The sequence below is a fragment of the Bubalus kerabau genome, chromosome 2, assembly GCF_029407905.1.
Source record: "Bubalus kerabau isolate K-KA32 ecotype Philippines breed swamp buffalo chromosome 2, PCC_UOA_SB_1v2, whole genome shotgun sequence".
Taxonomy (NCBI): domain Eukaryota; kingdom Metazoa; phylum Chordata; class Mammalia; order Artiodactyla; family Bovidae; genus Bubalus; species Bubalus kerabau.
In genome coordinates this window covers 134,433,392-134,505,480 of record NC_073625.1, presented here as the reverse complement: position 1 = coordinate 134,505,480, position 72,089 = coordinate 134,433,392, and the positions used below count along the sequence as shown (strand labels likewise).

Genomic DNA, 72,089 nt, shown 5'->3' with positions numbered 1-72,089 from the left:
TTCTGGCCTGGAGAATTCCATGGACTGTATAGTCCTTGGGGTTGCAAAGAGTTAGACATGACTGAGTGACTTTCACTTTCACAAACCAATGTGGGAGAAGGGTATTTATGTGATACTTTGCTTAAAATCTAAATGTAATGTAATTGGAGCTACTTCAGTGGCTCAGACAGTAAAGAATTTGCCTGCAATGAGGGAGACGCTGGTTCAATCCAGTTTCAATCCTGGGTCAGGAAGATCCCTCGAGAAGGGAATGGCTACCCACTCCAGTATTCTTGCCTGGAGAACCTCATGGACAGAGGAGCCTAGTGGGCTATAGTCCAGGGGGTCACAAAGAGATACAATTGAGCGACTAACACTTTCACATTTTCACTATAATATAAAAAGCTTATTATTACTAGTCTTCAGCTAGAAGCCAAATGCAGCATTTTTAGTCACATTAAAGCTTTTGAAAACATTAACAGAATATTTTCATTCATCCATTCTAAAGAGGAAATGCTGTTCATTTTCAAAGACAGGTTTTCTTTTCATTCTGAAGAAAAAATAAATTCAACAAAAGGCATGATGAGATGCCCTCTTCTGTTTCTAAGCAGTTAGTGCAGGGTTATTGAATCCTAGTAACGTGGAGGATTTCATATTAAACTGTGAACACAGCAAGATTTTAAAATCCTAAAGTACTCTATTGACCTCCAGCCATTGGAATATCTCCTTATGCGGCAGAAGTTCCTCTTCGCCAATTAAAAAGTCCTCATTCCTCTCTGTGTGTCATAGCACACCCTGTTCCTGGCTGAGAAGAAAATAAAATTAACCTTGGGCGGGCGGACTTGTGCCTGATTTCCCTGGGTGAGTGAATGAGCTCACCAAATGTATAAATAATGTGCCCAGGTCCCCTGGTTGCTCAGTTTTTTGATATTTATTGCCTAGAGCCTTGAGCACAATTCTAAACTGTTAATGTGTTAAATATTTTCACCAGGGCTTGATTCCGGTTGCTGAAAAACCAATAAGATAACAGTAAACCCAGGAGGACAGCCCAAACTTCCTGTTCTTTCTTGGCAGAGCTTTGCTGTGCAACTTGCAAAGTTTGACAAATCATGCAAAGAACCAAATGTAAAAGGACAGTTCCGAGATCCACACTGCGGCGCTTGGAGCATGGTTGTTGTAGTGCAGCTACTTCTGGGCCGCTGCCAGTAGCATCTGGGCAGGAAGGAAATGCAAATTAAAAGGAAACATGAGGGCATTTTAGAGCAAAGCCATTTTTCAGCAAAAGCTCAGTGCTAACACTAAAGAATAAAGACGGTATTATGTAGTTTTAAATTGAAGTGGTTGATTCTTTTCCTGGGTTCTTCTAAACTGCTCCCTTCCCTCTTCGCTGGAGGCCCTGAGGGGTTTTGGGGAGGGTGGTGGCTGTTCTCATCCTTGGTACTTCACGCAACTTCTTTTCATCTCCTTCAACTACAGACAGGGAGTCTGTCCTTATAAAAGAGGTGTAACCTTTGCTAAAATCAAAGTTATCTGCCTTTTTTGTTGTTTTTTAATCATTTTCAAAACTGAACAAATAACTCTAATCTAGAAAATTAGACTTTGGAATCAGAAGTGAATTTTTAGACCCATCTTTACTACTTACCGGCCCTTTGAACTTGAGATTTTTCCACCATAAGATTCAGAAATAGATCTGTTTCCTGTTACACTATCAAGTGTCTGTTAAGATGAAATGAGATTATATATGGAAATGCACTTAACACTATTCTTTGCCCTTTATATTTATTACCTCATTTAGCCCTCACAGCAGCTTTACAAGGTAAAGACTATTTTATCCCTATATTACAGATAAGAAAACTAACAAAGAGAAATTAAGTGATTTGTCTAAGACCTCCCAGCTACTAATATCAGAATTTCAGACCCTCGGACCCAGATAGTCTGATTCCAGAGCTCAGACTTCTTACAACCGCGCATACTACCCTCCAGGATGGATATCAAGTGTTGTCATTCATTCATTTGTTCATCAGGTATTTACTGATTGTCTACTATGTGCCACACACACTCTTTGTTTATAACTGAAAAAAAATCATCAAATCAATGAGGTTTTTTTGTTTTGTTTTGTTTTTAGGGCTTCCCTGATGAATCAGATGGTAAAGAGTCTATAGGAGACCCAAGTTTGATCCCTGAATCAGGAATATTCCTGGAGAAGGAAATGGCAACCCATTCCAGTATTCTTGCCTGGAGAATCCCATGGACAGAGGAGTCTTGGGGGCTATGTCCATGGGGTCGCAAAGAGTTGGACACAACTGAGCAACTAACACACATTCACACACACTTGTACACACAATGAGATTTTTATTACTTTTCATTTTTACTTTCTTCATTCTACAGGAAATGAATAAAACAGTGCAAGAAGAAGAAATGACCTCCTCACTGAGACCTTTATTCAAAATAGCCTCATAGAACTTTAAGATGCTACACTTCAGAGGCAAGGACCCCTCCGTGATGCAGACTCAGTGTCTGTGATAAGAGGAGCTGGGGTCTGGGAGGCGATGATGCATGGCAGACGTTGTCCCACCCACAGCAGGTGCAGGGGGGGGAAGGGCCACAAAAGAACAGGCAAGCTAAATCAGAATCAGGATTTTCTGCTCACTGAACAGCAGAATCACTAAACAGCAAACCCCAAAGCTTGAAACATCTGATCTTGAGCCTACTTCACCTGGCTGCTGTAAGATCTGGGGAGAAAATTTGAGCTGTGAACACACTAGCTGGATGCAAAGTGCTCTACAGTGTTAGATGTAATGACCAGGCAATTTGTAATGAGTGACTTCCACCTCAGCAAGAACTCCAAAATTTGTAGCTCTATAGAGGAGACATATAGTATTTAATTTTTAAAATTATGAAAAGGAGATTAAAATCCCAGAATTCATTGATACTTACAATCATCTAGAAAAAAATTATCATTAGGAAAATCATAACTAATAGTTTCAACACCAATAAGTCTTTCTCTTCCAACATAATTGAGAACTTCAAATAAGTTTAACTTCATTAGTCAATCACCTGCCCCTGTAGCAAGTTATTCCTATTATTTACTCTGCTTTTAAGAAAGTGAAAATTTTAATGAAACAAGATTATATAGGATTTTGATATTCTGTGAGTGCTAAGTAGTGTCAGTCGTGTCAGTCTCTTTGCAACCCTATGGACTGTAGCAGCCCACCAGGTTCCTCTGTCCAAGGGATTCTCCAGGCAAGAATACTGGAGTGGGTTGCCATTTTCTTCTCCAGGGGATCTTCATGACCCAGGGATCGAACCCACATCTCTTTATGTCTTCTGCATTGGCAGGAGATAAGAAATATATGTATCTGGATTTCGTCTCTGATACTAGACTAGCACAGAGCTCCTAAAACCCTTGTATTATAATTTCCTAAGTGGTTGGGGTGAGAGGAGTCTTTTGCTATACATTGTAAGTCACTTTCAACCCCACCTGAATTTATGAGGTGACTCTCAGTGGACTATTAGATAGTTTCAGGATGGGGTGGTTGCCAGAGTAACCAGTCTGGTTACTGGTTAGAAGGTTGGAACTTTCAGCTCCACCCTGACCTCCAAGACAAAGAGAGGGGTTGGAAATTGAGTTACTCACCAAATGGCCAATGATTTAATCAATCATGCCCACATAATGGAACCTCCATAGAAACCCTAAATGACAGCATTTAGAGAGCTTTTGGTTTGGTGCATGCATTCCTGTGCCAGAAAGGTGGCATACCCTAATTCCGTGGGGACAGAAGCTCCTGCATCCTTTCCAGACTCAAGCTATGGTACCTCTTCATCCAGCTGTTCATTTGCACCCTTTATAATATCCTTTACAAAAAAACCAGTAATAGTAGTAAGGTGTTTTCCTTAGTCCTGTGAGTTATTATAGCAAATGATCAAACCTGAAGAGGAGTTCAGGGGAGCCTCAGATTTGTAGCCAAGTCATAGAGAAGAGTGGTTTACCTGGGGACCCACTACCTGCTTTTCAAGTGAAGGGCTGTTTTATGGGACTGAGTCCTTAACCTCAGGAGTCTCTAACTCTGGGTGAAGTGAAGTCTCTCAGTCGTGTCCGACTCTTTGCAACCCCATGGACTGTAACCCACCAGGCTCCTCCATCCATGAGATTCTCCAGGCAAGAATACTGGAGTGGGTTGCCATTTCCTTCTCCAGGGGATCTTCCCGACCCAGGGATAGAACCCGGGTCTCTTGCATTGTAGGCAGACGCTTTACCATCTGAGCTACCAGGGAAGCCCCAAACTCTGGGTAGTTATTGTCAAATTGAATTAAACTGTAGAACAGCCCCCATTGGAGTCCACAGAGAATTGGAGAATTGCTTGATGTAGAAAACCTAAATATTTGGTATCAGAACCGTTGGCAGTAAAAACAATAGCCAAGACATTTAGGCATTTCTATAGGAAGCCACAAGTCACCTGCCATGAAAAAGATTTCTCTACCAAGGTACATGTACACTTTCTTCACTTAGAAATGCCAATTCTTTTTTGAAAATGCTGGCTAAGTACAGGCTCTGTTCTCTCCCATAATCGGCCCTTCTGATAAATATTAAAAGTATTCACTTTTACAGTGCAACTTCCCTCTCTCACTATACTCTTTGCCCCATCTTCTAGGACACCTGGAAAGAGGAGGATCCTAGAGCCCATTGTTGTCAGTCAGTTCTCTATCACACCACACACACACATACACACGAGTGTGGGTGCACATACATCATCCTGAAAGAGTTGGTAATCTTCATAGACACAGTGGAATGGATAAGTGAAATGTGAAGTGAAGTGAGTCGCTCAGTCGTGTCCAGCTCTTTGCAACCCCATGGATTATACAGTTCGTGGAGTTCTCCAGGCCAGAATACTGGAATGGGTAACCTTTCCCTTCTCTGAGGATCTTCCCAACCCAGGGATTGAACCCAGGTCTCCTGCATTGCGGGTGGATTCTTTACCAGCTGAGCCACAAGGGAAGCCCATAGAATGAATGGATAAGAGGTTCACTAAGTTCACAGAAGCCAGTCAAGTAGCATAAGGGTAATCCTGAGCCACCGAGTTCAGACATTTACTCAAAACAACACATTCAAAATCACCTCAGAAAAGTGAAGGAGTAGGCAGAAATAACTACAGCTATTTTTCAAAAGTATGACGGTGATTATAAAATGGAGAAGAGCGAGGCTTCGTGTCAGTGGCGCTCTTCTGCCGAGTGGGGCTGTCATTTAAGAAGCAGAAGAATTCCAAAAAAACATCCATGACACTGTGATGCCTGGAAACTTTTCAAATTCAGCTTCGGATATATCTTAGGGGTCCAGGAGGATCAGCATATCAAGAGGGATTTAGACCTCATCTGAAAAAGCACCTCAAAAGAGAAAGCAGAGACTCCCCTGGTGGTCCCATGGTTGAGACTCCATGCCTCCAATGAATGCGAGTTGCATCTCTGGTCAGGGAACTAGGATCGTGCATGCCACACAGCATGGGCAACAGATTTTTTTAAAAAGAGAGTGAGAAAGCAGTTAACGCACTGGTGACCAAGGGCTAACAAGGGAAGATGTGAATTCTGTAGATTTTTGGAACATACATTCTTCTGAAGGCAGAAGAACCAATTAAATGACATAGGATCACAGATTCTTGGGAAATGTTTTAGAGACGTAGACCTTTGGTCCATTCCCCATGATTTTGTAGCCTTCGACTGAATTTTTTTCTTTGTCCACTGGGATGAAAAGTGAAAGTCACTCAGCTGTATTTGACTCTTTGCAACCCCATGGACTATACAGTCCATGGAATTCTCCAGGACAGAATACTGGAGTGGGTAACCTTTCCCTTCTCCAGGGGATCCTCCCAAGCCAGGGATCGAACCCAGGTCTCCCATATTGCAAGCGGATTCTTTACCAGCTGAACCACAAGGGAAGCCCTTGAGATGAAACTTGTCTCCATATAACTCACATTTACTGGGTTTTCCATGTGGCGCTAGTGGTGGAAAAAAACAACAACAACAAACCTGCCTGCCAATGCAGGAGACATAAGAGAGGCAGGTTCAATTCCTGGGTCGAGAAGATCCCTTGAAGGAGGGCATGGCAACTCACTCCAGTTTTCTTGCCTGGAGAATCCCATGGACAGTCTATACTGTTGCAAAGAGTCAGAAATGACTGAAGCAACTGAGCATGCATGCAACTCACGTTTACTGGTCCTAGGAGTGGTGAGAATGTCTCTGTGACAGTTCTTGAAAAATGAAGGCAGTTACCAATCCCTCCCCAAGCCTACTCCGGTCCAAACTAAATAGCTACAGTTCCCTTTGAAATTCTGATTACATGGTTTCTAGGGTATCTTAAAACCCTAAGACCTGTGCTTTGACATCAAACTTCAGCTATGCCTCAGAATCACCTGGAATGCTTGTTAAGATGAGAAGCCTGCCAGGCCCACTCTGATCCTATGTTCTGATGTAGCCAGAATATCTAGGATGGGACCTGAATCAGAATCTTTATGTCTCCCTTCCTGATGCAGGTGGCCTGAGACCCAAACTAGAGAAACTATGCTATTATATTCTTGCCACATTAAACTGTGATGTCACAAACTGGACGTGGCATTCCAAATTCCCACCTACTAATTCAAGGTCCAATGAAACCATTACCTTCTCTGATCTGTTAACACAAGCCTATTGCTAAAGCCCGATCTCTTCTGGATAAAATATTTTGTCAATTCTCTCCTTTGGGAATATAACTACAAGGCACATTAACTTTGATGTCTAAGTGAGTATGTTTTATATGACCCAAATCATAACTGTGAAAGTTGTATTTGGATTTTTATTATGATGGTAGCAGATATAATTCAAAAACAATCTTTTAAATCCTGACCCTGGTCCCGCTTAACAGGGAAAATCCTGACAGCCTAGGAATACTCTTACACACTGATCTCTTTTTAGCAGAAACTCCTTTTACCATTATTATAGTCTTTGGAGAATTATTTACTATTTTAAAACATTCATCTTATGTACCTATTCTTACTTTTGATTGGAGACCACCCTGTTAATACGCTTCATAAGTCCCCAAAGTCATAGGGTCTGTGGATAATTAGAAGATCCCTTTCTGGGAAAAACAAAGGACAGAACAGACTTCATTTTCAGCTAGAGTGAAATGACTGGAGACACAATGTCCTACCCAGTAGAAAAGTGAAGTGGAAACTAGCAACTCCTGGTTTCATGCAGCAATGCCCTCACCAGACATCTGATATGCCCAATAGAAATGAGGCCTCCTCCTGACCAAGGACAAGTCTCCAAATTAGATTCAGGTGTGACAAGAATAGAGGCTTCTTTTGTCCGTGATCTAAACAGAGAAACTTTGAAAGAAACTAGTTTAAGAGACAGACTGATTTAGACACTCCAAAAGAATGTTTAGGAAAATAAAACACAAGATACTGATTATCAATACTTAAAAATAGTTCAGAGAGGTCCCAAGTACCCATCAACCAGTTTTCTCCAGTGGTAACAATTTATAGAACCACAGTACAGTATCAAAATCAAGAAATTAACATTGGTACATAGGAGGGAGGAGGGTTCAGGATGGGGAACACATGTATACCTGTGGCGGATTCATTTTGATATTTGGCAAATCTAATACAGTTATGTAAAGTTTAAAAATAAAATAAAATTAAAAAAAAAAAAAACATTGGTACAAACCACAGACCTTATTCAGATTTTACCTATTTTACACATGCTCATTTGTATACGTTTCTATGTGGGTATACAGTTCTATGTAATTTTATCACATATGTAGATTCATGTAATATCTTATTATGATACATTAGCATGATATTAAGAAAAGGAAATGGCAACTCACTCCGATGTTCTTGCCTGGAGAATCCCAGGGACAGAGGAGCCTGGTGGGCTGCCATCTATGGGGTCGCACAGAGTCAGACACAACTGAGGTGACTTAGCAGCTGCAGCAGCAGCAGCAATAATGTGCTGCTAAGTCGCTTCAGTTGTGTCCGACTCTGTGCGACCCCATAGACGGCAGCCCACCAGGCTCCCCGGTCCCTGGGATTCTCCAGGCAAGAACACTGGAGTGGGTTGCCATTTCCTTCTCCAATACATGAAAGGGAAAAGTGAAAGTGAAGTCACTCAGTTGTGTCCGACCCTCAGCGACCCCATGGACTGCAGCATTCCAGGCTCCTCCATCCATGGGATTTTCCAGGCAAGAGTACTGGAGTGGGGTGGGACTTAGCAGCAGCAACATCATATTATGATATTATATAATACCATAATATATTATCAAGCTTTAAATCTTCTGAATATGGTGATTTTTTTAATTTTTTACTTATTTTTGGAAACACTGGATCCTCATTGCTGCATGCAGAACAGCAGCTGTTGAGGCAAGCAGGGGTTACTCTCTAATTGCAGTGCACGGGTTTCTCATTTCAGTAGTTTCTCTTGTTGCAAAGCACAGGCTCTAGGGCACTTGGGTTTCAGTAGTTGAAGTGCATGGGCTCAGTCGCTGTGTTGCATGGGCTTAGTTGCCCTGTGGCATGTGGGGTCTTCCAGCAAGTCCATTGGCAGGTGGACTCTTAACCACTGAACCACCAGGGAAGTCCCCATGATGATTTATTTATTTTTTAAGCTTCCTTGTTAGTGGTGAAGTTATTGAATTAGTATTGTAATCAAGTTCAACCTCACTATTAATCAAAGAAATCTTGTTTAAAATTTCTAAATACTTTTTTTCCTTTTAAATCAGCACATTTTCTAACCAATAAAATTCAACCTTACAGTACAGTAAGTCTAGCATTCTCATTGGAGAAGGCAATGGCACCCCACTCCAGTACTCTTGCCTGGAAAATCCCATGGATGGAGGAGCCTGATAGGCTGCAGACCATGAGGTCTCGAAGAGTCAGACACGACTGAGCGACTTCACTTTCACTTTTCCCTTTCATGCATTGGAGAAGGAAATGGCAACCCACTCCAGTGTTCTTGCCTGGAGAATCCCAGGGACCGGGGAGCCTGGTGGGCTGCCGTCTATGGGGTCACACAGAGTTGGACACGACTGAAGCGACTTAGCAGCAGCAGCATTCTCATACTCTGCTTCTAGGAGTTAAAATTAGTACAACTGTTCTGGCAACAAATGTGTATCAAGGGCCTTTTAATGTTTTTTTTTTCTTCTTCTGATCTAGCAAATTCCTTTCTAGAAATAATATACTAAGAAAATAATCAAACAATTGGACAATTATCATGAGAAAGTATATTTACTCCGTGTTATCTACACTGATTAAAATTGAAAAGAGTCCAAATGTCCAAAAAAGGGATTAGCTGAACAAATTAAAGCCCACTGAAGCAATGCTATATAATACGACAATTAAAAGTGGTGGTTTTCAGGGGCTTATTGCCTAAAGAGAATCCTTATAATAAAATATGAAAGAAAGTGAAAGTGAAGTCACTCAGTCGTCTCTTTGTGACCCCATGGACTGTAGCCTACCAGGCTCCTCCGTCCATGGGATTTTCCAGGCAAGAGTACTGGAGTGGGTTGCCATTTCCTTCTCCAGGGGATCGTCCCAACCCAGGGATCGAACCTGGGTCTTCGTCATTGTAGGCGGATGCTTTTACCATCTGACCACCAGCGAAGCCCATAATAAAATATAATAGAAAGAGTATCTAGTTCACATTAGTTTTGTGGAGATGTATTTTTAAAGTCCTGGACTTCTGCTCCTAAGAAGAGGAGGGAGATATACTTTGCTCTATTCCTCTTGCTAAGTAATACGTTATATGTAAAACATATGAATAATCAGAAAGGTGAAGAAAAGAAGAATGGCTAGGGGCCTCCAGATCCAAGGAATGATATGGTCAAGAGTACCCTGGGCTTTCTGTTTGCCTCATATATCCCAGACTTACAGCTAAGTAAGCCAGCTATTCAGTAAACAAGTGAAGATTTTTTAAAAGCCCTAACAAAAGTCTGCTGTGTCTAGCCAAAGGTCTACAAGAAGGGGAGCCAAGCAAGATAGTCAACTTTTAGACAAAAACAGCTAGACCCTAGCCAAACACCACAGAAAAACCCGTGGTTCCCAACCCTACCCATGCTAGCAAACGCTGAGTGGAAGCTAGACTTCCACCCTCACCAGCTGTCTCAACACCCCTGCCAGGGCTGTATCTGAGAAGGCTGAGTAGAGAGCCTGGTCTTGAATTCCCATCAGCCAGTAATGTGGACCCCACTCCAGCAGTGTCAGTGGAGATCACATAGGAGCCTAGACTTCCAACCCCACCTAGTGCACCCTGACATTCCCCTGGTGTGAATCAGAGGAAGCCTGCTGATGAGTCAGGATTCCCACCACTGCCCAGCAGTGATGGGGCCACTCTCCCCTCAGGGTGTCAGTTGAAGCTAACTGGAGAGCAGCAGCAAGGCACTCCAAATCCTCCTAGCCAGGTGTCACTGGAGGCCACATGGGAGTCAGAATTCCCATCCCTGAATAGCAGTAATAAAGAGCCCCCTCCTGAATGTCCGTTGATGCCAAGTGAGAAACCGGAACTTCCAGTGTCAGCAGTCACGAGGCTCTGCCCCTCCTCTTCCTTCAGGAAGTCAGTTAATACAGAAGGTTTAATTAAGATCCAAGGTCTCATACCAGAATACAATCTAAATAATCAGATTTTAATAGAATATCTCCTGTCATACTAAAACAGAAAAATCTCAAATGAAATAAAGACAATAAATAGATGCCATCATTGAGATGACAGAATTATCTGACAAATAGTTTAAATTATCTATCACAAAATAGCTCAATGGGCAATAATTTGTTGTTGTTGTTCAGCTGCTTAGTCATGTCTGACTCTCTGCAACCCCATGGATTGCAGCACACCAGGTTCTCCTGTCCTTCAGCATCTCCCAGAGTTTCCTCAAACTCATATCCAATGAGTCAGTGATGCCATCCAACCATCTCATCCTCTGTGGTCCCCTTTTTTTCCTGTCTTCAATCTTTCGCAGCATCAGGGTCTTTTCCAATGAGTCAACTCTTTGCATCAGGTGGCCAAAGTATTAGAGTTTCGGCTTCAGCATCAGTCCTTCCAATGAATATTCAGGACTGATTTCCTTTAGGATTGACTGGTTTGATCTTCTTGAACTCCAAGGGACTCTCAAGAGTCTTCAACACTACAGTTCAAAAGCATCAATTCCTTTGGCATTCAGACTTCTTTATGGTTCAACTTTCACATCCACACATCACTACTAGAAAAACTATAGCTTTAACTATACAGATCTTTGTCAGCCAAGTAATGTCTCTGCTTTTTAATATGCTGTCTAGGTTTGTCGTAATTTTCTTCCAGGGAGCAAGCGTCTTTTAATTTCATGGCTGCAGGCACCATCTGCAGTGACTTTGGAGCCCAAGAAAATAAATTCTGTCACTGTTTCCATTGTTTCCCCATCTATTTTCCATGAATTGATAGGACCAGATGCCATGATCTTAGCTTTTTGAATGTTGACTTCTAAGTCAGCTTTTTCACTCTCTTTCACTTTCATCAAGAGCCTCTTTAGTTCCTCCTCACTTTCTGCCACAAGGATGATATCATCTGCATATCTGAGGTTATTGATATTCCTCCCTGCAATCTTGATTCCAACTTGTGATTCATCCAGCCTGGCCTTTCACATGATGTACTCTGCATAGAAGTTAAATAAGCCGGGTGACAATATACAGCCTTGACGTACTCCTTTCCCAATTTGGAACCAGTCCATTGTTCCATGTTCTGGTTCTAACTATTGCTTCATGACCTGCATACAGATTTCTCAGGAGGCAGGTAAGGTGGTCTGGTATTCCCATCTCTTGAAGAATTTTCCACAGTTTGTTGTGATCCACACAGTCAAAAACTTTAGCATAGTCAATGAAGCAGAAGTAGATGCTTATCTGGAATTCTCTTGCTTTTCTATAAACCAATGGATGTTGGCAATAATTAACAGACTTGAAACAAATGAAAAAAGTTGAGAACCTCAACAAAGAAATAGAAGATATAAAGAGGAGTGAAATGAAAATTTTAGAAATGAAAAATACAATAACCAAAATAAAAAACTCAATGAATGGGCTCAAGAGCAGAATGAAAGGAACAGGGAAAAAAATCAGTGAAATAGAAGCTAGAACAATAGAAACTATGCAACCTGAACAACCAGAAAGAAATAAATATTTTTTAAGAAATGAACATAGTCTCAGGGATATTGTGGGATGATAACAGTAGAAAACAATAGATTGAACATTTATGTCATCAGAATTCTAAAACGAGAGGAGAGAGAGGGAGGGACTGAAAAATGACTCAAAGAATTAATGGTGAAAACTTTTCAAATTTGGCAGAAAATATAAACCCACAGATTCAGTTTGGGAGAAAATTCCAAATAAGATTATCCAAAGAAATCCATGTCAAAACGTATTAAACTTCTGAAAATGAAAGCAGTAAGAGAGAAATGACATCATATCTATAGGAACAAGCTATTCAAAGGAAAGTGTATTGCTCATTAGAAACCATAGATGCCAGAAGGAAGTGGCACTTAATTTTTCAAGTGCTGAAAGAAAGAACTGTCAACTCAGAATCCTACATCAAGCAAAAATAACCTTTAGGAAGGAAGAGAAAACCAACATATCCCCAGATGAAAAAAAACTATGAGAATCTGTCACCAACATACCTACTCTAAAAGAATAGCCAAAGAAACTTCTCTAACAAAAAGGAAATGATAAAAGTAAGAACCTTGGAAATACAAGAACCAAAATATGCATAAATATAATAGACTTTTCTTCTGCTCTTCAGTATTCTAAATTATGTTAGTGAGTTGAAGCAAAAACTATTAGATTGTCTGACGTGATTCTAAATGTATGTGAAGGAAACAGTTAAGACAGAGTTCATGCTAAGTTGCCTCAGTTGTATCCAACTCTTTGCCTCTCCATGGACTGTGGCCTACCAGGCTCCTCTGTCCATGGGGTTCTCCAGCATGAACACTGGAGTGGGCTGCCAGGCTCTCCTCCAGGTGATCTTCCTGACTCCGGGATTGAACTCAAGTCTCCTGTGTCTCCTGCATTGCAGGTGGATCCTTTACCACTGAGCCACTGGGGAAGCCCCTGGAGCAGTAAAAACAACATTAGTAAACTGCGGCTAGATATGCATAACATTTAAAATGTTAAACAAAGAGATACCACCAAAACTATAATTATATCAAAATGAAGTCTAAATAATGTTCAAGTAACCCACAGGAGGGCAGGAAAAAGAAAACAGAAACAAAAAGCAGAGAGAAAAGAAAATAAAAGATAAAATAAAATGGCAGATTTAAATCCTAACATTTCAATAATTAAATGGAAATGGTTTAAATACAATGATTAAAAGGCACAGGTTGGCAGAGTGGATTAAAAATCATGACCTAACTAATGTGCTGTCTATAAGAAACTCATATAGCAAAATGTAAACATGTTGAAAGTAAAAGGTCAGAAAAAAATGTGCTATGAAAACAAAATAGTGCCTATGAGTATCAGATAAAGGAGTTTTTAGAGCAAAGAAAATAACTAGACAGAAAGACACATTATATAATAATAAAAGGGTCAATCCACCAAGCAGATATAGCAGTCCTAAATACAGAAACTCAAAATACGTGATGCAAAAACTGATGAAACTGAAAGGAGAAATAGACAAATTGACAATTACAGTTGGAGAATTCAACACTCTTTTCTCAACAATTACTAGAAGAGCTAGATAGAAAATCAGCAAGGATATAGAACTCAAAAACTTATCAACTGAATTTCCTTGGTAGTCCAGTCATTGAGAGTCCACCTGCCATAGCGGGGGGCACTGGTTTGATCCCTGGTCTAGAAAGATTCCACTTGCCACTGGGCAACTAAGCCTGTGTGCCTCAACTATTAAGACCCTGCTCCACACAAGGACACAAGAGAAGCCAAAGCGATGAGAAGCCTGCACACTGCAATGAAGAGTAACCACGGCTCGCTACAACTAAAGAAAATCCTGCGCACAGCAACAAGGACTCAGCACAGCCAAAAATAAACAAACAAAAAAAAATCTGCCTAACAAAAATAAAACTTATTGATTAACATGATCTACTCATTCATAGAATTTTCCATGCAACAGTAGAATACATATTTTTTTTCAAGTTCTTCCAAAATAGACCATTTTCTGGACTATAAAACAAACCTCACCAAGTTTAAAAGAATTTAAATCAGGCAGCATTCTTTAACCACAGTGGAATCAACTAGAAATCAAAAAATAGAAGTATAGGAAAATTTCCAAATACTTGGAAGCTAAGCAACACACTCCTCTTAAATAATCCATGAGTCAAAAAGGAAGTCTCAGGTGAAATTTTTAAAAATATATTAAACTGAACAAAAGTGAAAACACAACATCTTAGCACTAGAGCTGTGCTGAGAGTGAAATTTATAGCACTAAATGCATACATTAGATACAAGAAAAAAAATCTCAAATTGATATTCCAAGCTCTGGCCTCAGCCATCTAGGAAAAGAAAAACCAAAGTTTACTTTGGGTTCAGGAAGGAAATAATAAAGAGAAGAGAAGAAATCAATGAAGCTGAAAACAGAGAAACGATAGAGAAAAATCAAACACAGAACTAGTTTTCTGAAAAGATCAATAAGATCATTGAGCCTCTAGCAAGACTGACAAAGATTAAAAAGAGAGAAGACACAATTACAGGTAAAATGGACTAGAACTACAGATTCTGCAGCCAACAAAAGGATAATAAAGGGACACTATCTATTAGGAATGATGCTGGGAAAGATTGAAGGCGAAAGGATAAGAGGGAGATAGAGAATGAGATGGTTGGATGGCATCACCAATTCAATGGAACTTAACTTGGACAAACTCCAGGAGAGAGTGAGGGACAGGGAGGCCTGATGTGCTTGCAGTCCGTGGTGTCACAAAGAGTCAAGCAGGACTTAGCGACGGAACAACACCTTGATAACTTAGACAAACTCATCCAAAGTATAGAGATTTTGCCAGGTTACTCATCTTAATAATCCCAGCAATAAGTTAACTAAAGCTTTAAAATGATATCTTCTGTTCATTTTCTTATGTTTTAAAACAAAAACCTTCCCTCTAAAACACTGTGGGCATCATGAACATCCCCGTCAGCTTCATCTTAGGTACATGTTTAAAAATGCAGATATCTGGACTCAAGCCCAGGTTAACCTACTCCAGACCCCTGAAAGGAATCCACTGGACACTACTCATCTCAAGAAGCTTTAAGGCTAAAAGAGCCTGACTGTTTTCAGAATGTTATTCTTCATTCTTGTTCTAACTTTCACTGCCATCCCATGAGTGAAAGGTAATTGCCACAACTAAAGGGCTTTTAGCCTTGGTCCATAAGACAAAGAGGATGATGCAAACATGATTTTCACAAAACTAAACATGGGAAAAACCAGCCTCAGTGGAAAAAATGCAAATTCCCTTTCTGACATTTTTTCCCATTATCTTCCCCATATGTGCATCCATACTTTTGGTTGTTTTGTTTGTTTACTTCGATTTAGGCTCCTGACTAAATGTGTTAATGTAGTAAGTTGAGTGCTACATTCCTGAATCAGGCACACTCCATCACTCGATTCAGCTATATTCCTTCTCATGTTGTGATGAATTGGTTGTGTATGACCCCATGGGGTGGTTTATGAGATAAAAGACTCCCATAGACATCAAGCATATAACATTTCTTTAATGTCAAGGATGTGAAAACTTTGAAGATAGCTATATAAAGCAGACAATAGCACAAATAGAAGCAAAACTTCCCAGGTCCCCCAACATTCCACAGAGAGATGCACAGCTGTGGATAAACCCTCCTGGGCATGAGAATTTGCTGAGCTGGAGACATCTTTTCCATTCTCATGGAAACTGGTGCCCCTCTGTTCTGGAAACCACCCAGACTATGCCAAACCACAAAGTACTCCCAAATCCTTCCTAGGTGTTTATAGCAATGCTGTGGAAAACAAAGATCCTTTTTCCAGAAGCATAATCTCCATGTTCTGGACAGTCCGAGGTCCATTCCTATTTCACTTTCAAAATATCTCAGCGTCTCAAGTGCTGTGTTTTTTGGAAGTGCCACAAGGAACACCAACCATTTGGCAAAAGTAGAAGCTTAGTTGCCAAGTCTAGACAATGTGTAACAGGCAGGCATAGTGTTATTGATATTTTAGGAGCTTTTGAAAAACAAGACCAAGACCAATTTACTCTTCCTTCTTTTTCTCACTTTCTGATCCAAATCAAACAGGGTCACCACCTCTGATAATAACACTGGCTGTCTTTGTGTCCTGCTCCATTGAGAAGATTAAGGTCTTCTCAATTAACATCACCCATCTCAGCTTCCTTTTCCATAAGTATGCTTTTCCTACATTACCTTCCCTTAAGAAGCAATAGAGCTTCCCAGGTGGTGCTAGTGGTAAGAGACCTGAGTTCGATCCCTGCATTGGGATCCCCTGGAGAAGGGCATGGCAATCCACTCTAGTATTCTTGCCTGGAGAATCCCATGGACAAAGGAACCTAGTGGGCTACAGTCCATAGGGTTGCAAAGTCAGACACAACTGAGGCAACTTAGCAAGGCAAACAGCAATAAGACATAATGGTCAAGGGCATGAACTCTGAAACTAGACTACCTGGCGACCTGACTACATACCAGCTGAGTGATCTTGGGCAGTTACATAGCCTTTCTGTGCCTCAATTTTCTAATCTGTAAAATGGGGGTCATAACAACACATACTTCACAGGATACAAGGATTCCTGTGAGGAAGAAAGGCTTATGCTTATTAAATATTTTGGAAACACTTAGAACGTGCCTGGCACGTTTGCTCACATGACTCCTATCTCCAAGAATGAAGAATCCTCCTTTTGGCAGTAAGCACCTGCATCTGCACCCCAATGCCCTTCCCATCATCTCCAAGAGTAGGCTCCATCAGTATCTTCTTCCTCTGTCTGCAATTTCTCCCTCTCTCCTAGCTCTCTCCTCAGGCTTTAAAGATTCTCGAGTATGGAGGAGTTAAGGGTCCACAGAGACATCTAAACTGAAGCTGGCCTTGCAGGCCAAGTAGGAATTTGCTGATGGAAGGAAGAGAGCAAGGAATCAGCATAGGGCTGCACGAGTGAGGTTTCAAGCAAAGGAAACAGCACTACAGAGGGCTTTACTGCTGCATGGGGTATCTGAGGACTTGCTCAGGGTGGTCATCATGTAGAATACCTGGAAAGCGTTAGTCACTCAGTTGAACCCACCCCTTATGCGACCTCATGGACTGTGGCCCGCCAGGTGCCTCTATCCATGGGATTTCCCAGGCAAGAATATTGGAGCAGGTTGCCATTTCCTTCTCCAAGAGATCTTCCTAACCCAGGGATCAAACCAGGTCTCCTGCATTGCAGGAAGATTCTTTACCATCTGAGCCACCAGGGAAGCCCAGAATACATGGAGTGAGTCCCTAAAGGTGAGTCTCTAAGGCAGCATCACAGTTGCAAAGGCCTGAAGAACCAGGAAGGGAAGCTGAATGAATCAAGAGGGCTGGCTGGTTAAAAAAATCAGGAATGGCAGGAGGTCTTAGCCTTGGTGCCCACCTAAAAAGCAGAGCCTGTGACAGGGGTTTAAGCACAAGCAGTTTATTTTAAGGAGATGTTCCCAAGGAATGAGAGTGAGGAACTGGAAAAAAAGTAAAAACGAGAGTGGGGAAAGCCAATCCAAGGTGCAGGAGGATCTGGTCCCTGTGGTGGAAAACTGCAGTTCTGTTCCACTGGGGCCTCTCCAGGAGCTGTAGAGAATTACTATAGAATATAGAATTTAACTTGGAATTATCCCCTCCAAGACATAAAAACAGGGAGTATTTATCAACTGGCTCTTGATCCTCATTAATGGACTGCCGCATAGAGTATTAACACCTTGACACTCATAGGTTTGCACCTGTAACAGAAAGGTTAGAGAATTCCTTCCTGCACCAGCAGAGGAGCTGGGAGTTAGAGAACAGGCTTATAGAACCAGAACCCCAGAGGAGTCCAATACGGTGGGGTTGGGGGTGGGGATAGGTGGTTGTTGCAAAGTGGAGAGCTCATGCTCCATCCAGTGGCTCAGCTGGTAAAGAATCCACCTGCAATGTTGGAGACCTGAGTTTGACCCCTGGGTTGGGAAGATCCCCTGGAGACAGGAAAGGCTACCTGCTCCAGTACTCTGGCATGGAGAATTCCAAGGACTGTCCATGGGGTCGCAAAGAGTCAGACACGATTGAGTGACTTTCAGATCACATGCTCCATCCAAAAAGGATAGCCACAATTCACAAAACATCATCTGATTTCTACAGAAATGCTGACCAATATAGCCAGAAATCCAGCTTCCTGGTCGCTCAGACAGTAAAGAATCCATCTGCAATGTAGGAGACGTGGGTTCAATCCCTGGGTTGGGAAGATCCTCTGGAGAAGGTAATGGCAACCCACTCCAGTACTCTTGCCTGGAGAATTAGATGGAGAGAAGAGCCTGGTGGGGTACAGTCCATGGGGTCACAAAAGTTAGACACGACTAAGAGACTAAACAACAACAACAACAAAATGTCCAGAAATCCAAATTTTATGTTAAATCTCTTGATCTTGGTCTCTTGAGAACTAATTCTAATTTTTCTAAAATACTGTGGGGCCAGACAAAACATATCTGCAAGACAAATTCAGTCATAGGCTGCTGGTTTGTGAGCTCTGCTTTAAGGCTTTGATTTAATTCTATGATAGTAGAACTTAAATTTTAGGCACTGGGGAACCAGTGGAAGTTTTAAAGGAAAAGAATATCATGGCCAGGTTTTACTTAGGCCCCATCCTCAGATGTTTTGCTTTTACTCTTCAGCGCATCAATCGCTTCTCGGCCTTTTGGCTAAGATCAAGTGTAGTACTCTTCAGCGCATCAATCCATGATTCCAAAAGTGGCAACCATTTGTGATAGGGCAATTATAAAGTAACATATAAATCTCTCTTGAAATCCAGCATAGACCACAGTTTTTCCTAACGAGCAGTGACTTTGCAGAATCCTTGAGCCCAAAGATGAATTCCTGTTTTCCTCACCAGCTACCAAGTGATAAAATGATGATCATGTGCAAAGAAACATGAAGCTGCTCATTCTCTTTTCTCGGTCCACTAAGATGGACTTGGCAGAGGAACACGTGGATGAAATATGGAACGGCATCAGGCAACAGCCATTCTGAGAGCTCCCACCTTCAGGACACAATGAGCATTTCGTAAGGCCCCTGACGATGAACCCACTGGCTAGATACTGTCCTGCTAGCAATCAAAGAGAATTCCTACAAAACAAAATTCATCATCCTCCTGCACAAGTGGACGAAGGGCACAGAAAAGTAGGGCATCACAATCAGCAAATGAAAATCCCCCAAGCTATTGACTGTGACCCACTGCGCTGCTGCTGCTGCTGCTAAGTCGCTTCAGTCGTGTCCAACTCTGTGCAACCCCATAGACGGCAGCCCACCAGGTTCCCCCGTCCCTGGGATTCTCCAGGCAAGAACACTGGAGTGGGTTGCCATTTTCTTCTCCAAGTCATGAAAGTGAAAAGTCAAAGTGAAGTCGCTCAGTCGTGTCCAACTCTTCGCAACCCCATGGATTACAGCCCACCAGGCTCTTCCATCCATGGGATTTTCCAGGCAAGAGTACTGGAGTGGGGTGCCATTGCCTTCTCCGACCCACTGCACTAGACAAAAGGAAAAGGGAGACCTAGTGAGAAAGTAGAGGCGCGTTTCTCATCCCCAGGAAAGGCTTTGCCTCATGGTTTTATCATCCTAAACAAGACACATATAACTAAAGTATCACTGCTTGCCTTTTAAAATACAGTTCTGCTACACCAGTGAACTCTTCAACTTTGGTACTTTGTTTTCATTCTCTAAAATATATTGTTAAGCTGGAGTGAATTCATATCTAGTGAAACACCTGAGAGAATTTAGCAAATCTGGAATAGAGATGAGAATACATAGTTAAATAAGAAGCACTATAATAGATACTGAAAGTAAAGGACTTAAAAATTTTCTCCAGCAACACATAAAAGCTACATATTTAGAGACACAGAGAAATTGGTTTGGAAGAATGCACAGTATGTTAATAGTACCAGTACCTCTGGGAATGAAAAAGTGGGGTGCAGAAATGGGGATTTTAAGGAGCATTTTCCCTTTCCAAAAGTGTTGGAATATTTGACAGTGAAAATGTATGTTATGTCTACTTGTGCGATGTCAGGTGAAAAACCACCTAACCATCCATTGACAGAAGGATGAATTCAGACAGTGGGACACTATATACTATTTAACATGAATAAATTATAGCTACATGTATTATCATTCCCTGGTACCTCAGCTGGTAAAGAATCCGCCTGCAATGCAGGAGACCTAGGTTTGATCCCTGGGTTGAGAAGATCCCCTGGAGAACGGGACAGCTACCCACTCCAATATTCTGGCCTGGAGAATTCCATGGACTGTAGTCCATAGGGTCACAAAGAATCGGACACGACTAAGCAACTTTCTCATGTATCATCATAGATAAATCTCAAAAACAATGATGAGAAAAAAAGAAAATGACAGAGATATCTGTCTATTATGATGCCATTTACATTGATTTTGAAATCATAAATAATACTATATATTATTTATGAATACATATGGTATTAATATAATTATGTACAAGAAATAGTAAATTCAAGGTGTGGATTTATCTGGGGAGGCATGAAACTAAAATTGGGAAAAGGTACACTGGGTTTCAGCTGAATCTGTACTTTAAAATATCAGAATAAAATGTGGCAAAATGCTAGGATTTGATAGTGCTAGTGAACTGGTTGATGAGTATATGTATGTCTGTTTAGTAATCGGCTATACTTTGTATATGTGAAATAATTTTTAAAGTTTTTAATTTTTGTACAGTCATGTTCATAGCAGCATTATTCACAATAGCCAAGAGGTAGAAACAGCCCAATGTCCATCAACAGATAAATGACAAACAAAATGTAGTATATACATACAAGGAATACTATTCAGCCTATAAAGGAAAGAAATTCTGACATACACTACAACATGGATAAACATCGAGGACGTTATGCTAAATGAAATAAGACAGTCACTAGAAGACAAAGACTGTATGACTTCGCCTACACGTGGAACCTAGTCAAATTCATAAAGACAAAGTAGAATGATGGTTGTCATGCTCAGAGGGAAGAGCATATTTTTAACGAGCTAAGGAGTTTCAGTTTGGGAAGATGAAAATAGTTCTGGAGTTGGGGGATGATGATAACTGCACAACAATATGAATGTACTTAATGATGCCACTGAATTGTAGACTTTGAAATGGTTAAAATGATACACTTTGTTATGTATATTTTACTACAATTTTAAAGTTCTTTTAATTTAAACAAATCACAACTATATATATATATATATATATCTCTCTCTCTCTCCATCAACAAGTGAAAAGTGTTAGTCGCTCAGTCATGTCCAACTCTTTGCAACCCCATGGACAATAGCCTCCAGGCTCCACTGTCAATGGGATTCTCCAGGCCAGAATACTTGAGTGGGTTGCCATTCCCTCCTCCAGGGGATCTTCCCAACCCAGGAATTGAACCCAGGTCTTCTGCACTGTAGAAGTATTCTTTACCATCTGAGCTACCAGGAATGTCCATCAGTGGAAGACCAAAACAAAAAGAAACTTTGGAAATTATACAAGGGAATACCACATAGTCAAAAGGAATGAGATCCACACGTGCTGGTCCAGATGACTGCCAAGGCAAATGGGTCACTGGAAAAAGTGTATGGAATGCCACCATTCATACTACATTGCATATCTCTAGGAAAAAATATCTAAGAAATTGGTAACTGCGATCACCTCTGGGGAAGAAACAGGGGAGCATGAGTTTAGGGGTGAGATTAGGACTTACCTATTCAAAAACTCAACTGATTTTCCTTTTTTTTAAACCGGTTTTTCAATGATCAATTCTCTAAATTATCCATATGACCAAGAGGGATGAAATTAAATAACTGGAATTCACACCTAATACCCCAACTCTGAGTAGATGAATTTTAGAGAAGTTAGGTGGCATGCCCAAGAGCACACAGGTGACAGAACTGGCTAGTTATCTTAGCATGCACTTATTCTAAGGATGCGAAATATTTAATAAAAGACTTTAAAGTATGTCTCTGTACTGCTAGTTTATTGAGGCAGAAAACAATATGTTCTCCAAAGCAAATTATGTTTGCTTAGTACCATGTAGTTTAGTTTGTATACTGTCAGCATGATTTACACATCTGGTAACATTTGCCCCTGTACCTAATTTTTTAAATTTTTCAACAATCTTCTTTAATGAGAGGTTTTTTTAGTCCTTTCCTTCTAGACTTTTGTTGATTATCATTTTAACAGTTTCCATGCTTGTTTTTCACAAACCCAAAAATGTGTGAATGATGGATTCTTTAAAGCAAAAGACATTTTTAAAAACATCATAAATTCATACACATATATGCATACAGAAGCTTCCCTGGTGGCTCAGACGGTAAAGAATCTGCCTGCAATGCAGGAGACCCAGTTTCAGTCCCTGGGTTGGGAAGATTCCCTGGAGGAGGTATGGCAACTCACTCCAGCATTCTTGCCTGGAGAATTCCATGGACAGAGGAGCCTGACAGGCTCCATGGAGTCACAAAGAGTCGGACACAACTAAGAGACTAACACTTTCACTTTTCACATATGCAAATATATACAAACATATACATCCTGAATGCAGATCTGCTACCTTCCTCACTCTGCACACTTTGGCAGCTAAAGCTGTAAAACAGTACACTCAGTATCTCCCAAAGACATACCTGCCTTTGCTTTGTGTACGGATAAAAACTCCTTCCCACCACTAGGTGGTTTTTAAGCCAAAGATCCTTCTTCAAAGATAGTGTACCAACCACATTCAAACGGCTAACTGTAAGATTTAGAGAGTCCACAGGGTGGCACTAGATACCTTTGGTCAAAGTCCATAACCTAGTAAGCTACTTCTAGAAAACAGGGATAGAAAAGAGCCTCTGGCATCAGCAAAGGTTAAAAACTGAAGCTAATATGAAAGACATCTTGTTCCTGTCTGGAGGGATGGCTGCCAGCCAAAACATATTTGAAACTCTAATTATGTACTTAAAGACTTATCCAAAATGCCAAGCAGAAGTTACAGACTGCCCGTGGAGGAGCATATTTCTTCCAGTGGCAAATTTCCATCTGTTCCTTTGGACATACTTCATTATAAGCATTTGATCATCTTAAAACATATTTCCATCTACTCCTCCCTAATACACATCTCTCTCTCTCTCTCTCTCTCTCACACACACACACACACACACACAATAGAGTATACTTTTAGGTAAATTTTTTTCCTTGTAGAGGGTAAGAACTCATAATCATATCTCTATTAAATAATATTTATACTTCAAAATAGTTACTTGCCTTTATCTTGTTTGCAGTTCCCAATTTTCAACAGTTTATGAATATCTCACAAGAGGAACAAAACTCAGTGGGTTCATCCTCACCTCAGATGATAAAAATCTTAAAATTTATCACAAAAAGATCTATTTCTGATCTTAACACTCTTATATCAATTCATAATAGACTGGGAACATTTAGTGTCAGTCTTCTCCATACAGGCAAGTTGAAAAGATAACACCCAGTGCTTGACCTTGAATAGATTTTCAGCAAACAAATAAGCCTTAGAAATGCCTGAAGAAAGAAAATCTGACAAGCCCAAGTGGTTAAAAACTATTTTTATGTTCATTATCATGACTTTAAGCTAAAAATCGCTTGGACATGATTTCATAAAATGTGCTGATGCCTTGAGTATTTTACAGCACAGATAGATTCAATGAGATCTGTTCTCTTCATTCAGAAACATTTTTGGGGGCAGACACAAGAATTTTTCCCACGACAGTAAGTGTATGTGTCTTGCATCCCGATTAAACAAAGCACAACAGCATCTTCCAGGGCTCTAACCTTTTTAAAATGAGCATTTAAGCTGAAAAGCACATTGCATCCTGTCAACCAGAGTGCTTCAAAGACCATTCCTCAATAATACATTGTTTATGTAAGCTGATTATATTTGCAAAAGTATCTTATATATGAACACCCAAAAGATTATTGGGCATATTTGCCTCTTAATATGTGTTTACTTCCAGAAGCAACAGTTACAGCCCTGCTAAGCAACTTTTTTCAGAATTTGAAGGAAAGATTAAACTTAAATCTAAAAATTAAATCTATCAATAAAATTGAGAACTTGCTCCAATTGAGTGAGAACTCCAGCAATGGGAGAATGGGGTAGTGGTCAACTCTACCATTGTAGCAGGGTCAACTACTGCATGCCCAAGTAGGTGACAATATACTCTGAGTTCAAGAAAAAAGCTGTGAACTGTGGCTCAGTCTTGTCTGCTGACTTTTTGCGACCCCATAGACCGTAGCCCACCAGACTCCTGTCCATGGGATTTCTCAGGCAAGAATACTGGAGTGGACTGACACTTCCTTCTCCAGAGAATCTTCCCAACCCAGGGATCAAACAGGAAAAATTCTTGTGTCTGCACAAAAAAATGTTTCTGAATGAAGAGAACAGATCTCATTGAATCTATCTGTGTTGTAAAATACTCAAGGCATCAGCACATTTTATGAAATCATGTCCAAGAGATTTTTAGCTTAAAGTCATGATAATGAATATAAAAATAGTTTTTAACCACTTGAGCTCCTGCAAGTCTCTTGCATTGGAGGCATACCCTTTACCACAGAGCCACTGTGGAAGCCCCATGAGTTCTAGAAGCAGGTGGCAAATTACATGCAGACGGATAAAAGGTGAATCCTCAGCCATCAACCATCTGCATCAAAAATAACACCTCAGCACCTCAGTGCTGACAATGCACCTTCTTTCTTTGATCCCCAACTCACAACCAAACGATTTGCAGACAAGACTCAGAAACTCTTTTATTAAGTTGAACACAAAATGACTGCTATAATAACGTCAAGCCTTTATCAGAAATCAGTACATAAATGAGGATACACAGCCAAAATGAGCCATCAACAGAAGCAGTGTAAATTTTAAATAACTTTCAGGATTCTCTATGCAATATGCTTAAGAAAATAAAACCAAAAGAGCAATTTCAATTTCACAGTTCACAGTTGATTGGCTTCAATCCCAAGACATTTTTGTCATTTATGTAGCCTCAGAACACAGATTTCCAAAGTGATGACTGGCACAAAGCCCCAACAGCATACACAGATGTTAAATCCCTGTATGACATTTAGGGGAAATTGTAGGAAACAAACCCAACTTCATACAGTTTTGGCAGGCATTTTTCAGCTATATCCTTTATCAGAAACATCATTCTAGGGAAACAGTAAAAGCAATTTTAAAAGTTTGCCATGCCATTAAATGAAGGGTTATAAAGTTTCCCTTGGCTCCACGATTTTATTCTCTAATTTAAAACAATGAGCTAAAATGCAACATTAACAGTGAAAGCAAAATTAGTTTTGCTTCTGGATCTAGAGCATACAGCAGAGAGAGGCAACTTATTGTCTTAGCAGACACACGGAATGCTTTAGAGCAGAGTCTGCCACGCTCTAGTAAGGCATTTCAAAGCAGACACCCCATACCCAGACTAAATTACTATGGTCAGCTGAGGATATCACAAGGTGGACACCAATTAACACAGAATCAACAAGAAATTCTTACAAAATGACACACATTTACAAAACCACAGAAAGATGCTCAAGTACCAAAAGAAGGTAAAACAATGACCAGCCACTCTAAAAGTTTTGTTCCTGTAAATGCCAGATTTTCAGAATAGAACAAACCACTTTATATGTGCTTTGCACTAGGATAATATTGTTCATCCGGACACATGGGGTTTCTTTTCCTTAAAAAAATATATCATGTAGAGAATATACATATAATCAGTGATATAGAACATTTATTTTCACTAGTGAGGGGGTCACTTAAGCACTTACACAGAAAGAGTTATGAGTGAATCATGAAGGTTATGTAAATGTGAAAGGAAATCTGATAAAACCTGTATTATTAGTATTTAACAGCAAAGTGCAATTTTTAGCAGTTGCATTGACTTAATGAGAAACTATGACCATGGAAAAATCTTTTAAGTTCAAAGAATTGTAAAATGTCCAAAAAACTGAAAGTCTAATTAGTAAAAATACATAGTTTCATTTTAAGCGCCCTAAAGGGAGTGTTTATTTTGAAAGCCATGAATTTTATCAAAGAGCACAAGAATATGAATCCAGGATATCAAAATTTCAGTTCTGACTTACCCACTGAATCTTCATAATCTGCAACAAGTCATTTAAATTCTTCTGATTTTGTCCACAAAATAATTGGCATAAAAATAAAGGCATATGTCAATAATTTTTTCCTAAACAGTACTAGAGTAAAGCTAAAGATGGTTACTAAGGCTTACAATTTCAACAACTCATTGTACAGTACAATCATTTTTAATCCTGCTAATTATGGCTGAGAGAAAGCATGGGCAGTTACAATTCTCAGGGAATTCAAAGGCTTTAGATAAACTAATGGTTTCAACTTTCTAAACTACTCCATCTGTTCTTCTAGAGTTGTTTTAAACAGCTAATCGTCTGTGGGGTTGACCCTTTATGCCGCTCTATTCTCTGGTAGAACAGGTGAAAGTAGTAAAGGGAGAGATGATACCATGGAGAAAAACGCAGCAGCAGATTGAAATGAGGTATAAGCTGATTTAATAAACCCCAACCAGTAATTTACAGTTTTCTAAAGAAGCTGCATAGTTGAGCAAACATACATCAAAAAAGAGGGATAAAGAAAAAATTCTTGTCATGAAGCTTTAAAATGTATGACAATTATGCATTAAAATGACCAACACCAAAAAACTTCAGTTTGAAAAGGAGTTGTCTTCCCTCACTCTAAGCATATACAAAAACAGAAACAAGAAGGCTCAAGTCCACAGGAGAAAAAGACATATGTTAACTGGCTCAGGTTATCAACTTCATACACTGCTTGTTAAAAGATGTTAATATGTAAATAGATATTAAACTATAATTAATTATGCCTATGCTGAATTGTTTAGGCAAGTATCTGAAATTTACACTAAAATGCATATATTTTTAAAACTCCATTGTTCAACGGATAAACAGAGGGACAGACAAATATACGGTAATATAAGTACTGGAAAACGTTAATAGTAGAATCTAGTGCTAATATACTGTAAAATTCATTAACTTTAAGGTACATTTAAAATTTCTCATAATAAACTGTCAAGAAAAATGTTAGTATTTCTGCAGTAAAATTAATTTAGCAGTGCATTTTAGAGACTCAAAGAGTACAGGCAATTTAGAATTTTAAATTCATTGAAGTAAGGAAAATTTTACTTTAAAACATCTTGAACCTGATTTGTGAAGGTACCTGTTTTAAATGTAGAGATGAACCATAACAGCACAATGAGTAAGTATTATGCATGACAGTCTTCACACACTTCATGTGCAAATACATAATTCTATCCTCTCTACAGTATTAGATAAGACAGTATTTGAAAATGACACTGAAATAAAGTTTTTCCAAACATCAATATCAAGCTCTTCCCAATCCATCACACTATCAATCACTACATATAAATACAATGCAGATCAAAGTGGAAAAAAAAAATCAATGACCGTTGCCAGCCTTGGACAACTGGATTCATTTTCAGGATATATGGTTCCTGATTAATTATCACATAGTTTTACTCAATATCAAATTTAGATTGCATGAATTAAAAAAAAAAGATGTAAAACATAGAATTCACACAAAGCTTTGTTATTCCAAGCTCCTATTTTATGCATTGTGACTAGTGGCAATAATTCTATCATCTCTTCTTTCTGTGAAATGCTAAAACTTGCTAAAGGCACTCATAATCTGGGCTTAACAAAGACAGGGTCACATGGGACCATAAGCCAGTATTTTTTTTGGTAGCTACCCAGAAGGGGAGTTGATAAATGATCCTCCCATTCATAGCGGGAAGACAAAGTCAAACAGCTATCAGTAGAAATGTCGTATGAGAAGCTATTTACACAGCTATTTGTTCATTTAGTAAGATTGACAGTGATAGCTCACAATGACAGGGGTCCACCACCAAAAAAAATTAAAGCAACAAGACATCCTTTATGATGCATGAAACTTCTAAATGGTGATTTGGCTGGTTGAAAAAAGAAAAGCCAGCAAGATGGAATCTTTTTAAAGTATCTGTTCAAAAGCCTGCATTAAACTTTTACCTATACTGACAAAACATTTCTCTACTTCTAAAGTAGCTCTGTTGTCTTTCGTATATGCCCCACCAAGTTTTTAAAAGGTCCTTCCAGCCTGTGTTCTGACACTGAGGAAACAAAACAGATTAGGTTCCAAATCCATCACTCTTAGGCCTCTCTGTACAGGGCATTATGCAGAAGTTACATGTCTCCCCTGACACAAGTGAGACTCGTTTTACATGGGTCACTGAACAGTCCTCCAACTGTCGTTGTTCATAGTCCCCGCTGATTCAGGAGTGAGGGAATCATTAAAACCACCATTAATCCTTCGAGTCTATCTACATACGAAGATTTAATCAGATACATAATATATATGTATATACACATACATGTGTATATATATATCTTTAATCCTAGTTCAAAGTATAGATACAAGCAAGCACACCAGTATTGTAGAACAGCTCTATAAAATAAGGTGGAAGATCTCATGCTTTCCTTTCAGCTGTTTAAGTTAGAGGGACATGGAGATGATCTCAGACAGCCATGATTGATTTTTCATTCAATCTCAGGGTTTCAAAAAATTCTAAATGGTTTTCTAAGTTTATCAACTAAGGAAAAGGGGCAACAGTGAGGAAGAGTTGGAGGAAGTTTTTGCAAATGGTATAGGACAACTATTCACCTTGCAGATTTCAGTGCAATAATAGACAAATAGACACACGTCATAAACAACATGCACATATTTACAAGTTGTAATACAGGACATACAAAGACAAAACCAACAAAACATTTTCTGTTCAATGTGGAGTTGAAAGGATCACATGGCACACTCAGCTCTGTAACTGAGTATTTTTGAAAAAACACTTCGAAGACATAAGCAATCTAATCTTTTAATCGGAACACCAAAATTTTTCCTTTACATCTTCTTGCCCTCGATATTTTAGAAGAGTTTCTAATTGTTATTTTCAACATTGATTTCTGAATGACAACTTACATGAAGATATTCACAGAGAAGAGACTTTGATGCTCTGCGTTGTTCTTGTAGATCTAGAACTAGAATCCACTTATTTGACTAAAGGTTTTCCATCGGTTAGGCCTCCTTGTATACAGTACATAAAAAGATATTAATGTGATTCCTGGGGAGCACAGGGTGCAAATTCTAAAGGATATTACAGAGCAGGACCTGATTTTACTAAACGAAACTGACAGAGATCACATACCACTGAGTGCAGTACTAACAGCCTTCTTTGACAGGAAAGAAACAACACTATCCGTAAGGAATGCATGAGTATGAGAAACTGTAGCATGCAGAGGTGTATTTACCTAGGCATTTCCTTTCTGACACCTCTGTCACCATCTGTTTCACCTACGGAACACAGGAGAATGTTGCAAGGTAACAAGCCCAAAACACAACCCACTGTCATAGGGATTTGTGATTCTTTTTTTGGATGTGTATGTAACCTTTGTAATCATGGAAGTTATTTATCAACTGCCTAGAGTTTGGAAAGTTAGGAGCAAACCCAGCTATTGTAGGCAATATGGTTTCTAAGGTGTCATATAAAGCAAACATCAGTCTGTTTTAGTGCAAAGAAATAGAACAAGTAAGAAATAACACTATAAATCTAACTGTTTTCTTTAAAAGAAAATGCGTTTATGCATTCATAACATCCATTAAGGGCACTGAGAGACTAGAAACCTGAATATGCGAGGCCAGGAAAAACACCAAGGCCTTAAGTCCACTGCTATTACGTATATAAAATGAAACTGTTACGTGGGGAGAGTAGAGAAGATCCTTCCATTAATTTTATCTGCAAAGAAAAAACTGAAAGTGGATGAATGCCACTTGTATAAAATGTAAATTCTTATCCACAATCTTTTACTGTTATCTAAGGATTCAATGAAATCTTCTCTATGGTATCACATAAAACTATATATACATAGATTTATATATGTGTGTGTACAACTACACACATATATATACACACATACATATACATGTGTATACATATATGTAGTCACACACAGAGAGGGGAAAAAAGAATTTTTAAATAATCGTAGAACCATGTGGCCAGCACTGTCATATTAAAATCTACCAAAAAATTACACTTAGCAGCAAAATGAGTAACCTACTAATCAATAAGAGAAGCTCTAAACTGCCCTAAAATAATCAATTATACTTCATAGCTTACTGCAAAAAGTGTTATTATACTGATTCACAGGTCTCGATAGAACTTCAACAGAACATTATTTCATTCTTCTGCTTCTGGGAGAAAATAAAACTACTAAGTAATTCTACTTTTAGAATTAAAAAACCATGACTTCAACAGAAGGGTAACTTGAGAGTGTACCAGAGAGTGTACCAGTGTACCAGTATCACAAAACTTAATTTTAAATATGGGTCTAGATAATTCAAAAATTGTTCAGAAGTACTAAAGGAATGGAATGATGATTATAATTTTCCTTCTCCTTATCTTTTTGCCTATAGAATTTTTAAGGAAAAATAGTTTTATTTTTAATTAGTAATATAAGCAATCAAAAGTGAATTCACCATAGTGCAAAGATATTGCTCAATATAAACTTCTATGAACATGGCCTTTCAAAAGGAGTATGGATGAGCACCCATCTTATCCATGTAAATATAGTAAATAAGTAAAATACAGTTAGTGAAAATTCATAGAATCCTCCATTGGTTAATCTAGACAAAATACTAGAGCTTCTCATTTTAAAAACAAAAAGCAAAAATAATAATACTGTTCTAATTACCAGATATGAAAGTAATCTATATTTTTATTAATCTATATCTTCAAAGAAGCTGAATTATAAAGAATAATGCCAAAGTTCAGGTATTTTTCTATTGGAAATGCTACTAAAATTTGATTAACTGTTTTAAAAAAATTCTTTTCTTTCTTGGAAATAGTAAAGTAGTGAAATTTTTCAGGACAGTCTACAAATTAGCAAGACAAAGAAGAATGTAAGTAAAATGTAAGGATCTGTCTATCTAAAAAGTCTATCAAAACATATATCAAGGGTTCTGAACTTATGGTTGAGACCATCACATAAGTGCATGTTATCATCATGAAGTAACTCTAAGTTGAAAAATCAAATACATTTCATTTCCCAACACCAGCTGAAAAAAATATATTAAAAAATATCACATCTATCCTAAACTTATTGGATATTCAAATATGGGGTTTGGAAAACCTACAACACCGTTCTGGGGCATGAAAATGAGCTAACTGGATAAGCTAATTCAACTGGAGGAGAAAAAAAGAGGAGAAAAGAAGGTGAATTTAAATGTGCGAAATTCACAACTGAAAATCAAGTTTCGCTATCTGGAAGTACACAAACACATTAGAAGTGTCTGAATCCAAGAGAACCTGCATTTCAATAAGGAAGGGACATGATAAACAGAAAACACTGTTCTGGGCAAGATTCTAATGCAGTTCACATAGTATATCCTACTGACAATTCACTGAGTTGAGATGGTAGTTCCAAAGAAACCTTGGGAAACTAAAATCTTTGCTTACCTGCTTTTACTGTGATCTGAAGCAAAAACTCGATAAAATTATTTAACAATACATAACACTAACACTGTAAAAGAATATGAAGTTTTTAAATAGTTAAAGCTCTATGTGGTCAGGCTACTAGTTGACCAGAACTTGGTCAAGATAAAAAGGTATGTCTCATGGGGTAGGTAGGTCACAGGCTTAAAGCAGCTCAACACAACTGACCTGAAAAAGCATCATGACTTAAGCACATTCTCTTCCTTCCCCAATTCTGACACCTTATGGTACCACTGCAGGTTATGTGTATTAACATTAAGCAGAGGAATGTACTCATATCGAAAGAACCACAAAGCAGGGCATGTTGACAGAAGGCGAGCAACAGGCAGGACAAGCTGCTCTATCTGAATATGACAATCACTATACGTAGCCCAGATTCTCCATCTCATTCCTGTACCGCTGTTCAGACACCTTGCTTTTATGTTGCTTGCTCTCTAAATGCTGCCGGAATTCCACCTCTTCGCCAGCCCCGACATTACACATGGAGCAGTAAAACTGGCCACTTGGAGTAACACACATGGCCAGGTCACGTGGAATTCTCTGCCGAGAGCGGGGATTGAAGTAAGGACCTGCTGAAACAAAGAGACAAAAGTAATATATTCACTTCAAAATACTCACTAAGTGAATGATGGTCTGACCAATTACCACTGTAATTTGTAATTCTAACCTCAAAGTATAAAATTCACAGACTCCTAGTTTGAAAAAAACGGGAAGTTAACAGGTTTTTTTAAATTACAATCTTATACAGGTTCAGTCTAAAAAGCTAAAATGACTCCTCCAACTATTGGCAGAAATGTTACTGTGAAGCCAAACCCAAACTCTAAATGGCAATGTCTTTAAAAAGTGAATATAATTTTAGAAATACTTTCATTTCTAAGCATTATATCAAAAGTTATATCATTATGCTAATACTTTAATCCAAAAATTCTACTTCTAAGAATTTCATTAAGAAAATGTTGATAATTTTTGCATAGAGATTTATCAATGAGGACATTTATTTAACTAGAGTTTATAAAAGTTTTTTGGGGGAGGGTAAGGATAAAGGAAAGATCCAAACATACAACGCATGTATAATATGTATAATATCATATAAGAAACAAATTGCCAGTCCAGGTTCGATGCATGATACTGGATGCTTGGGGCTGGTGCACTGGGATGACCCAGAGGGATGGTATGGGGAGGGAGGTGGGAGGGGGTTCAGGATGGGGAACACGTGTACACCCGTAGAGGATTCATGTTGATGTATGGCAAAACCAATACAATATTGTAAAGTAATTAGCCTCCAATTAAAATAAATAAATTTAAATTAAAAAAATCATAGTAATGAATGTAAGGAAAAGCTAAACAGTCACTAAAAACAATGCTATAGAAAACTCTGTAATTACAATATTTGATTATAATCTGCCATTACACTGAACAAGAATATCACAAAATATGATCACATTTCCATTTTAACAGAAGTAATATACACAAAAATGTTGATGGAATTATTGATAATTTTATTTTCTTTTTTTATATAACTGACTTAAGTTGGACCATTAGCTCAATACTTTTCTGCTTTCCTACTATAATAATAAACATTTAAGACTTTTCTCAAAATGTTACTTTGACTACATGCTACAAATTTTGATACATTTTTATTACAATTTGATTCTAAGAATGTTCAATCACCAGTATGATTTTTTCTTTGGTGAGAGAGTTATTTAGAAATGTTTAAAAACTTCCAAACACATAAAAATATTGTGTTTTTAATATTATTGACATCTCATTTACTTGTACTCTGATCCAAGAACAGAAGTCTAAACGGCCTTCTGTCCTAAAGGTTTTTGTTTTGGTTTTTTTTTAATCTAATGCTAAGACAGCTATTTTAGCTTCCTTCATTTCAACTGAATATTTTCTATCTAATCTTACAATTTTCTTTTCACTGGGACTTTAAGTTTACATTTATTGCAACAATGATAAATGTTTCAGACTTTCATGAGACTTATTACATTGTGTTCTATATGTCCCCTTTTTCTGTGCTTCTTTTGCCTTTCCAGTCAATTTGTTGTTTGTTTTACTGTTTACATGATTGACCTCTGCTCATATGTGTGTGCACTGGAGGCTGGGGTAGGGAAAGGATGAAGGACTACTCTCCCTACTGAAGATGATCAGAAAATGCAGAAAATATTCCTATCAACTAGTAATTCTGAACTAAAAGTATGTATCAATCACCGAGGAAGCATTTGCAAAACACACACATGTCTGAGTCCCACTCTAAATTTACTGATTGAAAATCTCTAAGTCATGGTTCAACTATGTGTATTTTATAAAAAATTCCCCAGATAATCTGAGTCACTCCCCTGGTTAAACACCACTGCTACCATTTTTATTTTCCCTAATAACTGAGGATTTAATGTGGTGCAGCTTGAAACCAAATATTTCATTTTTATACTACATTTAAATATCTCAGCTGGCAAATACCATAAGTAACATAAAGGCACTAAGATAAGACACTTTAAAACACAGACTCGGTTATGTGAAATTCTTGTAAATCAAGTATACTTCAACTTTTTTAAAAGTTGCATTTTGGGTCTTAGAACCCAAGGATGTATCACCTTTCCATTTAACTCATTTCTTATTCTTGGTTCTTTGAAATAAAGTCATATTCTTGATGTTAAAAAATTAAATAAAATCAAAATAAATAATACACTAAATAGGAAATAAATAAATAAGACCTGAAATAAACACTGGCTTGAAAAGCCACTAGACCAATTCCACAAAACGAAAGCTAATCCCAAATTCTCAGGGCTATCTATTACCATTAAAGGAAATAAAAATAGTGGACACCATTTGCAAAACATAGCCAAGGCATGTGAAAAGCCACAGAATACCTGAATTATTCTGTACTGCATACATATTTCTCCTATTAGGCATCATCTTATATTCATTCCCTTCTTTTCGGGTCCGCCGTTGACCAACCTCTGAGGAGTCTCTGGAGAAGAGACATTTTAAAAGAGTGAGACTTCTAAACAAGGCTCCCTTTCAACTGTTTTTCTCTAGAGACAGTGAGTCTCACATAACACTCTGGCCTAAGAGAAAACGGCAATACCTACGAGAATGAGTTACTCTGAGCTTCCGCCAGCCGCAGCCTCTTGGCATGATTCTTGCCTTGATAGTGAGCCTGGGCCACAGCCGGAGAGCTGAAGGAGGCATCACAGAGCTTACAGTAATCGTTTTCTGTGGCCAGGATCACTCTGCCTCCCGGCTTAAAGGAGCCCATCTGACAGCAAAAACACAACAAACAAGGTTTTAAAGTGTGAACTCTGTTCTCTTCTCAAAGTTCCTTCCTTCTAAGAGCTGAAAAATAACCCGTTATGGCATGACCATAAGCACTCAGCTTTATAAGGACAGGAAATTGTTCGTTTCAGAAAGAAAGAGGAAAAGAAGACTGGGAGACACTTAATTGTGGTTTTGCATTACAATCACCTGTGTACCAAGCTGATGAATACCTCATTGCTATTTTCATTGAAGAAATTTCAGAAAAGAAGTTTAAAAACCCAGCAAGGAAGATTTAGGGCAGCACAGGTAAGGTCTAAACTCACATTACCAGAGAGAAAAAGTCTCCCCAGAATCCATTAACAAGCATGTACTAAATGCCTACTATTTATAGGGCTTGCAACCTAATGCAAAAGTGACACACAGATAATGCATAAAAACTAAACCTCTATCCTCAGAGTCTATAAATTAGCTACAGATACAGTATGTGTAGGAGCAGGAACTGGCAACCCACTCCAGTATTCTTGCCTGGAGAATTTCATGGACAGAGGAGCCTGGCGGGCCACAGTCCATGGGGTTGCAAAGAGTCAGACCCGACTGAGTAGCTAACACATACAGAGAGAGAGAGAGAGAGAGAGAGTGTGTGTGTGTGTTGCTCAGTTGTGCCCAATTCTTTGGGACTCCACGGACTGTAGTTTGCCAGGCTCTTCTGTTGATGGAATTCTCCAGGCAAGAATACTGGAGTGGGTACCATTCCCTTTTCCAGGGGATCTTCCTGACCCAGGGATCAAACCCTGGTCTCCTGCATTGCAGGCAGATTCTTTACCATCTGAGTCATCAGAGAAACCCACAGATACAGTATAATTTGGGGGAAATAACCAGCAGGTCCAGACAACTGTATTCAGGCTGGGAAACAGTTAAGGGAAACCTAACACAGTCCCTGGAAAATAGTATGCACTCAGTTAACTACTGCTGGGTTAGCAAAACACGCCAAACTAGATTTTGGCTAAAGAATCAAATATGCAATAAAGAATCTGGAAAGTGTATCATATCAGGACCAGCTGAAGCAAACAGCATTGTTTCACCTGGAAGAGAAGATTTTCTGGGGACAAGATAACTGTGCTCAAAAATCATAAAGATTTGTGCTATGAAAGAAGCCCATGGTTGTTTGCCCAGGGGGGTGGAACCAGCTGAAAACAGTCTCTAACAGGAAGGAGCCATCCAATTCTCGAGCAGCCTTCAAGAACTGGCAATGGGAAAACTCCTCAGCCTGAAGATCTCTCTGCATATTCTGCTGTCCTCTGATTCTGTTTTTAACGTATCTCATTTACCGCACAAATTCGGGAGGATAGAACAGTTGATACTGCTATCCACATCATAAGGACTGACAATCAGAAAAGTAAAATTATACCATGGTGTTTAGGAGTAGAGGTGTAAGGTCAAGAAAAATCATTGCCCCACTTTACAAAATTTGTACCACCACAAACAAGTTATCTGGCTTACCTGGGCTTATAATAAACCTCCAAGTGAGACTGATGCTGCTGGCCCATGGAGCACACATTGAGAAATAAGTCAATACCTCTGAGTTGTTGCAAGCATTAAATGAAGTTAGGACCCAAGCCAAGAAGGAGACAAGGAAGGAGCCATGGGCACCCAATATAAGGAAGCATCAGAAAACTTAGCAATCAGGATGAAAAAATACTTAGTGGAATATTCTCACAAATCAAAAAACTGCCATATAGCCAAAAAAATCAATGAGAAACAAAATATAAAAATTTTAAATAAAGACAGGATCAGCAACAGTGTCATGCCAAACCATATTGCAGCCTAAGGCAAAAGGAAAATCAATAACACTTATCCTATCTTTAAGTTTTTGCCATTTTGTTCACTACTGACTTTTTCATATTAATTTTGCATTTTAAAAATATCATATTATTTATCTTGATCACTGAGTATTTTAGCTCCCTCTTAAATTCTGTGTCTAAGTCAAGTACATCCCTCATCTCACCCTCGTCCCAGGGCTGAATGAAGTACTGTCTGAAAAGTGCTTAGCAGAGTACCTGGCATCAAAGTGATTATTAATTATTATTATTATATATGACCTAAGGGGCTTTCCTGATGGCTCAGTGGTAAAGAACCTGCCTGCCAATCCAGGGCTCAATGGGTTCAATCCCTGGGTTGGGAAGATCTCCTGGAGAAGGAAATGGCAACCCATTCCAGTACTCTTGCCTGGAAAATGCCATAGACAGAGGGGCCTGGCGGGCTATAATCCATGAGGTCTCAAAGACTCAGACACAATTGAAAGACTGAGCACTGAGCACACACATTTATAACCTATAAAAAAAATAATACTTCAAAGATAGGTTAGAATCCATATTGCAGAAAGTACTAAAACACAGGAATATCTTGCCTCAAACACCTATCTCCCAAAGAGTAAATCAACTTGGCTCTCAAGTGTGGGTCATGATACCAAAGTCCAGGAAGAGTGCATACAGGCTTTCTGTACAGAAGAAAGGGACAGCTTCAAGAAACTGATCTTGCTGGAAGGCAATATATAAAGTCAATGGGGGAACTTTTCTGGTGGCCCAGTGGTTAAGACTTTGCCTTCCAATATAGGAAGCACAAGCTTGATCCCTGGTTGGGAAGCTTAAGATTCGACATGCATCATAGCCAAAAAAATTCATAAAACAGAAGCAATATTGCAACAAGTTCAATAAAAACTTTAAAAAATGGTCCACATCAAAAAAAAAATCTTAAAAAAAATAAAGTCAGTAGGATTGATCACAATCAAGATAAATGTTTAAAAATCTTTCTTTTCATTCAGGGCTTTATGTAGACATTCAGAACCATTTAACCCAGAATTTTCAAATATGCATACAGAAAGCCTCATGAAATAATTTTGTTTCATCACTTCATGAACCATAACCATGAACCATAACTCAAAATCTAATGAGAAATCTTTGGATTCATGAATTTTTGCATTAAATCCAGTTATCAATGAGCTAAAAGCACCAAGAAGGGCGTTTTAGGAGTACTGGCTCAGCTGTACCTTGATGGACACACAGATGACAAACTTCATCCATGACCACCTGTGCACGGGACAGCTCCCACCCCGATACTCCAGTCTTACCTGCGGAGGGACTGAAACAGCTGGAGCAGCCACAGGTTCCACTGCATTGCTCATTCTGGCAGGAGGAGGACAGCTATTGGCTGCATAGTAATTTCGAAGTTTCTTTCCATGATTTTTACCCTAGTAAAATGAAATGAGTAATTACTGTGAGGAAGATGTATCAAATTGATTTAACATATTTACTAAAAAAGAAAAAAATACATGTTACTCTTTCAGAGATATGCAACAGTGGGGTAAATAGTAGGTAGACTTGCTTATTACATCTTAAAGTAGAAGACTCTACTCTTTGACTCTAACAGAGTGATTAAATTTATCTGGGAGAGATAAGTGAACAAAGTCAAAAGACATTAATTTCCTATATATTTCGGGAAAACAACCATTTTCTAGTGATCTGTGTCCTCTCCCAACTTGTTGCCATTCATACGCCACTGCCTAAATATGAATTTTATGACACTCTGATCTAATCTACTTTAGAAGTCAGTAATGAAATGGATAATCCAATTACTTTTACAAAAATAGCATTTACAGAGTATCTTTTTACTTACAAAGAACTCTCCTGGGCATTAGCTCATTTGCCACTCACAAAAATCCTGAAAGAGGAATTTGTTAATGTTATTCATATATGACAGTTGAGACACTGCAATCCAGGCAGCATAGAGAACTTGCCTCCAACACCTTCACGAGGCCTAGCGGTGGGGTCGCAGTGTGAGGCAAGCCTTCTATATCCAAAGCAAGGCCCTTTTTCATACAGCATGATGGCTTCAGGATACACTGTGAACCTCTATTTAAATGGATTTGCCTCTCTCATCACATTTCCTTTAATTTATCATTCTCAAGCTTATGGCTGAGCTGATAAAAACTGGTGGGAAGGGGCAGTCCAAAAGCATCCTAAATAAGGGTTAAACTGTATATTATTCTTTAAACTGCACTGTAAAAACCAAACATGTAGGCAAATATTTATATACCATCTACTATATATGCTGAACCCTAGAAATAAAAAGGACTAGCTTAGCATATGGTCTAGAGGAGGAGACAAATATGTAAGTAGTTAAAGGAATGAGTGAAATTCCACCTTACGGCCCCTGAAATGCCATAAAGGTGCTCTTACCATTATCACAGTGACTTCCAGGGAGTCAAATCCAGTGATCACATCTGTGCCTTTATTATACTGTAACTCTATGAAGCACAATAGTATTGATAGTCCTTCCTTCTATCATCTTCTATGACTCCCTCTTACATCCCAGCCTCTCATTCTCCGAAGGCTGCAATGTCCAATGCACTACCCTCAGCCCTCTTTTCTCTCCATCCAAACACAAACCCTAGGTTATTTTACTCAGTCTCATGGCTTTAAAATACAATCAGTAAGTTCACGATTCCTGAAATTACCTATCACTATCGGAGAAGGCAATGGCACCCCACTCCAGTACTCTTGCCTGGAAAATCCCATGGACGGAGGAGCCTGGTAGGCTACAGTCCATGGGGTCGCGAAGAGTCAGACACGACTGAGCGACTTCACTTTCACGCATTGGAGAAGAAAATGGCAACCCACTCCAGTGTTCTTGCCTGGAGAATCCCAGGGACGGGGGAGCCTTGTGGGCTGCCATCTATGGGGTCGCACAGAGTCGGACACGACTGAAGCGACTTAGCAGCAGCAGCAGCATTCCTGTTATAGACTGATTGCTTATGTCCCTCCAAAATTCCTATTTTGAAATCAACTCCCAATGGGATGATAGTTGGAGGTGGGACCTTTGGGAGGTAATGAGGTCACAAGGATAGCGTCTAATTACTGCCTTTAAAAGAAGATATCAGAGAGCTCCCTTGCTCGCTGTCCACCATGTAAGGATTTAGGAGAAATTGGCTGTCTGCAATCTGGAAGAGCACCTCAGAACCCACCCATGCTAGATCCCTGATCTCAGACTTCCAGCCTCTGCAACTGTGAGAAATAGATGTTTGTTGTTTGAGCCTAAGACAGACTAAGACAATCCCTGACCTTCAGAGCCATATAGCCAACTGCCTCCTTGCTGTCCATACATTGCAGCCTTAAGAGGCATGTGTGTGTGTGCTGTGCTGACCTGTGTCCGACTCTGTGACCCCATGGACTGTAGCCCGCCAGGCTCTTCTGTCCATGGGATTTTCCAGGCAATAATACTGAACTGGGTTGCCGTTTCCTCCTCCAGGGGATCTTCCTGACCCATGGATTGAACCCACATCTCTTGTATCTCCTGCACTGGCAGGCAGATTCTTTACCACTGTGCCACATGGGAAAGCTGCCTAAGAGGCATATCCAACTTAAGTACGTAAGTAAGTAAGTGAAGTAGCTCAGTCGTGTCCAACTCTTTGCGACCCCGTGGACTGTAGCCTACCAGGCTTCTCCATCCATGGGATTCTCCAGACAAGAATACTGGAGTGGGTTACCATTTCCTTCTCCAGGGGATCTTCCCGACCCAGGGATCGAACCTGGGGCCTCCTGCACTGGAGGCAGACACTTTAACCTCTGAGCCACCAGGGAAGATATATCCAACTTAAAACATCTAAAACATAAATTTTAATTCCCTCCCCACCACAAAATGATCTCATCACTGCCGCCGCCACCATTCATCCACATGTCAGTAAATGACATTACTCTCCACCTAGTTACTCAAGAAAAGCCAAGGAGTCCTTTCCTTGATTCCATCCCCCCTAAAAGCCAACACATTCAATCCATCAGCAAGTCCTGTCAGCCTACCTCTAAAATATATTCTAAGTCACTCCATTTCTTTCCATGGACACTGAAATACCACAGTATTCCAAGCCACCAACTCTTTTTGCTTGCGGTAGGCAACAACCCCTAATGGTCTCTGGTATCCCTCTCATCCTCCTAGTATTCTCATATCAACCAAACTGATAGGTCACTGTCTCACTTAAAATTTTCCAATGGCCTCCTACTACACTTAAACTATAATCAGCGAATCTTTCCTGCAAGCCCTTTTTGATCTGGCCCTGTCTACTTCTCAGATTTGATTTCACACAGCTCCCGCCCCTCTTCTCATCATGTTCCTGCCTGACAACCAAACACATACAACTAAAACATGCCAAACACATCGACTCTAAGGCCACTGTACTTGCTATTCTTTCTGCTTAAAATGTTCTTTCCAATCTCTACATGGCTGGCTCCTTCTTACCTTTCAAGTCTCAATTCAAACAACATCAAACAGCATCTTACTCAATCTGAGGTGTCACCCCCATCGACCGACACTTCCCCCACCCAACACACACATGCTGAATCAAATTACCACACTGTCTGGTTTTATTTCATCATAGTACCATTTATAACTGAAATAATGTTTGTTTGCTTATTTTTTTCTCTTTCCTACCCTCTGGAATGTAGACTCCTTGAAAATAAGGACCTTATCCATCTTGTGTACTGTTCTAGCCCCAATTTCTAGAACAATTTCTAACACATAGCAGGCAATCACTATATATTTGTTGGCTGAACAAATCACTATTAGAGTGGAAATAAGGAACAAACTGCTAAGAGAACAAAGAGAAGGGAAGGCTTACTTCTGCCTGAGAGTACCAGGGAAAGCTTCCCTGAAAGGGGGACATTCGGAGTTATCTTTTAAAATGAGCAAGTTTACTAGGCAGGTAAGGAATGAGGGGAAAGACAACTGTTAACAGAGGAACAGTGTAAAGAATCGGCAGTCTGCTTGAGATGCTCTCCAGGATCCTTTGGAAAAGAGGTAGGAGCTGATACACACAGGGAGCTAATTGTGTATGGTTTTGTCGATGATATAGACCTTGGACTTTAGAGGCAGCATGGGGCTCTGAAGGGCTTTAAACACAGCAGTTACATGACTGAATTGCATTTGAAAAAGATCATAAGAAATGGGAAGACAGAAAAAAGAGCCTAGGGAATGAGGGTCCAGAAAAAAGAGATTGAGAATGTCTGGTTAATGAAGTAAAATGGAAACCAGACAACTGTGGCATTATGGAAGTCTAGAACAAGGTGTTTCAAAAAAAGAGTCTAATTAGATACATTACAACCTAGGATATTTACTTTCAGGTATTCCAAACAAAAGCATACATATGAGGAGCTACCTATAAGAACAAAAGAATGGGGAAGACTAGAGATCTCTTCAAGAAAACATACATATAAGGATCTACCTATGACAACAACAGAATGGGAAAGAGTAGAGATCTCTTCAAGAAAATTAGAGATACCAAGGGAACATTTCATGCAAAGATGGGCACAATAAAGGACAGAAATTGTATGGAGCTAACAAAAGCAGAAGATACTAAGAAGAAGTGGCAAGAATATGCAGAAGATCTATACTAAAAAAATATCTGAATGACCCAGATAACCACGATGGTGTGATTGCTCACCTAGAGCTAGACATCCTGGAATGTGAAATCAAGTGGGCCTTAGGAAGCATTGCTATGAACAAAGCTAGTGGAGGTTATGGAATCTCAGTTGAGCTATTTCAAATCCTAAAAGATGATTCTGTGAAAATGCTGCACTCAATATGCCAGCAAATTTGGAAAACTAAGCAGTGACCACAGGACTGGAAAAGGTCAGTTTTCATTCCAATCCCAAAGAAAGGCAATGCCAAAGAATGTTCAAACTACCACACAGTTGCATTCATCTCACACGCTAGCAAAGCAATGCTCAAAATTCTCCAAGCTAGGTTTCAACAGTATGTGAATCGAGAACTTCCACATGTTCTAGCTGGATTTAGAAAAGGCAGAGGAACTAGGGATCAAATTGCCAACATCTGCTAGATCACAGAAAAACCAAGAGAATTCCAGAAAAACATCTACTTCTGCTTCATTGACTACAGTAAAGCCTTTGACTGTGTGGATCACAACAAACTGTGGAAAATTCTTCAAGAGGTGGGAATACCAGACCACCTTTACCTACCTCCTGGGAAATCTGTATGCAGGTCAAGAAGCAATAGTTAGAACTGGACATGGAACAACGGACTGATTCCAAATTGAGAAAGGAGTACGTCGAGGTTGTATATGGCCACTTTGCTTATTTAACTTATATGAGAAGTACATATGCAAAATGCCAGGCTGGATGAAGCACAAGCTGGAATCAAGACTGCAAGGAGAAATATCAATAACCTGTCATCAGTGGCACCATATGACACTAGTCATATGGCAAAAAGCAATGAGGAACTAAAGAGCCCCTTGATGAAAGTGAAAGAGGAGAGTGAAAAAGTTGGCTTAAAACTCAACATTCAAAAAACAAAGGTCATGGCATCCAGTCCCATCATGTCATGGCAAATAGATGGGGAAACAATGGAAACAGTGACAGAATTTATTTTCTTCGGCTCCAAAATCACTGCAGATGGTGCCTACAGCCATGAAATTAAAAGATGCTTGCTCCTTAGAAGAAAACCTATGACCAATCTAGACAGCATATTAAAAAGTAGAGACATTACTTTACCGACAAAGGTCCATCTAGTCAAAGCTATGGTTTTTCCAGTAGTTATGTATGGATGTGAAAGTTGAACCATAAAATAAGTTGAGTGCTGAAGAATTGATGCTTTTGAACTGTGGTGTTGGAGAAGACTCTTGAGAGTCCATTGGACTGCAAGGAGATCAAACCAGTCAATCCTAAAGGAAATCAGTCCTGAAAATGCATAGGAAGGACTGATGCTGAAGCTGAAGCTCCAGTACTTTGGCCACCTGATGGGAAGACTGACTCATTGGAAAAGACCCTGATACTGGGCAAGACTGACAGCAGGAGGAGAAAGAGGATGAGACAGAGGATGAAATGATTCAGTGGCATCACAGACTCGATGGACATGAGTTTGAGCAAGCTCCTGTAGTTGGTGATGAACAGGGAAGCCTGGTGTGCTGCAGTCCATGGGGTTGCCAAAAGTCAGACAGGACACTTCGACATGACTGTCTGACCAAACTGACTAACTGACCTATGAGAACTGTTCACAGAAGGACTGTTTGTAACCACTGAAGAAACAACTTAGGAGTCCAACTACAGGATAATGGATAAACTGTAGTCTGTTTATACAATGTAACACTATACCATGATTAAAATACAAATACTAGGCCCTGTGTGACAACAAAAAAGATTCTTATAACAAAATCCTGAATAAAAAGAAGATATTGGAAAAGAAGATATGTAGGCATAATCACTTTAATATGAGCCTTAAAAAATGAAACCACTACATTTTATGTAGGAAGATATATATGTAGCAAAAATACAAAAAAGTGGTGGGAGGGGAGGTGGGAGACAAAAATACCAATTTAGTATAGTGGCTACATCTGGGAGCATAAAAGCAGCTCAGTTCAGTTCAGTCAGTCAGTCGTGTCCAACTCTGCAACCCCATGGACTGCAGCATGCCAGGCTTCTCTCTCCATCACCAACTTCCAGACTCATATCCAAACTCATGTCCATCAAGCAGGTGATGCCATCCAACCAAGAGCCAGTAATGCCATCCAACCATCTCATCCTCTGTCATCCCCTTCTCCTCCTACCCTCAATCTTTCCCAGTATCAGGGTCTTTTCCAATAAGTTAGTTCTTCCCATCAGGTGGCCAAAGTACTGGAGCTTCAGCTTCAGCATCAGTCCTTCCAATGAATATTCAGGACTGATTTCCTTTAGGATTGACTAGTTTGATCTCCTTGCTATCCATCCAAGGGACTCTCAAGAGTCTTCTCCAGCACCACAGTTCAAAAGCATTAATTCTTTGGCACTCAGCTTTCTTTATGGTCCAACCTTCACATCCATACATGACTACTAGAAAAACCATATCTTTTGAGTAGTCAGACCCTTGTCAGCAAAGTCATGTCTCTGCTTTTTAATATGCTATCTAGGCTTTCCACAGCTTTTCTTCCAAGGAGCAAGTGTCTTTTAATTTCACAGCTGCAGTTACCATCTGCAGTGATTTTGGAGCCCAAGAAAAGAAACTTTGTCACTGTTTCCATTGTTTCCCCATCTATTTCCCATGAAGTGATGAGACCGGATGCCACGATTTTTGCTTTTTGAATGTTGAGTTTTAAGCCAGCTTTTTCACTCTCTTATTTCACTTTCATCAAGAGTCTCTTTAGTTCCTCTTCTCTTTCTGTCATTAGAGTGGTATCATTTGTGTATCTGAAACTGTTGATATTTCTCCCTGCAATCTTGATTCCAGCTTGTGATTCATCCAGCCCAGGTTTTTGCATGATGTACTCCTCATATAACTTAAATAAACAGGGTAACAATATACAGCCTTGATGTACTCCTTTCTCAATTTGGAACCAGTCCATTGTTCCATGTCCAGTTCTAACTGTTGCTTCTTGACCTGCATACAGATTTCCCAGGAGGTAGGTAAGGTGTCTGGTATTCCCATCTCTTGAAGAATTTTCCACAGTTTGTTGTGATCCACACAGTCAAAGGCTTTAGTATAGTCAATGAAGCAGAAGTAGATGTTTTTCTGGAATTCTCTTGGTTTTTCTGTGATCTAGCAGATATTGGCAATTTGATCTCTGGTTCCTCTGCCTTTTCTAAATCCAGCTAGAACATCTGGAAGTTCTCTATTTACATACTGTTGAAGCCTAGCTTGGAGAATTTTGAGCATTACTTTGCTAGCATGTGAGATGAGTGCAACTGTGTGGTAGTTTGAACATTCTTTGGCATTGCCTTTCTTTGTGACTGGAATGAAAACTGACCTTTCAGATAGGACAGCTTAGTTGGGAAAGGACACAAGTTCAATTGAACTGAAGCTAGATGACTTTAGCTTTTCATTCTAGAAGCTACATGACAAATACACATGTCCATTATATTATTTCACATATTTTTTATGTCTGAGGGGCTTCAAAATGATTTTAAAACAGCAATAACAAAAAAAAAGGAGTGGTTCTACCAGGTAAGCACAGAGAAGTAACAGTGGATTTGAAAAGATACAGATATAACAGATATAAAGAATAAATAACCTTGGTAAGAACCACTTCAGTAGAGTAGTGGGGGATAAAAGACCACATGAAGGGAAAGAATGGGAGAGGTGAAAATGGAGACAACCAATATAATATAGGCAGCTATACGGACAAGTTCTACTACAACATGGAGCAGAGAAACAGAGTACAGAGTTAGAAGGGGAAATGAATCAGTAGGAAAAAAATTTTAAGATGGCTTAGGCTTGTTTGCATGGCAACAGGAGGAAGTCAGAAAAACAAAAGAACAGATATGCAGGAACTATACCACAGTTACAGAACCACAGTCCATAAAAAGGCAAAAGAAAATGACGTACACAGGATTACAGGAGGGATCAACCTTAGATAGTGTCAGGCATTTAATTCCGAACCAGTATCTAGAGCAGTATTTGAGCAAATATCGCATCCATACATTAATGATAACAACGGCAACTAACAATTTTAAGCACTCATGTGACAGGTAGTATTCTAAACACTTTATCAATATTATCTCATTTAACCATCATGAAATTTCTATCAAGTAGGTAAAATTACTGTCCCCATTTTACACATTAGGAAATTAAGTTCAATGAGTTAATCATTTACCCAAGAGTTTTCAGATAGCTCCATAGAGGCTGCCTAGATTTGCATTTCTCCATACATCCTCCACAAACAACACAGAATAATAAGAAAAAACCCCACAAAACCCATGCCCTCCATACAACTAGAAGCCACAGAATGCCCAGACTCCAAAATAACAGTAAGTAAAAAAGAAAAGACATCAAATCCCAATGAGTAATCACTCATGCTCCTGCCACAAGCCTTCACAGTAAGCGAGAGCAGTCCAACAACAACTGAAGGACACAGAGAAGGAGCTTGCAGTTAGATTATAAAGCTAAGATTGCTTTATAACCACCACCAGAAAAAGTAAATCCCCCAATTTTATAAATATTAAAGCATGATCCAGTCACCGACTGCTGGACAGGGACTTAAATGTACACATGATCTGAAGTGGCTATCTTCAAAGTGGCTTTTAGAGGAGAAAAAGGCAAAAAGGAGGGGAGAGGCACCCTTTGGCAACAAGCAGATGAAGAGGAAGAGAAGCAATGGGAAAAGTCAGCATCCTCAGGACAAGAAAGAACAAAGCAAAATTCAGAAGACAGGACTTTCCAGGTGGTCCAGTGGCAAAGAATCTGCCTGCCATTGTAGGAGACACAGGTTCAATCCTTGGTCCAGGAAGATTCCACATGCCTCAGAGCAGCTAAGCCCATCTGCAACAACTACTGAGCCTGTACTCTGGAGCCCACAAGCCACAACTACCAAAGCCTGCACATTCTGGGTCTTGCATGCCACAGCTAGAGAGTAGTCCCTGCTCACCACAACTAGAGAAAGCCCTTGCACAGCAACAGTGACCCAGTGCAGTCAAAAGTGAATTTTTTTTAAAAATCAGAGGACATATAAACACTCTCCTGACCACCATAAAAAAAAAAAATTATTACAGAACTGGACTTTGCTACAGTGATAGAAGAGGTTGCCACTGAATTATGAATCTCATAAACTACCCAAAACCCACATAATAAATACACAAAAAGAAATCAATTCTACACAAAGTTACCAAAAAAATACATCTCAGCAAATGAAGTACACCTCCAAAACAAAGAAAAAGAAACAAAAGAAAACAACATTCCAAACAGAATTAAATATATATTCAAACAAAACTTGGGGATATAAAAAAAAAATCACCTTGAAATAGGAATTCAAAATGTACAAAGAAAAATTAGGCAAAATATAATGAGAGGGAGAGGGTGGGAAGATTTGGGAGAATGGCATTGAAGCATGTATACTATCATGTATGAAATGAGTCGCCAGTCCAGGTTCAATGCACGATACTGGATGCTTGGGGCTGGTGCACTGGGACGACCCAGAGGGATGGTATGGGGAGGGAGGAGGGAGGAGGGTTCAGGATGGGGAGCACATGTATACCTGTGGCGGATTCATTTCAATATTTGGCAAAACTAACACAATACTGTAAAGTTTAAAAATAAAATAAAATTTAAAAAAAAGAGAGAAATGAAAAGAAGGATAATTAAATTATAGAAAGTAAAAGGTACTTATATCCAAAATGAGGAGTAAACCCAACTGTCAAAGAAGAATAGACTCAAATGAAATGTAGTAAGAGGCATTGAAGAAAGACGGAAAAGCAGTCAAGAAAATAAAAATGATAAAAATAAAACAATTTAAAGGGTCAAGAGAGGAAGCAATAGAAGAGAAAGACAAGTAGAGAAAGAATGACTTATATAAAACTGGAGTCCCCAGAGAAGAAAAGCAAAATCAAACAATCAAACAGAACTAACATTTGAAACTATAATTGTTCAAAAGTGTCTAAAATTGTCCAAAAGTAAATGAAGATCTGAATCTACATATTGAAAAGGCATGCCAGCTATCTGGGAAAATTAACCCAGAACAATCAAATCTGCAGTCGATCTTTTAAACTGTATGAGACTTCAAAGAAAAGGGAAAAAAAAAGTCCTCTTAAACTCTCCAGACAAAAAGATCAAATAACTTGCAAAGGCAAAGGAATTAGAATGGTGTCCACAATACACAAAGCAAGGCAATAATGGAACAGCCTTTTTTAAAAAATAAAGGTGTGAACCAAGGATTTTATGCCCAGCCAACTATTCCTGTATCAAATGTGAAGACTATAAAAAATATTTCTAAATACACAAGACCTTAGGAATTTAGTACTTAAAAGTCACTCTTGAAAAATCTATTAACACTTCATTCACCCAAGAAATGACTGGGGAAACCACCAAAAGGACTGATGTTATTTTCAGGTGTCTAAATTATCAATGCTGGGAAAGACTGAAAGCAAAGGCAGGAAGAGAAAGGGACGACAGAGGATGAGATGGTGGGATGGCATCACCAACTCAATGGACATGAGTTTGAGTAAGCTCTGTGAGTTGGTGATGGACAGGAAAGCCTGGCATGTTGCAGTCTATGGGGTCATAAAGAGCTGGACACAACTGAGAGACTGAACTGAACTGAACTGTATCAAACACTAAAAAGGTGAAGATGACAGTGAAATATTAATGTTTAAATATTATACATTATGACACAATGGAAATAATGCAACAAAAATGGGAAAAGGAAAGTAGAATAAGCTCATTGATTCTGTAATAGGCAACAGTTGGGATACCATTAAAAACTGACAAATCAGGTAGTAAAACAGTAAATAACTGAACACGTTGGTAAAATCATATAAAATAGTGTAAATAAGAAGAAAATGAAAAAGGAGTACAAGGGATGATATAGTGTGACACCTTTCTAAATATACCTTTTGCACAGGTGTAGAGAACAAACATATGGAGACCAGGTGGGGAGCGGGTGTGTGGGATGAATTGAGAGATTAGAATTGAAATCCATACTCTATTGATACTAAGTATAAAAGAGATAACTGCTGCTAAGTCGCTTCAGTCATGTCCAACTCTGTGCGACCCCATAGATGGCAGCCCACCAGGCTCCCCGGTCCCTGGGATTCTCCAGGCAAGAACACTGGAGTGGGTTGCCATTTCCTTCTCCAATGCATGAAAGTGAAAAGTCAAAGTGAAGTCGCTCAGTCGTGCCAGACTCTTCGCGACCCCATGGACTGCAGCCTACCAGGCTCCTCCGTCCATGGGATTTTCCAGGCAAGAGTTCTGGAGTGGGGTGCCATTGCCTTCTCCAAAAGAGATAACTAATCAGAACCTATTGTATAGCTCAGGAAACTCTGTTAGTGCTCTGTGGTGACCTGAAAGGGAAGGAAATCCAAAAAAGAGGGATATACGTATACATATAGCTGATTAACCTTGCTGTACAGTGGAAACTAATACAACATTGTAAAGCAACTCTACTCCAATAAAAATGAATTAAAACTCTAAATAAATATACCTTTTTGTATGATTCTGACTTTTAGAACTATATTAACATTCTACAGGCTTAGAAAAAGAATCAAAGTCAACAAGAATTGGGGAAGACCCAAAGTGAAATAAGTACAAACAGAAATAAGCCTAACTGTATGAAAAAATAACATGACCACACCAAAGGAGGAGGGAAGGAAAAAACTATTCATATAGTCAGTCTGAAAGTATCTCTCCCATAATACTTACTAAGCACAAAAAGAAAAACAATAACTTTACAAAGGACAACACTAGCAGAGCAGCATCTTTGTAACCTAAGTAACTTTGTAAAACAGTATTTTGACTACACACTATAATGCTAGACACCAAAAGAACAAGACATAAATATTATCCTCTCATTAGTATGCTTATTTTCCAAAAGGACATAGATTATCAATCCCAGAACTATTTTTATGTGTACTGTGAGTGTGTACGTGTTTGTGTGTGTGAATGTGTGTTCTGTGTATAATGATACATATATAACTAGCTCTATCATAAGAAGATCTAGAAGCAATGACACTCGAGTACCAAAAGGCCCACCCAACACTCAGATTTTGGTCTCTAATACCATTCTCCAATTTAAAAAAAAAAAAAAAAAAACTGGCTCCTTGAAGAAATGGTTGACGTGGGGAAGGTACCAAAAAATCCTGGAATACTTTGTATTGTCAGAAAGTAAGGAACTGCACCAAAAATAATGGGGACATGTCAAATGAACATAAGCACCAGCCTGAAGGGAAACACACTGGTCAAATGTGAGACAGTGAATACATCAAAATAAATTATAGTAAGTGTTTATATCCCTGAATTAATATAAGAATCTACAATCCATACTGATAATTTATGGATACTGATATATTATGGATAATAATCCATACTAATTATTTGGGAAAGTTCTTCATTAAAGTAAAATTCTAACTATAAATATAGAAAGAATAATTGAAGCAGAAAAATCACCATTTGGCAAACACCATGGTAATAATTACTGCAGGGAAAAATCATTACTAGATGCTATTATCACTATTATGTACATCACTATGTAAAAATAGAATGAGAAATATCCACACAGTCCCAAGGTGTCTCCCCATATGATACTTATTAAACATAAGAAGAAAAACAGTAATTTTACAAAGGAGAGTCCCAGCAGGCACCACCGTAATCAGTGATCAAAAGTTAACAGCAGCAGTGATGGAAGTATTCACATCAAGTCCTTTCCAATATGAAAAAATGGGAAAGACACATCAGTTCTGTGGTATTCCTGTCCAAAAAAAACCACATAACCTGAATTCAATCATGAGAAAACAACAAACAAACCCAAATTGGGTCATTCTACAAAACAACTTCTCAAAAATTGCAAGATAGTAAAAAGCATAGAAAAATTTAACCCATCTACATTAAAGAATACATAACACTACATGCAAAAATTTATCTAGGATTGAATCCCTGAACCAGAGAAAGGACATCAGTAAACAATTGATGAAATGTAAAAGGTCTATATAGCCAAAACTATGGTTTTTCCAGTAGTCGTGTACGTATGTGAGAGTTGGACCATAAAGAAGGTTGAGCACCGAAAAATTGATGCTTTTGAATTATGGTGCTGGCGAAGACTCTTGATAGTCCCCTGGAACGGAAGGAGATCAAACCAGTCAATCCTAAAGGAAATCAACCCTGAATATTTATTGGAAGGACCGATGCTGAAGCTGAAGCTCTAATGCTCTGGGCCCCCCTGATGCGAAGAGCTAGCTCACTAGAAAAGACCCTGATGCTGGGAAAGATTGAAGGCAGGAGGAGAAGGGGATGACAGACGATGAGATGGTTGGATGGCATCACCAACTCAATGGACATGAGTTTGAGCAAACTCTGTGAGATGGTGAAGGACAGGGAAGCCTGGTGTGCTACAATCCATGGGGTCGCCAAGGGTCAAACATGACTTAGCAACTGAACAACAACAAAACAGTCTGTAGAGCAGATAATATTGTTGTTATCAGTATTGAGTTCCTGATTTTGATAACTATACTATGCTGCTGCTGCTGCTGCTAGTCGTGTCCGACTCTGTGCGACCCCATAGACGGCAACCCACCAGGCTCCCCCGTCCCTGGGATTCTCCAGGCAAGAACACTGGAGTGGGTTGCCATTTCCTTCTCCAATGCATGAAAGTGAAAAGTCAAAGTGAAGTCACTCAGTCATGTCCGACTCTTAGCGACCCCATGGACTGCAGCCTACCAGGCTCCTCCGTCCATGGGATTTTCCAGGCAAGAGTACTGGAGTGGGGTGCCATTGCCTTCTCCAACTATAGGTATATAAAATATTAATATTGGGGGAATCTGATGAGGTGCATGCAGAAATTTTTAAGAAGCATTTTATACAATAAAACTATTCACATTTAAAAGTTAATAAAATAAAAGTTGCCCAAAGCCACAAGTAAATGCCAGAAATGAGAACACTCTTGTTCCAGAGTCCATACCACCCTGATCCACTGCACCTTAAGACAACTAAACACAATTAAGGACTCACTCAAGTACTAGGAGCTGTCCTAAATATTTTATACCTACTAACTTGCAGGTATGATAAGTATCATCATTATGATCATCATCTTCATGAGGCATAGAGAAATTAGGGTATATTTCCAATACCATACATCTAGTGAGTATTTCGTACTAGAACTTGAACACTAGCCTGACCCCATGATATGTTAACTAATATCCTATAAAACAGATGCTAGAAAAGAAAATAATAAGAAATCAATATACCCCTAAAAATTAAAGATATGATTATCAAAATTTAAAAAATTCAACACAGCATTAGAATTCAAGAATATCTCTCAGAAATTCAATAAAAGGGAGAAATAAGAAATATGAAGAATCAATCCAGCTAATCCAAGATAGCGCTAGTAGAATTATCAGGGGGAAAAAAGAGAAATATAGAGGAGAATATTATCAAGGAAATCATATCAAAGAAAATTCCCCAGAGCTCAAGAGAAATGAGAGTATGCAAACTGAAAGGATCCTCTAGGGCTGACAGGGACAGATGAATGAAGACCCAGACCGAAACACACTCATCACTGTGAAATTTCAGATACCAAGGATAAAAAAGAAAGCCGAAAAACTTCCAGGGAAAAAAAGCCCAAAATTAAAGTGGGTCACCCACATGAGAATAAGAATCTGAATAAGATTTCTCTCCAGCAACACTAGGAAGACAAAAACAAAACAAAACACACAGGTATATGCCGGGGTCCAGCCCCAGCTGATCCAGGGTATTCGAAGGAGAGACGGCTAGGCGAGGGTCGGGGAACAACTGCTTAATTAAACGTTAATTAAGGATATAAAGAGTAATGGAATAAGGATAGCTCAGTAGGAAAATTCAGTGGAGAAAAGAGGCTGAGTAGCTTGGTTTACGCGGGGGACCAATAAAACTTCAAGACAAGAAGCTTGCACCACTTACGTAGGCCGCAGGCGTCCTTCCGTTCTCCCGAAGGAGAGGAGACGCTGAGGCCTCCCCGGTCGGATCTTAGAAGCCCAGGCATAATTAGCAAGCATGGCGGGTTCCGCGCTCCAGATGGAGACTCAACCAGAGTGAGAGAGAGAGAGAGACATGGGGAGACCAGTATTTCGAGAAACTGATCCCAATTCTTTATTTTCCATGGTCTACTTTTATACACTGAGGTGTTATGCAAAAGTCACGCGGGGTCAGCAGTCCTGACTTTTATCAAAGTCAGGTGCTTCATACAAATGTATACAGAGGTCTTAGGGGTGTTACATCATCTTCTGGCCGGGGGGCCTGCTGACAATTTACGACCCTCTCCTTGTGACAGCGGTCAGTCAACCAGGACACTTATTTCTCCAGGGGTGATTATTCTTAAAACAGACGCCACCCAAATAAAGTTACATTCCTATAGGGTGAGGGTGTAGTGGGTTTTAGTTAAGGAAAGAATTTACTTAGCCTAAGGTCTAACGTGATTTATATCAAAGGTTAATACTTATTTCTTCTATATATTCATTAATGTGTATAAGGGCAGGGGATGTGGAGACTTAGCAGTAAACATCAGCTCAACAAATGAAAAAACCCTTCACCAATACAATTTCTAATCAGCCCATTATACTTATACTAATAATTTTTCTAACTTTTCTAAAGAACCTGTTTTTAGAAGGTTTAAAGCATCTCGTGCCTCTCACAGTTGGGAGGCTGTGAGCAATCACATGTGGCCGGACAAGCCTGTCAGGCAGGCTAGAGAACCTTCAGAGGAGTTTGTAGGTTAAAACACTCTTGTCACACCCAGGAGTTTTTATTAACTGGAGCTCTAAGTTAACTCCTTCTCCGAAAGAGGTGGTGGGGGACAGCCCCCCGTAAAGCCAGAGGTGTAGGTGAGAGCACAAAGTAGTAAAGTAGGCAGGCTCTGGTTATGGGGGTAGATGCTCGAGGATTTCCAGGGGGACTCCTGAGGCTCGATCCCGCCTTTGCGTATGTTGAGCCTCCTTCCTCATGACCTTTGCCACGGGCGGAGTGCCTCACGCCGGCCCCCAACAGGTATACATGCACACACAATGCAGTATAGCTTTTAACATTTTTAGGAAAATAATAGTCAACCTGGAACTAAACTGTCAAGTATGAAGTTATAATACAGACATTTTTAGACACATAAAAGTATCTCAGAAAAATATTATTTTCCATTCATTACTACTTCACTTTAAAGAGAGAGAAATGTGCTGTAATATACATTTATATTTATCCTTTCTTCCTTCAAGTAATGTGAAGATGTACTCCAACAAAACAGGATAAAAAAAAGAAAACATGCATATTTAGAAAATGGCAACCTAAGCCATAGAGCAATGAAGAAAAATTCAAAACTAACAGCTGTGCAGCAAACACAGAGGGCAACCAGTTGAGAATGGAGCAAGAAGACAGAAGGATCTGGGGGCAAAAAGGGGATTCCACACAATATATAGAGTGATCAAGAGTTTGGAGGGGAAAATGAGGATATGATAAAGATATATCATGTAAGAAAAAGAAGGGGGAAAATGAAAGCAATGAAAAAGTACTGGAAACAAAAAAAGATACACAATGAAGTCATGATACAAATGTAAAGTATCTGGTTCAAATTAGAACAAGCAATCAGTGGGTTTCATGAAGATGAGTGAAATGGATTATAAACAATAAAAAGAAAGATTAAGAAGCTAGTAGATTTTTTTTACGGAGAAGGCAATGGCACCCCACTCCAGTACTCTTGCCTGGAAAATCCCATGGAAGGACTGAGCGACTTCACTTTCACTTTTCACTTTCATGCACTGGAGGAGGAAATGGCAACCCACTCCAGTGTTCTTGCCTGGAGAATCCAGGGACAGAGGAGCCTGGTAGGAGGCCGTCTATGGGGTCGCACAGAGTCAGACACGACTAAAGCAACTTAGCAGCAGCAGCAGCAGATTTTTTTAAGGCATAAGAATCTTCTATTTTTTTTAAGAAAGTGTGAGAAACTCAGGGAAAAACAAAAAGCTATTTCAAAGTTATAATACACATCTGAAGGAAACTAAAAGGGAATGATTTTGAGGAACTGGTGACTTTCAAGAAAGAGCTATCCATTTGAACATCTCTTTTAAGTGGTATGGAACCATGACATTGGAAACAGAAAGAAATAAATAGCTTTGCACTGAACATTTCCCTACTAATAATACAAAAGCTAAATATCAATTTTTAACAATTCAAGTCAACTTGCAAATATCAAGCATAGGAAACTTAATCTGATTATAGAATAAACAAAAATATTATAAAACTTGATGTTGTCAAAATAAAACTAGAGCCAATCCAAGATGGGAGGCAGAAAGAAGAATAGAGAAGAAAAGGTAGGGCATAGCTGTGGAAGTGAGAACAGGTGATTACTGCTTTTCATTATAAATCTTTTATTCTATAGGCATTATTTTGAGAAAAATATCTTTGAATGTTTTAAGGAGTAAGCTGTTACCAGTGCAAATGCTACAAAGAGGCTAAGTGAGAAGGAGCTAGATTTCACCTCTAATGTCACAGATAGCCTTGAAAAGGACCATTTCACTAGAATACCGGAATGGAAACCAGAGTATGGTGGTAGGGAAATGAAAACTTGAAGAGGACAAGTATATCCAGCAGAACTCTTAAGGACAGAAGAAAAGAAAGATTGCTAACAAGAGGAATTAAAAGGAAAGGGAAGGTTGTTGTCGCTATTTTTATTGACATGGGGGAAAAAACCTGAGCATGTTTTTAATCTGATTGAGGTAAAGAAGGGATGACAGGTAATGAAATCCCGAGTACAGGGTGAAGAATCAGCCTTGTAAAGAAGAAAGGATATCTATTGTGAAATGCAAAGAAACCAGGTAGGGAGGGGGCTTCCCTGGTGGCTCAGCAGTCAAGAATCCGCCTGCCCTGTGTCACAAAGAGTCAGACATGACTGAGTGACTAAGCGTGCAAGATGTAGGCAGGATGCGACAGGGAAGCAGAAAGGTGGTGAGATCCAGCTAAGAGGGTCACAGAGAGCTTCTATCCACCAGCAAAGTTTATTTTGACCACTCTCAGTACACTGCAAGTTCAACTGGAAAACAATCAAATGGGAAATTTGAGGGGGGGGGGGGGCGGGTGCGAAAAACATAAAAATTAGCTGACATTAGAGATTATGCCATCCAAAGCTAGCATCATCCAAAGCTGGGTGATCAACGTAAAAATGTATGTGCCAAAATCAGTACTTTAAATTTGGGGATAACATCAGCTGTATCCTCTGAATTATGAATTAAGGTCACTACCTTATGTATTTCAATTCTAGAACTACTTTTTTCCCCTGTGTTCTGTGTTTTTCAAATTAATCTACTTACTATGGTAGGTTGTTGTTTGGCTACTAAATATTACGAATAGAAATCTATGTTGATGACAGATTTTTAAAATGTACCTTGAATAACTAGTTCTTTTTCAAATGAGTTACATGAATTAACAGGAAAAAATGGTTGACGTTATTTCAAAATGTAGAGGCCTTAGCAAAATTTATCCAATGCTTTTTGCTTTTAAAATTTCTATTACTGACCTTCTATCCTAAAGTGATTCTTCCTCTGGGCAGTTATGCTGCTGAAACAGTATTATGTTGCTCCATGTCTGGCTTACCCTAAGTCACCTGAAGCCTACAGACAGATTTTAATACATATTTTTCCTCCAAAGGTTTTACTTTAAATTATAACTAAAGTCATCATTTTGAGACCACAAAAATATGTACCGTCATTAAAAATCAAACAATAGCAAAGGGTATTTTGAAGCAAGCTGACTGGGTTAAAAAGTCCTGGGAATAGAACTAAATCTGTGATGACCACTGATATGCATGGGTCATCACTAAGGCAGCCCCAGCTTAGGAACACAAGGATGGCAGGGGAAAATCTCAGTGAGCTTAAAGGGAAGTATTTGTTGAGCAGTTTCCATTGTGTGTCCTGGATTACTGGAGCATGATATGGTCAGTCTCTACCGTAACACCACGCAAACCAGACTGAAGGCTGTTTACAATACCCTGGGCAATTTGAAACTTTGACATTTCAACAATGGCATCAACTGACCATAACATTTTGAGTAATGTAATCAACTGTGATTTATTACCTCACATGAATGTGTTTCTAGCTTATAAATAGGCTACCACTGATCCATTTTATCTCACACATAATGAATCTGTGGTCTTGGTATCAGTCAGTATTAAAAAATTACAAAGCATGTTTTAGAGTTGAAATAAAACTTTATTTCCATCATCTCATCAGCCACCTTGCTGTATCAGTCCACAATAATTGCTATTCTGCCTATTTCTGGTCCTCAGTAAGCCTCACTCATTAGTTTTACCCTTGTCTCTAGAAGACTTCCTAAATCACAGCTTATTCGTGTACCCTTGGTATAGTCTTCGATGTATCTTTCAGGATAACATTTCTATGCTTTTTTTCTATGTTGGTGCACCCATATATGTTGTGTTCACACTCAAATTATTTATTATTCTGATCTACTCTTTGATCCACACTCTCGCATGCTGACATTTCTCTCAGGTTGAAATCCAGATTTCACTTCTGGATTAGCTTTCTTCTATGCTATCCTATGGAGAAGGCAATGGCACCCCACTCCAGTACTCTTGCCTGGAAAATCCCATGGATGGAGGAGCCTGGAAGGCTGCAGTCCATGGGGTCACTGAGGGTCGGACACGACTGAGCGACTTCACTTTCACTTTTCACTTTTATGCATTGGAGAAGGAAATGGCAACCACTCCAGTGTTCTTGCCTGGAGAATCCCAAGGACGGCGGAGCCTGGTAGGCTACCTCTATGGGGTCGCATAGAAGCGACTTAGCAGTATGCTATCCTAATGAAACTGCTCTGTACTTTTATACATGAACAGCTTGCTTTGTTTCTTAGAGGAAGAAAACTTCTTCCCCTAAGAATTACCAGTAACACTGGTTTCATTCAAATCTTTGCTTCTGAGCTCTGAAGAACTGGCTTTTATTACACTCACACTTGTTGTTTTCTATTAGGTTCCACTCTCTAGGTACCAGTTTGCTTCTTCTCTACTCTCTTTTTCCTCAGTTCTTGGCTGCTTAAATTGTTTCTAGAACAGGCTGTCCTTCTCCAACTTTTCCACTTAAAAATTCTGATTATCTAAAATTTAATTCCATTTTCTTATATTTTCTAATTCATATATTCACTGTATCACTGAGGAAGCTGAAATTAAGTATATATTACTCTTCAGCTAAAACGTTCAGAGCACACATACACACAAGTGTAGAAGAAAAGAAAAAACCTACATAAATTCTGGTTCTCTTTCTTATCTAGTTTAAGCTTTATAATCCAATGACTCTGATCAAATTGAACTCTCTCTATGCATAACCAGAAGCATCCATCACTGTCACAAAGAGATATTAGGAAGGAAAAGGCAGGAGGTGTATGTACAATCCATGTACATATATTTAAATTACATATTGCCCAAGAGTTTTCCCTCATAAAAGTAAACAACTTTTCTGTAAATGGTACTTACATGTGTATATGACACACAATTAACTTGCTCCAAAGTTAATGGTTTAAACAGCTAAAAATCAAAACTTTAGAAACCAGGCTTGATTTTCATGAGTCGTAGGCCATAAAACCAAACATTCCACAGAAACAAATGAAGACAAAAGCTATTAATAGCACTGTGTGTTGAATTTGACATGGATCATCCTAACAGGCCACAACCGAAAAGTAAAACTGGCAAAAGAAGAACCCGTGTCAAACCATTGTCATGGGAAGTGATACACAGAGGGAATGAGAGTAGGGGGTGGGGAAAAAGAAAGAAACGTAAAATAAATCCAGAAGAGGCTTTTATGAACCAATAATGATCAGAGTCGGACATGACAGAGCGACGAACACACTGGTCAACGAGCAACAGCGACACTTGCCAAGATCGGATGATATAATTAACTCTTTGCGTTGGAGGGCAAAATAAGGCCAACAACAGCAACTCCATACAAGTAACATGTCTTCCCCTAAATCCCAAAGAAAACAATTCACCATTAAAATGTCTCTGATGTACAGTCACAAAGTGACGCAATTAGCCACCTTGAAGATCAGCCCTAAACAAAACAGCAAAGACTTACACCCAGAGTAAATAAAAACTTGACAGAAGTTACAGAGGCACAACAGGAGAAACGTCTTCCTAACAGTCATCCTTCTACCATACTGTCCTATTATTTCAGATATTCATGCAGAGAATAAATAGTCAAATCAATATGACCCAGAAAACATATTTTCATTCAATGGCATTTGGCCTCAATTGCTTCTTGGATCTCTTTTCTCAAAAAAAAAGAGGATATAATTTTATATACAGAAAACAATCAAGAAACATACCTGTGTTTTCCTTAGCAGTGACAGAGGTCAAAAGGAAAAGCTTAAGATTCATAGACAAAGAATATTCTGAACTGATACAAACTGCATTAGCTGGAAGAGAATATTTATAAAACTAATTCTTTCAGGCAATTTTAACACTGAATTGAGTATGCTACACAATACTTCAAACACCTGACCTCCTTAGGACCACAGGTTCAAACATGCATAGGTGATTTTATTTGCCTAAAACAACAGATGGCTTCCCAGGTGGCACCAGTGGTAAAGAACCTGTCTGCCAATGCAGGAAATGTGAAGGAAGTGGGTTCCATCCCTGGGTTAGGAAGATCCCCTAGAAAAAGGAATGGCTACTCACTCTCGTATTCTTGCCTGGAAAATCCCCTGGACAGAGGAGCCCGGAGGGCTACAGTCCATAGGGTCACAAAGAGTCAGATGTGACTGAAGCAACTGAGCACACATGCACACAAAACCCCAGGAAAACTGATGCCACACAGCTAAGTGTAGGAAGTTGAAAGAAATCCCATTCCACGAAAAGTGATGTTTTCTTTTAAAGTAGCAACACTGTGCTTTTAGCCAAATGCTTAGCCATTGTATTATTCCAGGCACAAATGGTCATTTCAGAGACACCTGTGAATTGAGGCAGAGCCCTGAAATGTTCTCCCACTAGATGTTTGATTTTTCTTTTCTTCCCTTACCTGATAATGAGCCTGGGCTTGCTGCGCTGAGTTCAAGGTGACATTGCAGAGCTTGCAGTACAGGGGCTTACATAGCTCCTCCAGGGCAGTGTCTTGTTCCCCTCCCTTAGGTGGCTCTTCTTCTCCAGCCAAAGGCAAGGAAGCCTCCTGCCCAAAAGGCTTCTGCGGTGGAAGCTGCAAGGCTCCTGTAGACCTGGCGGCCACTGACATAGGAGGAGAGGATGAGGGCCGCTTAGGCGGAGGAAGCCCGGCGTGTTGCAAGAGGATCATTGGGTAGAAAAGCCTTGGGCATCATCCAAAGGATGAGGAGAAGTCATGTCTTCAAATCTGAATCAACAGCAAATATTGAAAAAAAAAACTTAAAAATGTGTCATCAGCAATATGACATGTAAATGACCACATCATAGGTTCCTTCCTCTACTTCTCCAAACCATCTTTGGGACTCCCTTTCTTTTCCCTCATCCGGCACACTTCCCCCATCTGTTAATCCACATTGACACAACACTCTTCCACTGAGAAGAGCGTTATGGATTTGGCTTGATTTTGCCTGGCACAGTTCCAACTGCAGTCCCTCTGGCCCATGAACATTAATAGCATTGTATCCATGGCTAATTACATCTAAAAGTCACATGACCGAAATGAACATCAAAGGTCACCCAGTCCAGACCCCTTCCCTCAGGCACACTTAAAACACTCTTGATGATAATCATACATAGACAAAAAAAAAAAAAAAAAAAAACCACCAGCAGAGAACCTTAGCAAATATCTCCTTTTCATGCAAACTAGTCTTTCCGTCCAAATAATATCAAAAACAGTGAAATCAAGAGTGTCACTGCTCAAACTACTGCAAACACTTCTAGAACTAGCTTAACTATCCAGGAACTCTATATATGTAATAGCTAATATTAGACATATACTCTAATATCTTGGAAAAACTCTTGAGTCACTAAATGTGACAAAAATAAATAAACATGTACCTTCTGATCAACTAGTGATACCGAAATAATTGATCCAATGAATCTTCAAAGTGGAGGTTGCAAACAAACAACCTGAAGACCACACGCAGCCACAGATGTGCTCTGTTTGGAATATACAGTGTTTCATTTTGCTTTCATTTTTCAATTGAATTGGTTGTCAACATTTCAAAATCAAAAGATTTGTGGCTCCTCTAGATAAAAGGGGGATCTGACAACACTTGGACCATAGTCCTACATGGGCAACAACAGCTAGTTAGTATTGAGAGGCACTGTCCTGGGTACCCAAGCTTGTCTTCTCTAGGCCACCTCAAGTGCCCACTCAGCCTGCTGCTTCTATTCATATTACGTGCCTGCACCCTACAGGCTCAAGTTGAAGACCCCACCTCCTGTAGCCTTAGATTGTATTCATTAGTCTCCTATAAAATCAGAGTATTTTCTTTCTCTTTCTAGAGGTAAATTTTGAGATAAGGATTTTAATTTGGGTTAATTGGAATCGTGGAAACTCAAAGTGCATAGTGTGGTTCATTTTGAGATACTCAAGATTAGAAGTTGCCATCTGGGTCAGAAGCAGGAGAAACGGGTAAAACTGAACTGGGATTGGAACATATTGGGTCTTTTCTGAGGGAAACAATGGAGACTATAAGAGAAAGCAAATAGTTGAAATGACTGAGGAACTAGAATTATACTGGGGCCCTGGCAGTATGATCCAGTACTCCACTGGACGCTTACTTCATGCACTATTTGATTCTCCAGGCCAGAATACTGGAGTCGATAGCCTTTCCCTTCTTCAGGGAATCTTCCCAATCCAGGGATCAAACCCAGGTCTCTTGCACTGCAGGCGGATTCTTTATCAGCTGAGCCACAAGCAAAGCCCAAGAATACTGGAGTGTGTACCTATCCCTTCTCCAGCGGATCTTCCTTATCCAGGAATCAAAATGGGGTCTCCTGCATTGAAGGTGATTTCTTTACCAACTGAGCTATGAGGGAAGCCCCTAACCCTGAGTATCTCAAAATGAACCACACTATGCACTTTGAGTTCCCACGATTCTAACTGACCCAAATTAAAATCCTTATCTCAAAATCCTCTATTCCTTCCACTTTCAATACTATTAAAACCTCTTTTTGGTCAATAGAACATAGCTATTTTAAGTGCCAAAATTTTCCATCTGCAATAGAAAAGTATAGGTTTTATGATAATAGATTTACTAAAATCAACCAAGAACAATTTTGAAAAGTTAAGTCTCTTTTACCACATTTAATAAGTATCTACACCTGTAAATTGCAACCAAATAACAGTTTTTGTACTAAATTCAGGCTCTTAGAGCAGGAGAGGTTATCAGTGCAATGGGAAAATAATGTACTAAATGGCAAAGTACATACATCATTAGTCATAGTATTCAACAATATTTCTCATTAAGCATAATATTTAGAAAAACAATAATGTTATTTTATTCTCAAGCAGAAATATGCTGTCCATACCTCTGAGAATATTTTTTAAAAAGCAATACAGATTTAGAACATTTAAAAAGTCAGGTTCTCTATAATCACATTATTCCTCTCAATTAAACCAAGTAAAGGCATTCAGAAAGCAAAGGCAAATACGGATATTTTAAAAAAGAAAACTATGGGGACAAACACCCCTTTTTAAAAAGTTTAACTACCTAATCATGACAATTAGTAATATTAAAAGACTACATATACCACCTGTACAGAAACAAAAGGATACCAAAGTGCCAATGACAAGCTGCCAGCTCAGAGATAAATGGTGGAGGAGCATGTTAAAACATCTGGATAAAGGAAATACGCAATATAAAGAGAAAATCAAATGTTACCGATGGCCTAGACATGTCTGGACTTGTTTTATAAAAGTTCACTCCCACTTGAGGAAATACCAGCATGTGTCTCCCCCAGCGTTGTCTACAGGCTTCCATCATAATAAAGGCCTGATAAAATCTCCTGAATTGAAGAAAAAATTCTCATACAGTACAAACTTACCCATTATCACATTTTACCTTTTAATGTTTAAAGAGTACCTAGATAGTCCAAAATTCTTTCTTGTAATATTTAACAATCAAAATGATGTTAACTCCCCCAAAAGTATCCATGCAAGACAATTACATCAGGTATTACTATACTTGCAAAAAAAAAACTAGCATAAAATAAAAATCTAAAAACGAAGCCTTCGGTGAAAGCAGATATGGTGGAATATAAAGAGATTCAAAGCATATAGGACTCAGGTCTGTTCAACTACTGCATTAAATTAAAAGAAACTAACTTGGTGCCTGATGTAAATAAAATATTCCTCAGATCATAAAAGCCATTCAATTTGATGCTTGAAGTAGCATAAATGAAGGATTTATGGTGGTTAATGTCCTGGTATGGAAGGGGTTGAGGCGACAATAAAGAAAATCAAAGCTTCTCAGTCTACCCTGTTTAAAGAAAAGGAATGATCATATAGCATAGTTTTCATGATCGAACTGGGGCCTACTCTTTACATACTGCATTAAAGACAACCACTTTCTCATTTGGAGAAATCTTCGGAGGAAAGGAAACACAATAAGAGAACAGGTTACTAGCACCTCAGGAAACTAGGGAAGTCTGTAACTGGGAATTCCGAAAATGAGGGAAAGACGGTGAGCATTATTCAGAGGTCATCAGAACACAGCGAGAAGGAATGAGAGAGGAAAATAAAACAATAATCAGTTGTAAGGTATATCACAGAAGGAAGACCCAAAAGAACGCAAGAACCTGGGGAAGAAGAGGCCTTGGTGAACTGGTGAATGTTCTCCAGTCTCAGTTATGACTGGCCCGAATCCTAGGAAACATTTCACATATTTGAATCAGAGCTACATATACTTCAGCATCGCCCACATATATCTTACATTTCTAAAACGTGCATGCATACACAAGAGAGCGCACTCACATATACATACATACACGCACACACACACACATACACGCACACGCACTCACGCACCCGTGAGGATGCCATCACGAAAGATGGAATCCCGGATCTCCCACGGGGCGGGGGCAAGCGCTAGGGCCAAGGCAGCCGCACAGCTAGAGGATCCAAACAGTACACGTGAAATGCTTTAAAAACAAACAGATAAATAAAAGCACCGCAAGCCGGTCACGTGGAGGGCAGGTGGAAAGACCGCACCGGAAAGGAACTGCTAGCCTGGTCGCTCCGGTGCTCCTAAATGTCCTAAATGCCCCGAGACTTGCGATCGCCTGCACTTACCGGAACCCCCGGGACGCGCCGGGAGTCTGGGCGCCGCGCCTGCCCCGGACGCCCGCCGCCGTCCGTCCTCCACGCCCGGCTCGGCCCGATTCTACTCCGCCTCCCTCCGCGCAACTTTCTCGGCTGGCCCGGCAGAGCCCCCTCCACAGCTGAAGGCTGACTGTCAAAAGTCAGTCCAAACGGACCCACAGGGAAACAGCTGCAGGAAGTGACTGCGGAATCGGGAGGCGGCGGAGGAGGAGACTGAAGGCGCCGGCCCGGCGTCGCCAGTGCGCATGTGCCTGGTGGAGCAGGGCCCGCGGCGGCGGCGGCGGCTGAGAAGGCTCCAGCACGCCGGGAGGGTGGGGTGCGCACCCGGCAGGTGCGGGGACTGTGAGCGCAGCGGCTCTAAGCCGGCGTGGGGAACAAAGGCACGAGTCACAGGGAGGACGCACCACCGCCAGTCTTAAGAGTTTGTTCATCCTATAACCTGGAAAGTTGATCCAGAGCAGAAACCTGGGCAGAGTTTTCGCAACTTTCATCTCCTGTCTCTGAGATCCAAACCCCTTTTTCATTCCAGCCCTGCTCTCCGTCCGCTGATTGCCTGCTAAGAGTGGCAGAGGGGAGCTGCCAGAATATCCAGGATCGTCCCACCTGCTGCGACAGAACCTTTAAACTGCTCCTTTCTCCAGGATGAAGGAAGAATAGCGCGCCGCTGCCAACTCAGAGGTCTCCAATCACACAAGAAAACATACACGCAGACTTGCCCTCTACGCAACAGCAGAATTGGCAAGAGATGTGGTGTTGGAGAAGACTCTTGAGAGTCCCTTGGACTGCAAAGAGATCCAACCAGTCCATTCTGAAGGAGATCAGCCCTGGGATTTCTTTGGAAGGAATGATGCTAAAGCTGAAACTCCAGTACTTTGGCCACCTCATGCGAAGAGTTGACTCATTGGAAAAGACTCTGATGCTGGGAGGGATTGGAGGAAGGAGGAGAAGGGGACGACAGAAGATGAGATGGCTGGATGGCATCACTGACTCGATGGACGTGAGTCTGAGTGAACTCCGGGAGTTGGTAATGAACAGGGAGGCCTGGCGTGCTGCGATTCATGGGGTCGCAAAGAGTCAGACACGACTGAGCGACTGAACTGAACTGAGAGACCTTCTCTGGCACACCACCACTCCCCACCCCACGCCTCAACCTCACCTGCATGACAAGAAAGACTAGGAAGAGATTGGCTAAGGCTATAATGTCACATCCTTTCGTAGTCAACCTCAGCACATTCAGGGTTGACAATGAGAGATGAGCTGAGCCAAGTATTAATATTAAAATTCTGTTAACTTGTAAATTTTTCCATAGGACTATTTGGGGGTAAAATATTCATAACATAAATTTTGACCATTTTTAACTGTTTAGTTCAGTGCCATTAACTACATTCACAACATTGTGTGCTTATTTTTTAAGCATTACAGTAAGTCCTCTATATATGAGCCTTCAAGTTGAGAGCTTTCCAAAGATGCCAACACGGGTTCCGTCAACCTCAGGTTTGAGTGAAATTGTAGCTTGTGCTCCATCTCCTACTGCTGAGGATCTTTCAGCTCTTCCATCTCCCACCTCCTCTCCCTCCTCTAGTCAGTAACTCTTTTTGTCTGTTCACTGGATGCCAGGCCCTGTATGGCTGCTATTATAGTGTACTACCTTACTTTTCAAGGTAGTGTACTGTAAGATTTAAAATGTTTTCCTTATTCTTTGTGTTTATTTTTATATATTATTAGAAAAGTATTATAAACCTATTACAGTACACTACTATATAGCTGACCGTGTTCTTTGGGTACCTAAGGCTAACTTTCTTGGACTTACAAACTTGCTGTCAGAATGGAACTTGTTCATATGTAGGGGACTTACTGTAATTAAAATGTCAAGGAGACCTATTTATAGCAAGATGTACCCTGCTGCTGCTGCTGCTAAGTCACTTCAGTTGTGTCCGACTCTGTGCGACCCCATCGACGGCAGTCCATCAGGCTCCACCGTCCCTGGGATTCTCCAGGCAAGCACACTGGAGCGTGTTGCCATTTCCTTCTCCAATGCATGAAACTGAAAAGTGAAAGTGAAGTCGCTCAGTCGTGTCTGACTCTTTGAGACCGCATGGACTGCAGCCTACCAGGCTCCTCCGATCATGGGATTCTCCAGGCAAGAGTACTGGAGTGGGGTGCCACTGCCTTCTCTGAATATGTACCCTAGTAGTAGGCAAATACTGCAGGAAATTAAGGCAGTTTCTTTGGCTGAAACACACCATCCAACACTACCAAGGACAAACCAAATTGACTCTTTTCTAGAAATGACTTAATTAATACAATGGTTGCTTAGCAATCACCCAAAGCTAGTGTATGCGGGCCCTTTAAGGAGAATAACTCATCATGCCTAGGTAGACAACTAACAGTTTTTCTGAATTAATTTTCTGTTTATGCATACATATTTTGAGCTTCTCCAGTGGCTCAGCAGTGAAGAATCTGCCTGCAATGCAGGAGACGTGGGTTTGATCCCTGAGTGGGGAAGATCCCCTGGGCATGGCAACACACTCCAGTATTCTCGCCTGGTGAAATTCCATGATAAAGATTGCATTAAATCTGTAGATTGCATGGGGTAGTGTTGTCATTTTAACAATATTAATTCTTCCAATCCATGGACACAGTATATCTTTCCATCTGTTTGTGTTGTCTTCAATTTCTTTCATCAGCATCATAGTTTTCTGAGTACAAACAAGTCTTTTACTTCATTAGGTAGGTTTATGCCTAAGCATTTTATAGTATTTTTTTCAGTAAAAACATTCACAAGTGATCATTTTTACCATCCTGTTAAACATACTAAGCAAAAAGGCAGTTTTTTTTTCATGTAGAATGCTTTTAATAAATGCTGCAGTATTAACTAATAAATTCAGAAAATAAGCACCTTCCAACTTTATATCTGATAGATTTCACCACATTTATTAATCTTTTCGGTTGCTATTCTGTTCACTAAAAACTCATCATCTTGTTGAAAATATTTTTGTTTGTACTTTTCAGATAAACATGAATTCACAAACATTGTAAACAAAAATCAGTGAGAGGTTAGATCAATGTTTGTCTTCAACATGTTTGAGTACAAGTTTTGAGCATATAAAAAGGGGTCCTTCAACAGTTTATTTTTAAAAGTTCAATTGTTTCAGCTTGGATACCAATTTTTGAAGCAAAACATATTTTAGCAGAATCTACAGTACCAAATCATCATCAAACTTTCTCCTATTCCATAGCATCATTGTCCACAAGAATTCTGAAATTAATTCCAAGGCAGCTTTAATTATTTCATCTTTGTTTACAATTTTTAGTGATTTTTCTTTACAATTTGTGTGGGGTTTTTTGGTAAAAACCACCAAAAGATGGATTATTTTGTGTAGTTACTCTGACTTTATCCCCCTAAGTCACACTAAGGTTCAAGCTATTTTGAAGTCAAGTGAAGTCACTCAGTCATGTCTGACTCTTGCGACCCCATGGACTGTAACCTACCAGGCTCCTTAGTCCATGGAATTTTCCAGGCAAGAGTACTGGAGTGGGTTGCCATTTCCTTCTCCAGGGGATCTTCCCGACCCAGGGATTGGACCTGGGTATCCCGCATTGTAGGCAGATGCTTCACCATCTGAGCTACCAGGGAAAAACAGTTAAAATGAAAAAGACTGACAGTAACAAATGTTGGCTAGGATATGGAACAACTGACACTCTCATAAACCACAGGTAGGAGAGTAAAATGATACAACCAACAAAAACAGTTCTCCCATTTCTTATAAATTTAATAATATACTGCCCATAGACTCTGGCATTTCACTCCTAGATATTTACACAAGTCAATAAAACCAATGTCCATGAAAAGATATATCCATAATTGCTCATATCTTGATTTGTAATATTCCAAAATGGAGAAAAGGCAACGTTCAACATTGAGTGAGCCAATAAAATAAAAAGTAAATGTTATTGAAAGGTTGTTGCTATTTTGCACCTTCCTAAAAATAAGACTTATACTTGAAGAAGAAGCAGTGCAAGGTCCTATACTGCTCACCAAATAAGCATGTGCTACTCCACATTTCCTTAGACACTTGCAGTTAAATGAGCCCTTGTGATTGACTTTGGGCTGGGAAAGAAAATAATGTGTGTCAGTTCAGTTCAGTTCAGTTGCTCAGTCGTGTCCGACTCTTTGTGACCCCATGAATCGCAGCACGCCAGGCCTCCCTGTCCATCACCAACTCCCGGAGTTCACTCAGACTCACATCCATAGAGTCAGTGATGCCATCCAGCCATCTCATCCTCTGTCGTCCCCTTCTCCTCCTGCCCCCAATCCCTCCCAGCATCAGAGTCTTTTCCAATGAGTCAACCCTTCGCATAAGGTGGCCAAAGTACTGGAGTTTCAGCTTTAGCATCATTCCTACCAAAGAAATCCCAGGGCTGATCTCCTTCAGAATGGACTGGTTGGATCTCCTTGCAGTCCAAGGGACTCTCAAGAGTCTTCTCCAACACCACAGTTCAAAAGCATCAATTCTTCGTCGCTCAGCCTTCTTCACAGTCCAACTCTCACATTCATACATGACCACTGGAAAAACCATAGCCTTGACTAGACGGACCTTTGTTGGCAAAGTAATGTCTCTGCTTTTCAATATGCTATCTAGGTTGGTCATAACTTTCCTTCCAAGGAGTAAGCGTCTTTTAATTTCATGGCTGCAGTCATTTCTAACTCAAAGTTTTTAAGAGCCAGTATGTGATCCTCCAATTTGGATGCCAGGTTTTGAGAGAACAGTCACAGTACAGAAGCAAACTAGATTCTTGAGTCCCTGTTTGGGTCAGAGCCACCCTGGAAAGTCAGTGGATCCACAATTGACTGATCAAGTGAAAAATAGCCACAGTACTGTTAAGCCACTAAGATTTTGAGGTTAATTTGCTCCCATGTATAACTTAGCATCCGAGTACATTCTACGATTTTTGATTACTGCTGACTCTCTCTACTATGATTACAGTAATGTTCTTATTTTCTGCCAATGAGGTGATCTTCAGGGACAATGCCACTTACTCATAACCTTTGATCAGTTCAGTTATTTTCTTTATTTGAGTGAGAATAATTTACATATTCATAAGTTTTGAGCTTGTACATCAAATTTTCTTTTGCCAGTTCCAATGGGTGGCCCTAATTAAAAATACTATTTTAAAGGTATAATATTTCATTTTTATCAAGAAAAAGAGAGGCACTAGAGTAATTTTTAAAGCAGAATTTCAAGTATATTTATATTACAAGGGAACTCACTGGCATGGAAAGTAAAACTAAAGTTTCATATTTATAAACAAAAGATTTAATTATAGGAAATTACATTAGAAAGTTGAGCTTATTTGTCAGAAAATTTTTTTCTATAATTAAATGTACATTAATAAACAAGTACACAAACAAATGCATGCAGGGGTTTGAAAAGAGGCCACCTTTTCAAAATAGTATCTGTATGAACATCTACAGGCTGACTGAGAAATCACATGGTCTATATCTAGGGGGCAGGGTATGGATGATAGAGAGGAATTGGGTTTACAGCAAAAATGTACACAATTAGAAGGGGGCAAATAGACAAGGTTTCCTTAATGATACAAAAGTCCAAATTTCCCAGTAATTACCAGTATATAAAAATATTAAAACATAAAAAATTAAACCTATGTAAAGCATAAAACTGGTAAAAGACATTAAACACAACACAAAATAACTATTGGTTTTTCTTGTGGACTTCTGTGATAAAACGTTTCAATAAAAAATATTCACAATTTCCCTCCAAAATCTTCACATAAATTTAATGCTTCAGAAAGATGAGACATGTTAATTCTTTGGTATTAAGTATACATAGTTTATATATATATATATATATATATAAACTCAGAAATAGAATTACCTCAATTTGAGAAGCATTACTCCAATTTCCCTGAGATTATCCTTGTATTATGCTGGTACATCTGAACGGTTTCAATTTTGATGGATTCTGTAGATTTCTCATGTCAATGCTTTCACTTACTGATATTTTGGGTTTTAGTCATCAGTTTACATTAAGGGGTACCAAACAGTCCAGGTTGCTATAATAAAATATCATAGCCTGGATAGATTAAACAACAGTCCTCTCTCACCTCCCCTCTTAAATCACTCACTCGGAGAAATCCAGCTGCCATATTATAAGGACACCCAGGCAGCCCCGTGCAGAGACATGATGAAAAGTTAATACCATCTGCCAACATTCAGGAACCAAGACCATCAGCCTTAGCCAACAGCCACGTGATAAGCTATCTTGGAAATGGATCTTGCAGCCCCCATCAAGCCCCCCTTCAAACTGCAGCCCCAGCTGATATCTTAATTTAGCCTTATGAGAGACCCTGAGCCAAAACCACCCAGCTACACTCCTCCTCGTTTCCTGACCCTCAGAGATAATAAATTCCTGGTATTTTAAGCAACTAAGTTTTGAGGTAATTTGTTAATACAGAATAGATCGTTTATTTATCTGCCTCCCTCTTTCTTTTGACTGTAGGAATCCTAGATTCAAATATGAAATTCACCTCCAAAACTTATACAGGACTTTCAGCACTTTTGTGTTCTAACATTATTTTCTTATTTTTATTTTTCTCTTTTCTCAATTTCCTCTTCTTTTTATTTAATTTTATTACAAAAGCCACCTCAAGTAGCTTTTATGAGAATGAGGTAAAGTATTTTTTATGACAAAATGAAGAAAAATAACCAAAAGAAGATAACAAAATATGAGCAAAAAAGTTAACATTCCATGTTACACCTCAGTTTGAAGCTTTCTTCAACATGGAAGAAGCAAAGTTATTATGTAGGCTTTCTTAAAGGATTTGAATATAAGTTCTAAGTAGGAAAAAATAAAAATATGGAACAGAAGTATAAGCTATATGAAATGAACTTTATATTTTATCCTCTGAGTAGTGATTACAAATCACTAGTCCATAAAGATAATTTCAACAATCTGCAAGAAAATAAGAAAAATGAGAGCAATGCAGTCAATTTTCCATTAAATTAATTTAACTTAAATTTGACTGTATTGAGATTATGTTCCTTCTGTGCTGTGCTGTACTTAGTCTCTCAGTCATGTCCAACTCGTTGCAACTCACGGATTGTAGCCTGCCAGGCTCCTCTGACCGTGGGATTCTCCAGGCAAGAATACCAGAGTGGGTTGCCACACCCTCAGCCAGGATGTTCCTTCTAACCTTGATGTATTTTCTTTTAGGATACAATAATGATAGTGTAGTGTGGTTTTTTAAATGTTCTTAATCACACGATTTCCCCATTTCTCCCAACATGTATGTGTT

At 39.4% G+C, this 72,089-nt stretch overlaps 1 protein-coding gene and 1 non-coding gene across 4 annotated transcripts; both read right to left on the bottom strand.

Moving 5' to 3' along the window:
- Window positions 1-24,905: 24,905 nt before the first annotated feature.
- Window positions 24,906-64,993, bottom strand: ZMAT3 (zinc finger matrin-type 3). 3 transcript variants are annotated; one of them, XM_055568997.1, is made up of 6 exons: window positions 64,743-64,993; window positions 60,525-60,851; window positions 38,159-38,278; window positions 34,866-35,032; window positions 34,644-34,744; window positions 24,906-32,342 (listed from the first exon to the last, which is right to left on the bottom strand). In XM_055568997.1, exons 2-6 carry the CDS (start codon window positions 60,792-60,794, stop codon window positions 32,131-32,133), a joined length of 870 nt encoding a protein of 289 aa, XP_055424972.1. In that variant the 5' UTR covers window positions 60,795-60,851; window positions 64,743-64,993; the 3' UTR covers window positions 24,906-32,130. The 3 variants fall into 3 exon arrangements, with proteins under 3 accessions (XP_055424972.1, XP_055424974.1, XP_055424973.1); XM_055568999.1 differs by having other exon boundaries at window positions 26,694-32,339; window positions 64,743-64,988; XM_055568998.1 differs by lacking the exon at window positions 64,743-64,993 and adding an exon at window positions 64,479-64,628 and having other exon boundaries at window positions 26,694-32,342.
- TRNAW-CCA (transfer RNA tryptophan (anticodon CCA)) lies at window positions 40,595-40,667 on the bottom strand. The gene has a single exon. It is a non-coding gene; the product is annotated as a tRNA-Trp (tRNA).
- Window positions 64,994-72,089: the final 7,096 nt, after the last annotated feature.

Coding starts and splice junctions, on each gene's coding strand:
- ZMAT3 (XM_055568997.1), bottom strand. CDS start 60,794: ATGATCCTCTTGCAACACGCCGGGCTTCCTCCGCCTAAGCGGCCCTCA. Junction 35,033..38,158: donor CTGTTTCAGTCCCTCCGCAG/GTAAGACTGGAG, acceptor TTTTGCTGTCAG/ATGGGCTCCTTTAAGCCGGG. Junction 32,343..34,643: donor TGCAGTACAGAATAATTCAG/GTATTCTGTGGC, acceptor TCTTTGTTTCAG/CAGGTCCTTACTTCAATCCC.